The 68754-nt window shown below is 32.8% G+C and overlaps 4 protein-coding genes and 1 long non-coding RNA gene across 6 annotated transcripts; 2 read left to right on the forward strand and 3 right to left on the reverse strand.

Moving 5' to 3' along the window:
• Nucleotides 1-3625: 3625 nt before the first annotated feature.
• LOC132636967 (36.4 kDa proline-rich protein-like) lies at nt 3626-5591 on the forward strand. The gene is made up of 2 exons (XM_060354082.1): nt 3626-4425; nt 5414-5591. Exon 1 carries the CDS (start codon nt 3685-3687, stop codon nt 4417-4419), a length of 735 nt encoding a protein of 244 aa, XP_060210065.1. The 5' UTR covers nt 3626-3684; the 3' UTR covers nt 4420-4425; nt 5414-5591.
• Nucleotides 5592-7308: 1717 nt separating this feature from the next.
• Nucleotides 7309-13355, reverse strand: LOC132636968 (zinc finger BED domain-containing protein DAYSLEEPER-like). Its single transcript, XM_060354083.1, has 2 exons — nt 13022-13355; nt 7309-10066 (listed from the first exon to the last, which is right to left on the reverse strand). The coding sequence occupies exon 2, from the start codon at nt 10044-10046 to the stop codon at nt 7536-7538; it is 2511 nt and encodes an 836-aa protein (XP_060210066.1). The 5' UTR covers nt 10047-10066; nt 13022-13355; the 3' UTR covers nt 7309-7535.
• A 23554-nt stretch (nt 13356-36909) lies between these two features.
• Nucleotides 36910-38994, reverse strand: LOC132636969 (uncharacterized). Its single transcript, XR_009581497.1, has 2 exons — nt 38111-38994; nt 36910-37111 (listed from the first exon to the last, which is right to left on the reverse strand). It is a non-coding gene; the product is annotated as an uncharacterized LOC132636969 (long non-coding RNA).
• Nucleotides 38995-51000: 12006 nt separating this feature from the next.
• Nucleotides 51001-52307, forward strand: LOC132636971 (calmodulin-like protein 3). Its single transcript, XM_060354086.1, has one exon. It carries the CDS (start codon nt 51120-51122, stop codon nt 51819-51821), a length of 702 nt encoding a protein of 233 aa, XP_060210069.1. The 5' UTR covers nt 51001-51119; the 3' UTR covers nt 51822-52307.
• A 281-nt stretch (nt 52308-52588) lies between these two features.
• LOC132636970 (uncharacterized) lies at nt 52589-60573 on the reverse strand. Of its 2 annotated transcripts, none has more exons than XM_060354084.1 (5): nt 60171-60573; nt 56150-56303; nt 54830-55050; nt 53417-53590; nt 52589-52977 (listed from the first exon to the last, which is right to left on the reverse strand). In XM_060354084.1, exons 1-5 carry the CDS (start codon nt 60315-60317, stop codon nt 52891-52893), a joined length of 783 nt encoding a protein of 260 aa, XP_060210067.1. In that variant the 5' UTR covers nt 60318-60573; the 3' UTR covers nt 52589-52890. The 2 variants fall into 2 exon arrangements, with proteins under 2 accessions (XP_060210067.1, XP_060210068.1); XM_060354085.1 differs by lacking the exon at nt 60171-60573 and adding an exon at nt 56522-57504.
• Nucleotides 60574-68754: the final 8181 nt, after the last annotated feature.

A 68754-nucleotide genomic window follows, 5' to 3' on the forward strand; every position in this document is an offset into this window, starting at 1 on the left:
GAAGATTGCACATACAAATACATTCAACCAAGATAAAATATTCACTAACACATGAATTTAACAAGACAAATTGTTACTATACAAAGTTTAAAAAAAAAAAAAAACTGGAGAATTTTCTAATGCAGCCTTAGCTTGTAGTAGAGCTACAATGGAAGAATCATATATGAATTGGTCGACAATATGGGTTTGTTCTCATCTTTTCATCTCCTATCTTAATTGGCACATTACTACACAATAATTTTTAATAATTAAGGTGATTTAATGTGAGTAATGGATATTCTTAATTAAGAGTGAAAGTTATGAAGATGAAGAGGTGTGAGTTATGAAGATGACTTTTTAAAATAAATAAAATAATTAAAAAATGAGGAAAAGGCTCTTACTATTAATTAATAAAGACCATAGAGAGGTATTACATCGTCTTGTCTATGCCTAGATTTATATGAGATATATAGACTCTTACTTGCCAAAAAGAGAATGTGCATATATGTATTCATTTGATCCTGATTTTTGTGGAGTGTCATCCTCTTTCGTTTTCTTAACTAAAGTAATAACAAATACAAAAATGAGCAATAACAATTAAACTCTTAAATTTGGAAATTTCCGTTAATAAGTTAATCATTCTGTTTTTGGTGGTTAATAGAGCCTTAAGCATACCTACCACTTTCTATTTTAACAACCAAGGAAATAGTTGTGTAGGCTTGATTTCATATATATTAATAGGTTTCTGTTAAATGTGACAATTATGACTTTTGACCATGGTGAAAATGACTATAGAGAAATTTCTGATCAGTCTAGGTATAGGGATTATACATAGAAATTGACACACATATCAACCCATGAACGTACCTCTCAGACACAATAATTTTACTAAAAATGAATCCCCACACTAACAAAATCCCCACATTTTATCGAAACCTATACTCATTGTGGGGATTTTTTTATAATAGTCAAAAGCACCTTAAAATCACAAATAAGTTGGGGAAGGGGGGACTCATCGTATCAAGTAAATAACATCTTCTTCTTCTTCTTTTCTAATAAGAGTAGTGTGCGAATCCGCTTGAGTATATATATTTTCGATTGATTTATATATCAAATATTCTGTGTGAGTGTGTGTTTTGACTAAATTTTCAGCAAACATTAAAATTTGAACACATAATTCCAAAAGCACAATAGGCTTGGTGATAAAATTTTGAATGGTAAAATTTTGAATGATGTACCAGTAAATTTTAAATCATGAATGAGCCTAGCAATAGGAAGCAATCTCCTATTAGTACACATGATGAATAACTTTGTCCATCAAAATTAGACATAGAAACATACACACATTAAAGTACTTGATTTGTTGTAAACACCGAATGCGAGTAAGTATTTATCTAAAAACAAAACGCATATATCATGAGCTAATTTAGTTAAAAGCAAATTTAGAACTTGCTCATGCAAATCCATAGTATATTCCTACAATTATTTATTAGATCTGCCTTATTTTATTGTGTACCAATGGAAGAATTTTTTATAAGGCAAATTGTAACATGGATTTCCTGTCATTAAAATCTTTTGTGGAGCATAAAGTTATGAGATAGCTCTAGCCAGGATGTTGATTTGTCTGGTTACCTAGATATCTCTGAAGTCTCCAAATTATTTTATTACATTTTTATATACTTATTATTGTCCAGAGAGATATTGTATAAAATTGAGTTGGATCAAAGGTTAGCATCCATTGGCTGCTTTTGTGAAATTTTATCTTAAAAGATTGTTCTATTAGCTATTGTTCTATTAGCTGTCAATAATGACAAAATGCAATTTTGCGAGTTCAAGTGAAAACATTTTATCGAAAATTTCAAATAATTGCCGTATGTATCACTTCAAATGTAATTTAGGATGAATAGATTGACAAACCAAACTAGTTAGGAGTACTATAATATAAAGCTCTTTAGAAAAGGATAATTTAATGAGAACAATGTCAAAGGAAATGTTTAAGAAGCTATTGTAACTCATATCATTAATCGTAAATTCGTAATGAAGGCATATAATAGGGGCTACTTCTTTTTCTTTCTTTCTTTTTGACGGAGATTTTTTGGACCTGTAAAAGAAACTTTCACTGTTTTTAGGAGTACTACAATGCCAAAGGAAATGTTTAAGAAGCTATTGTTAGTCATATTATTAATCGTAAATTCGTAACAAAGGCATATAATAGGGGCTATTCCTTGTTCTTTCTTTCTTTTTGATGAAGATTTTTTGGACCTGTAAAAACAAAAAAAACTTTAAAATGTTTTTCCTTCTCATCGTTCCAGATTGAACATCCATTAACTTGCAAAGTACGAACTCGCATGCAGGGGCGGATCTATGTGGAGGGCTGGGGGTGTCACGCCACCCGGACACTTCGGTGGAAATTTGTATATGTATGTGCATATTTATACAAAATTCAATATATATTGATCTTGCCACCCATACTAACAAAGGAGGGAATGGTGACACTGGCGAAGGGCATACCATACCACACAATTGACCTGAGTTCGAATCTCATGTAGCACATATTTTTTGGCTTGCTCTTTTGCTTGCTGCTAATTACACGCATCAGCTGTATCCTTTTTCATTTTTTATTTTTTTCTTCAATTCTTCTTTACTTGCTTTAATTAATTCTTGACCTTTTTTTCCTCCCTCTTTCTCAATTATTAATCTCTTGATATACACGTTGCGTGCATATCCCATATCAATGAGTACTAAATTTTAAAATATCACATAAATATTAAGTAATAAAGATAAATAATATTATGATAAAATTTAAAGGATATTGTAATCTTTTACCGATGTTTGCGCTAAGTGAAGATGATTGAGTTAAAGCTACAATTCTTGATTCTTTCTCAACTTTGTATATGCATCAACACACAAAGACATTGGAGGATGAAGATATTGAAGTAACGATATTAGATGGTTTATACAGGTAAGGATTTTAACGTGGAAAATCTGTTTCTCTCTAAGTTTTAGAGAATAAGGCATCCTATTCCTACAATTTTTTTAGACTGCTTAGATTTCTTTAATCTCAGAATATCTAGAAGAGAACACTATTAAATAAATCGAAAAAGATAAATAACCTGAACGTAACCCAAAATCCAACAAACCGACCCGTTTATCCTATTTGGATGGCGTGGCACCCGGAACCTTCAAATTCTGGATCCGCCTCTGCTCGCATGCCTTACTTTTTGATCATTTTGATGGAGTTAACGAAGAAAGTAAACAAATTATGCTCACATTTTTGTCAATAAACACAGGAAAAGAATTATGCATGCATATTCAGAACGCTTTTAACTCGACCCCCTTTTCTTCAAGAAGCCAGTTTAATAGAGCAAAAGTAACAAAGCGAACGAGCCTTCCACAGAGGCAAGTGAAGTTGGCGGGCTCCATTGCTATGTCTAATCGTGATTATACATAACAATGGAGATTAAGTAAAAGTACTAATACATATTCATGCACATGCAAGATCACATTGAGTTGCCAGCTAGCAAAAATTGGCCATATAGTAGTCCCCCTTGTTCACGTGCATTGGTTTTAGGGTATTTTTGTTTTCATTCATCAATCATCAAGTACTCACTCTCATAAGTCATATGTATATAACACCACACTCTTTGTTCCAAAATTCTCAATTCCCCCTTTCTTTTCCTTTCCTTTCTCCAGAGGAAAAAAAAAATGGAGTCTTTTAAGATAACTTCTCTTCTTTTCATTTGCATGCTTTCCCTTTCCTCTCTTACTCCCATTCTTGGTTGTAACTATTGTGGTAAACCTCCAAACAAGCCCAAAAAGCCCAAAACTCCCTCTCCAAGTGTCAAGCCCCCTATTAATTTGCCACCTATTGGAGTTCCACCAATTGTAAAACCACCCATCAAGTTGCCACCAATTGAAAAACCACCCATTAAGTTGCCACCTATTGGAGTTCCACCTGTCACAGTTCCACCTAAGTTGCCACCAGTTGGAGTTCCACCAATTGTAAAACCACCCATCAAGTTACCACCAATTGGAATTCCTCCCATCAAGTTGCCACCAGTTGTAAAGCCACCCATTGATTTACCACCAGTAGTTCCACCAGTTGTAATGCCACCAACTACTAAACCAATTGTACCATCACCAACTACTGCACCATGTTCACCACCAACAAGTACTCAGGCAACATGCCCAATTGACACATTGAAACTTGGTGCATGTGTGGATCTTCTTGGTGGGCTTGTTCATATTGGAGTTGGTGACCCTGCTGTTAATGAATGTTGTCCAATTCTTAAGGGACTTGTTGAACTTGAAGCTGCCGCTTGCCTTTGCACAACACTTAAAGTCAAACTACTTAACCTTAAAATCTATGTCCCTCTTGCTCTTCAACTCCTTGTTACTTGTGGGAAGAATCCACCACCTGGCTACACTTGCTCCGTCTAGATTTAAGTTAAGTATATGCATTTTTTGCTAACCGAATTTAATTTCTATGCATTAACGGTATAAAAAAATATTTTCACAATCACTTATAAGGTGATAACTATTTTAAAAAAAAAAATCCAATCAGTGGCGGAGCCACATGGAATGAAGTTTGGTCGGTCAGTTAAACATCCTTCGTGTATACATCCATCTTGGATTTTAGTACAGTACAAGCTCTGTTTTTGCTAACCGAATTTAAGCTTTTACGCGTTAATGATAATAAAAAATATCCGCACCGTCACTTATAAGGTAGTATTTATTTTTTATTCTCCCACCCAATTTACAGTACTCGCTTTGTGACACGGCCACTAGTGGTGTCATAGAGAGTAAAGTATAACGTACAATAATCATTCTGCATGAATTGTTTTGGCCAAATAACTTTTCCAGTGACATAATTATCAATTTTCATAGTAAATGTCAACCTTTATGTGCGGGAAAATTTTATTATGTACCTCATACAACTAACATTAGTAATAAATTTTGTCATTCTTATATAATTAGAAGCTGGGTCCAACTTATAGCCACGGGCATTTTTTTATTTTTTATTTTTTTATTTACACTATTAGTGCAATTTTATCTGCCTTGGTAGGATACTTGCTCTATTTTTCAAAGTCATGACTTTGATCCACTCATTATGGATAATTACGTGTAACCTTTTTAAGCGACCTGATAGTAAAATTATTTATACATTTTTTATGTATAAAAATTTAGATCGAAGAAGCTGCGTAGATAGTTTAGTCACGTGAATCGCGATTTTAGTTTGTGTATTGCTGCTATTCTTTTCTTTTTTTTTTTTTTTTTTTTGCTGCTATTCTTTTATTTTTAGTAGACCTGGGATTTTTTTTAAATCTTTTTGTGGAATAATAGATATTTAGCAATATCATTCTTTTATTTTTATTTTTTCTTTTAAAGAAGGAATTAGTTAAACTCATTAGTTTAAATTCTGTCTGAATTACAGGTTCCAAGCTATGATTTGAAGAATTGCATGGATCGACATGAGAGGATGTCGAATTTATGATTTATTTAATTTCTCTCCCTCCAAATTGTATTTTAGTTTGTGTATTGCTGCTATTGTTTACTTTTGGCATTACTGAATTGCAATTCATTAATGAAATTATTTCAGTGTATTGTTTCAATCTCATTTGTTGCAAATAAGTGTGATGAACCAAGTATTAGAGTATTTATCTGTAACTGGTATCTTTAATTTTTGTATAATTTTAGTTTATTGCAATCATTTGTTGGAGCAATTTTATGGAGATATTGCTTACAGAGTTGTTAAAAGCGTGATGACTCAAACATTAATCAGATGCTATCATATGAGAAAATTTTAACATGTAACTCAAACATATACAAACTATAACCAAAAGGGTTTAAAATGATTATAGTTAGGGTTGTTTGGTAGATAGTCGAAATAGTCCCGGGATTATATATCCCATCTATTGAGATTATTTTATACCATCTAAAATATGGTATAAAATAATTCCAATATAAGTGGGATAAGAAGGTATAAGCTGGGTTATCCCAGCACTAATTTTTGTACCATGTTTGGTACAAGGTATAAATTTATCCCAGGATAAATTTATACCTTCTACCAAACATGATATAAAAATTAGTGCTGGGATAACCCACATTATGCCTCACATTTTTTTTTAATTGATATGGTCACTTTAAGTGGATAACTCCAACTTGGTCACCGGTAAGTGTGGTGAATGATATAGATTTATTTACTCTTTAATCAAAGGTTTCAAATTAAATTTTGAGAACGAAGAATATTTCGGTAGAAAATCTCGTTGGAAAGCCAAAATTAGCTCCAAAAAAAAAATGAAACCCTCAACCATAAAATCATATGTTTCATTGTCCACATTACAAACTCTTATATGTATGTACCTCTTTAACGGCAGTAGTTCATTCCAATTCTGTTAGCAAATCGCCTTCCTTGTATGGAAGAGAAACTTCGAATTTTTAGCTTGTTTGTACTTCCTTATAGAGTAGGCCCTTGGGGTATTCTATTTGCTCATATTCCTCTGATTAGAACACTTGGATAACCAGTTTGTTGATAGAATAACACCTGCTAAACATTTAGGTCTCAGTCCATAAAAACACTTGTTCTCATTTAGTATGTGCTTTAGATTTGGAACATCCAATAGTACTACCTGAAAAGTTAGAGAAAGATCAAGACCCTTAAAAGACGGTAAAGACATATTGAGAAACTAATAAGAGCAATGCTGTGCATGAATCATCCTACGTTCATGCAAGATACAAAAAAGAATTGGACCCCAAGGGGATATGATGTAGGCAACATATTCCGACGCAAGTATCAGCTATTTATTTCATAACTTGAATCCATAATCTACATGTCACACATGACTTTACCATTGCTTCAAAACCCCTTTAATTATTGAAATACTACATTAAAAAATAAGAGATGAGCCTAAATGAAACGATATAAGCAGTAAGAATTCAAATGGCAGTCTCCAACAGATTTGAGGCATAGTCGTTATTGTAATAGCATTACACCTTCTGACACAAGTGAAAAATGCAGTTAACATAACCATCTATTTGAGAAGAAAACATTAAACTGAAAAACTAAGTAACAACATGAAATAAATGGAAAAGAGAAGATCAAGCGAAGCCTTGAAAAGAAGTTAAAAATGAAAATAGAAGAATGAAACAAAACACCAATATCCTTCTTGAGGAGTTGATTATAGTGTCCTACAAAATCATCCTCAGGCTAATGCAAATCAGAATTAACTCTTAAAAGGGTACAAAAAGACGATTGACTAGTAGAAATAAATAAGAAAATTAACTGCATAATATTAAGCAGCACAACTATATCAACATATATTCATATCATACACAAGATTAAAACTACTTTCATGCATTCAAACATCAACGAGAAAAGACATTGAAAACGGCGACTAAACTCTCCAATAAGCCTCACGTGTTATCAAATTATGATACAAGAAACTCAACTCTCGGACGACACAAAGGAGATAAATGTTATAACAGTCTAAAAAGAAAACGGAAATCAGCTACAAAGTCTATATTCTAGACAGGTATTTAACACATCACAGAAAAAACTAAATCGGGACTTCCATTTTTATTGGTGCATGTAAAGAAGTATTTACAGATGCATTCTGAAGCCAATCCTTCGCGCAAATGAGGGCCTCAACAGTCTCGGGTCGCAAAGAACACCTGTAACGATCCATCTCTTTCCCTACCGTGCTAAATACAGCGTCAGCTGTAACGGTAGAAACCGGAACTGACAAGATATCACGAGCCATTTTCGACAGGGTTGGGTACTTCATCCTGTTAAGCTTCCACCAACCCACCACATCAAACTCGTGAACACGAGGCAACAAGGACTCTTCCAAATATTGATCAAGTTCTGACCTTGACTGCTGGCTTGTCGTCTCCATAATATAAGCATCAAAATCTGTAAGGCCGGCCTCACCGGCCCCGCCATTCTCCTGCTTCAAAGCTCCACCGTTTACCTCTTCGGCATAAGTTGGAGTCAGAGGTAGAGGAAGTGCCACATATTCAAGGAAGAGCTCGTGGATTCCTTCTTCGACAATCTTCACATAGGTGGCAGCTTCTTCACCGTATATTTTCGTGAAGCTGAATTCGACGAGCTTCATTTTGAAGCGTGGGTCCATTACTACGGCGATAGCTAATATTAGACAACAACTCTTCCAGTATTTATCAAACTCCTCTTGCATTGTTTTAGTAAGGCTGCTGATGGATGGATCTTCGTTTGCTGCAGCACGAGCGAGTTCCAATTGAATCTTCCACGCTTCATGGAAGAACGTGTTGGTTGTTGGAATTGTTGGTGCAGTCAGAAGATTGGCTGTGTCGAATAGGATTTTCAAGTAGTTACACAGAACCTCGACTTGCTTCCAATCTTCCATTGACGGGGCGTCCTTGTAATCAGGATCGGATGTATCCAAGCATGAAAATACTTCCTTCAACTCTGATGCAGCCAACAACATCTCGTAAGTCGTGTTCCATTGAGTTTGGTCATCGAGTGCCAAAGTCTTTGTGCTCGGCACCTGAAGCTGCTGTTTGAGCTCGATAAACTTTTCCTCATGGGATTCCGATGTTTTCACGTACTTCACGCTATCTCTTATTTTCTTAACAGTTCCATGCAAAAACTTAAATGCACCTTGAGCAATGCTGCTTAACGTTCGAGCAAGACAACTTGCTACCAACAACTGACCATTGAGCACAAGAGGGTTCTTCACAGATAGTAAAGCTCTAAGATTATCAACAGCCGAATCACCCAACGGTTGATTAATAGTGACAGAAAATAACTTCCCTTCCATGCTCCAGTCAGAAAGGCAAGCAGCAACAGCATGGCTAAAAGCCGTGTCGGAATCTGGATATGGTTCCATGATGATATTGAGTATTTTCCTGTGAATTTTCCAGTCACTGTCAATATATTGCCCGGTTATGAACACGTAGCCCACGGTGTAGCAGGAGGACCACATATCTAGGGTTAAGCAGATTCGTCCAGGCACTCCTTCAATTACCTTCTGAATGGCTTGTTTCTCTCTAAGATAAGTTGCAACACAATCTCCTTGCACAGTGTTGAAGCTCACCATATCGAAACGAGGTTGAAGATTCTGGACAAAAGCAAGAAAGCCTGAATGCTCAACCATGTGAAGGGGATAGTCGTGCATGATGATCATCCTAGAGATCTCCTGGCGGCACCGGTCGGGATCAAAAGCAAGGTAAGGAGCAGAAGCAGTCCGATAACGTCGTTTTGGTGGATCGGTACTACCACCATATCCACTCACCTTAGAAGGTGTACTATTATACGGGCTCAATTGATTATTATTCTGTTGGTTTCGTAGGACTACTGGACAGGTTCCTTTGGCGATATGGCGCTTCAGGTGACTAGTGCCAGCTACTTTTGAACCTGTACTGTATGCAAATGATTGCTTGCACTGCTTACATTGTGCCCTTCTAGTTCCACCGCCCATATTTTCAATGGTGAAGTGTTCCCAAACTATTGACTTCTTTTTCCTACGCTTGCTCGGTGGTGTTTCTAGATTGTTTGGAGGTGTTTCTATATAGTTGGGTTGTGGCTCTGCAAGGACCATCTCGTTTAGCGGGATTAGCTCATCGTCCGGAACCATTTCATTCCTGGGGACTATCTCATTACCATGCACCATATGATGTTCATGTGCCATCTCATGTTCCGGCACCATCTCATGATGATGTTCATCTGTCATCTCATGTTCTGGCACCATCTCGTGATTATGTTCATGTATCATCTCATGTTCCGGAACCATCTCGTGATTATGTTCATGTGTCATCTCATGTTCCGGCACCATCACATGATTATGTTCATGTATCATCTCATTTTCCTGCACCATCTCGTGACTCTGTTCATGTGTCATCTCATTTTCCGGCACCATCTCATGACTCTGTTCATGTGTCATCTCATTTTCCGGCACCATCTCATGACTCTGTTCATGTGTCATCTCATTTTCCGGCACCATCTCATGACTGTGCTCATGTATCATCTCACTTTTCGGCACTGTCTCATGATTCTCAGTGGGAGTAGCTGGGGTTTCTGGGGTCGCCATCAATGTCCAGAAGCTCAAGGCTGCGGGAAGCAAGACACTATCAATTATCGGTATAATATAATGATAAAGAAAATGAGAAAGAAAAAGAAAAACATGTGTATCGTAAACTGAAGAAAAAGAAGTGCGGAGAAATAAAAACATCCCTGAAAGTAGCACCATATGGGTGTGCGTCTGTGCATTTTTTTGTGATAAGTCTCAGGAAACTAAGATTCTTTTTTGTGTTAAAAAAAAAAAAAAATCAATATGAATTCGCTTCTTCCTCTATATTCTCTCTCCCTCCTCCCCTCTGTAAACTAGTGTCTATTTGATATTTTCCCTACGGCTCGACGTATTCAATCTCCGATAAGTTTAAACACACAACTCATTCACTCCTCTGTCAATAGTAGAGAAAGCACTCCTTTATCAGTGCAACCTCTTTCCCAGTAAAGAAAGAAATGGCTACAGCAACATTAACATTCCTTCGAATGGCTTAGGTCCTAAAGAAATGTTAATGTTGCACCTTTGCTCCATAAAGACGAATAACAGGTGGGTCCGTGGACTTGTCGTAAAGCTCAAAAGTATGACATAAACTTTCTTTTAACCTTCTTCCGGCTAACGGCAGAGCTGTACATAGTATTTCAAACTTAAAAAGCGTTTGGACATGAATTGGTTGATGGTTGAAAAAAGGTTTGATGTTAAGTTGACAAAATGGTATTTGAAAGTTGTATTTTGACATGAAAAAATAGTTGAAGTATTGTGAGTTGAACTTGAATCTGTTTTTCAAACTTCAAATTCCATATTTCAAGTTTGAAGTTGAAATAGTGGGCCAGTTTGATGAGCAAAATGCATGCCTTGATGCTTCTTGGAAGGCCCGGTGTTAGTGGACACCTCCACTAACACCGGCACGATCCGAATTCCCAGCTGACCCAGAGCTCAATAATAATAATAATAATAGTCCTCCTAAGGCAATAAGGAGTTAGTTCTTCAGAGCTGAACAATTCAGCCCTTGGTGCTTTCTAAAAGGCCTAATGTAACCTCCACCAACACGGCCCGTCCCGAATTCACAGCTGACCCAAACTTCAATTAATAATAGTCCTCCTAAGGCAACAAGGAGTTGGTTCCGCAAAGCTGCACAACCCAGCCCTTGTGCATCTAGGGAGGCCCCGTGTGACCTCAATCAACACCGGCCCGAATTCACGGCTGACCCAAAGTTCAATAATAATAGTAGTCCTCCTAAGGCAACAAGGAGATAGCTCCTCAGAGCTGAAAATCCAGGCCTTGGTCTTCTTGGAAGGCCCTGTGTAACCTCCACCAACACCGGCCCAGCCGGCCCAAATTCACAGCTGACCCAAAGTGGGTCATTTGCACGATTGCCCTTCAAAGGCACTGGCCTTTAATTTTTGCCCCTCAAATTGTTGGTCTTTAATATTTGTCCTTCGCCTAATACCCCGAGGCTTTGGATTCAAACTCCGGCTCAGTCCAAAACTCTGCCTTTCGATTTTATTTTATTTTTTAAATTTTTTGACTGAGCCGGTTTCGAACCCGGTACCCATGGGTTTTTAGGCAAGGGAAAAAATTAAGGACCAAACAAACTGAGGGGCAAAAATTAAAGACCAGTGCCTTTGAAGAGCAATCCGCACAAAAAAACGACCCAAAGTTTAATAAAAATAAGTCCTCCAAAAAACAACAAGGAGGATAGTATTGGGTTAAAATGGACATTTCACAACACATGGGCTAACAACAAGTACAAACAACTACTTGCTAAAATCTGACTCAGAAAATGGATCAAACATGGGCTTCTAGATAAAATCTAAACAAAGCCCACATCAAAATCCTCTTTTCTAATAACAATGGATCCATAACACTGCCCAGAAGAAAAAAAAATCTCCAAAAATTTCAAGAATCATTTCACAAACGGCCTAAATTTCATTAAACCTGCAACTTCAAGCCCAGAACATCAAAATTATATATATAAATCCTAACTTTTTTTAAAATATATCAGCAGATATTTTAATTAAGCCTGAGACACTTCAAATAACAAAATACAGTTATAAAAAAACAAAAATCTAACAACACAGCTTTAAAACCTTATTTTAACCTATGTTGCTCGGACTCTTCAAAAATGCCAACGGGTGCATGTCGAACACTCCAAAAACAGTGTATTTTTGGAGAATCCAACATGGGTGCGGCCACATTTTTGGAGAGTCCGCGCAACATAGATTTTGACCACGAATCTACTAGAAAACAAGGAATTAGCATAGCTAAACAGTATCTAGCTACGGATTAGTGACGGATTATAAGAAAATTCACTATTTAGCGACGGATTAGCTAGGGAATATCGACAAATTCCGTAGTAGTATAAATTATCTAGCACACATTTACACAAAAATATAATCATTTCATAGATTCAACCAAACAATCTTCACAGTAACACAATAAACCAATAACAAAATATCCAAAAACATAAAAATAAATCAAATCTTAATTGAACAAAAGGAAACTAATAAAGAATTTTAAAAAGAATACTATAACTATTGAAAAATTTGAATTTTGAGCAATACCCAAGTACCAAAATGGAATTTTGAGCAAAACCCAAGTACCAAAATGGAATTTTCAGCAATACCCAAGTACCAAAATGGAATTTTGATCAAAACCCAAGTACCAAAATTGAATTTTGAGCAAAACCCAAGTACCAAGATTGAATTTTGATCAAAACCCAAGTACCAAGATTGAATTTTGAGCAAAACCCAAGTACCAAGATTCAATTTTGAGCAAAACCCAAGTACCAAAATTGAATTTTGAGCAAAACCCAAGTACCAAGATTGAATTTTGAGCAAACCCCAAGTACCAAAATTGAATTTTGAGCAAACCCCAAGTACCAAGATTCAATTTTGAGCAAAAATCCAAGTACCAAAATAAAGCAATAAAAAATAAATCACATTTAAATTGAACATAAAAGTAAAATAAGGAAAAAAATTAAAAAGAAATTACTATACCTGTTGAAATAAAATTGAATTTTGAGCAATACCCAAGTATTAAAAATTCAATTTTGAGCAAAACCCAAGTACTAAAATTGAATTTTGATCAAACCCCAAGTACCAAAATTGAATTTTGAGCAAAATCCAAGTACCAATTTCGAAACCGGTGAGTTTTTTTTTTTTCAAGAACCGGTAGTGAAGCAGATCTAGGGTTTGCGCCGTAGCAAGAAGAGGAGAGAGAAAGAAGAGAGAGAATTGGGCTTTGAACCCGAAATAAAAACCAAACTGGACTTATTGTTATGATATTTTTTTGGGGTAGATTGGTTATTAGTGAAAGGTTCAATTGACCAAAAAAAAAAGATTTAAATTGTGTAATTGGATATGGACTTGATGTGTGAAAATTGAAGGTGTATTAGTGTGTGTTTTTTTTGTTTGGGTTAGATTTTTAACGTACCCTTTTTGGTGAAGTTGGCTTTGATGTGTCATGTGTGGTGTGATGGACCATAGCCCACTTTTTTATGGTATTTTTTGGTTGGTTAGTATTAGCTAGGGGGGTGGACTCTTTGTTATGATATTTTTTTGGGGTCTATTGGGGATTGGCTATTAGTGATAAGATTCTATTGACAAAAGAAAAGATTAAAATTGTGTAATTGGATATGGACTTGATGTGTGAGAATTGCAGGTGTATTAGTGTGTTTTTTTTTTTTTTTTGGGTTAGAATTTTAACATACCCTTTTTGGTAAAGTTGGCTTTGATGTGTCATGTGTGGTGTGATGGACCATAGCCCACTTTTTATGTTATTTTTTTGGTTGGTTGGTTAATATAGCTAGGGGGGTGGACTCTTTGTTATGATATTTTTTGAGGGTCTATTGGGGATTGGTTATTAGTGATGAGATTCTATTGACAAAGAAAAAAGATTAAAATTGTGTAATTGGATATGGAGTTGATGTGTGAAAATTGAAGGTATGTTAGTGTGTGCTTTACATATACCCTTGTTTGGTAAAGTTGGCTTGATGTGTCATGTGTGGTGTGATGGACCATAGCTCACTTTTTATGGTATTTTTTGGTTGGTTGGTTGGTTGGTATAGGTAGGGGGTGGACTCTTTGTTATGATATCTTGGGGTTCTTTTGCGGATTGGTTATTAATGATAAGGTTTTTATTGACAAAAAACATTAAAGGTTTTTTGGTTATTTTAAAGATCCACTTATTGTTTTTCCAATGTGTGAGAATTGAAGGTGTGTTTTACATCTTTTCGGTCAAGTTGGCTTGATGTGTGACTTATATGGACCATAGCCCAATTCCTATGGTATTTTTGGTTGGGTAGCGTAGGTAGCGGGTGGGTTGGGTGAGTGGTGTGTAGCCCACAGAAATTTTGTTATGGTATTTTTGAGGTCTTTGGGGATTGGTTATTAGTGATAAGGTTCATTGTCAAAAAAACATTAAATTGCAATATGGACTTTTCCTAATGGTCCATTTATGTGTGAAAATTGAAGGTGTGTTAGTGTGTGTGTTTTGGGGTTAAATTTTTAACATATACCCTTTTTGGTCCAGTTGGCTTGATAGCCCACTTTTTATGGTGTTTTTGACCAAAAAAAGGGATAGCAATACCAAAAATATTAGTAAATTGTATATGGATATGGACTTTTAATTTTTTAGGTCCATTTATTGTTTTTTCAATGAGTGAAAATTGAAGTTGTACACTGTGTGTGTGTGTTTTGAGTTAAATTTTACACACCCTTTTTGGTGACGTTGGCTTGATGACCATAGCCCACTTTTTATGGTATTTTTGGTTGGTTTAGTGTAGCTAAGGGGGTGGTGGGTGAGTGTAGCCCACTGGAATTATGTGTGGACTTTGTTTTATGGGGTCTACATTGCGGCTTAAAATTGGAATTGGAGGAATGGGGTTCCTTCTTTTAGAAGAATTTTGATATTTAGCCAATTATAGTGGGGGTAAAGTTTCAATTTTGAAACAAAAGGGATGACAAACACAAGATTAACCATTGAACCCAAAAAACCAAACTGGACTCTTTGTTATGATATTTTTTGGGGTCAATTGGGGATTGATTATTTAGTGATAAGGTGCAACTGACAAAAAACATTAAATTGTAATATGGACTTTTTTTTAAGGTCCATTTAATGTGTGAAAATTGAAGGTGTGTTTTTGGGGTTATGCTACACACCCTTTTTGGTAAAGTTGGCTTGATGTGTCATGTGTGGTGTGATGGACCACAGCCCACTTTTTATGGTATTTTTGATTGGCTAATGTCTGTAGCTGGGGGGGGGGGGGGGGGGAGCCCACTCGAATTTTTGTTATGATCTTTTTGGGGTTTTTGCTTATTGGTCACTAGTGATTAGGTTCATTTTGACAAAAATAAGAGGATCATTTGCACAAATGCTGGGAGGATGGTCTTTAATTTATATCCTTCGGCACTTAAGTAACACAAAAATGGCAAAATATATTCCTGACATTTCGAGTTCGAACCTAAACAAAGTAGAAAAATTAATTTTGCAAGGCAGGATTTTCATAGAAACTATGCATATTTGTACAAAGTTATGTCTTAAGGCATAGTTATGTCGTACGCGTTTTCCGGCATAGTTTGTAGTATAACTTAATTTCTAGAAAACTATGCCGGACAAGACATAGTTTCTATGTAACTACATAGAAACTATGCCTCAAAGCATAATTTTGCCCCGAATAGGGATAGTTTCTATGAAACCATTGCCTTCCGCGATTTTTTTTTTTAACTCTACTTGGGTTCGAATCCAAAATCTTTGGTTTCATTGACTAACGAATAAAGGTACTTTGGCCCACAAATTTTCGTTAAATGAGAAGTATGGACAAAAATTAAAAGCCAACGATTTGAGGGACAAAACTTAAACCAGTCCATATGAAGGACAATCCGCGCAATTTTTTTGCAAATTAAAAGATACCAATACCAAAATTATTAATTTGTAATTGGATATGGAGTTTTATTTTTTTAAAGTCCATTTATTGTATGGGATTTCAATGTATGAAAATTGAAGGTTTGTTAGTGTGTGTTTTTTAGGTTAACAAAACATACCCCTTTCGATCAAGTTGGCTTGATGTGTGTTTTACATTGGTGTGATGAACCATAGCCCAGTTTTTATGGTATTTTTGGATGGTTTAGAATAGCTAGGTGGATGGTGGATGGTGGTGGGGTGTAGCCCACTAGAATTTTGTGCGGACTAAGTTTATTATGGGGTCTACATTGTGGCTAAAATTAGAATCGGAGGAATGGGTTCCTTCTTTAAGGATTATTTTGATAGTGTTGAAACAAAAGGGATGACGTCTTAATCAAGATCAAATCTTCGATCAGTGTTTTAAAAGGCAGTTCTGGAACTCGCCTCGGGGCTCGCCCCTGGGGCGGGGCACTAGTAAAATGCCCCAGGGCTCACGTGCGAGGCTTAATTCCTGCGAGGCTTACGCCCTAAGTGCCTGATTGTACGCCCTAAACACGCCTAACGCCCAACGCTCAGGGCTCGCCTAACAGTTCTTACACAATTATATGTTAAATTCCTTAATTAAAACCGTTGACCCTCATAATTCTTTAACAAATGATTGATACTTAATAATTTTTCATTTACCGAAATAAGAAGATTGGGTATAACTCAAATAACAAATCGTAGTATTGCATATTTACTATATGAGAACATCGTGAGGGTGAATATCACTTAATATTTCTTTTAAGAATACATAACCGAATTGTGAATTTTCACTTGTCATTGGTCTTTTGTCCTATGTATCAAAATTATCATATTTTATTATTTCTCTATTTGAAAGTAATTTTATTTTTATTCATGAAGGAGTTACGTTTCAATTATAATACTGATAAAGTTGTTTATAGGGAGATACAATGACTAAAATGATAGTAATATTGTTTTAACAAATTGTGATTTTTCATTGTGTGAATGTTAAGATGTTAGAGTTGATTTGCATTTCATAATAGCTTTTATTTCATTATATTGTTTAAACTTGTAAGGTTATATATATATATATATATATATATATATATATATATATATATATATATACAAACTTTTCTTTTATTTTTAATGTAATTTTATCTATTTAAAAATATTTATTATAATTATATTATTTTATGAAATACAAAAAATTAAATACCCATGGGGCTTACGCCCCGTGCCTCGGGCCTTACGCCTCACCCAGACATATGTAAAACGCCCCGCCTTTTTAAACACTGTCTTCGATAATGTTGAAATTGATCCAAAGAAGCAATAACCTACACAAAAGAAATTATGTTTGTCGGGAGGCGGAGGCAGATCTATAATTTTGAGTGTCTACGCTTTGAATTCTAGAAAAAAACAGTTTAATATGTTCTGAATAGATTATTTATACATATTTTATCAATTTCTTAACACAAACTAAATTTTGTCAAACTCATTGCTAGAACTCTAGCTCCACACCTATCGGGAGCGAACTATGAGAAATTATGGCTCTTGGACACTTTGATTGCTTGGGGTAATCTGCCTAGGCTATATTAACGATTAACATGGTTCTAGATTTTAAATCCTTGCAAAAATGGCCCAAAGGTAACTAGGCAACAAAACATATCTAGAGTGAATTTGGTGAGTCCAACTCAGCCCATTCCTCGAGTCGTGCATACATATGTCAAAGAAAATTTGAAATAAATAAATCATTCGCTCTAAATTCATTGACCTTCGAATTTTGAATGCTTTTTTCTGATTATGCATAGGCAATTACCACATATTAAATAAAATTGAAAGCATAATTGGAAACAAACAAACAAAAAAAAAAAAGTAACCTATCGTACACGACTCTATAAAAACTATGTTTAAGTTATCTTCACGTGGATAATGATGCGGAAAATATTTTTTTTGTTGGGCAAGCAAACTTTATTACTTATTTATTTGACTTAGTTTCCCTTAGTTTGCTATGTATGTACTATTCATTTATCTTTTTTGTCCCTTGATTTTATTGGAGAAAACTCTTCATCTTTCATTGACTCAAACTCAGTCTCCGTTAGAAAACTCAAATATCGTTTATTTTTGTCCAAGTGCGGCGTGGCAAAATTACATGGCTTAATCAAAGATGTTGATCATTTAATACCCACCGTTGGATTGCCTATGATAGTTGTACATAGAGAAAGGCATCAGAACTTTCCTTGCACATGACTAGCACATTGGAGAATAATTAGTTGTTAGGATTTGTTATACATAGTGCAATAATAATAAGACAAATGTACAATGACATTTTTCTTTTCCATTTATTTTATGAACAGAATGCATGTATATATACATGATTGAGTATGAAACAATCAACAAAAAAAATTCCAAATCATTTCTTATTCAATCTAACAGATTTTGAGAGTTAATAAGGAGGGGAAGAATTTTGCTTGGTTGTAAAAATGTACCTTTTTTTTTTTTTCTCATTTTCATTTGTTTTATAAGATCTTCTGCAATTAATATGGGTTTGGGAGGAAGGGGGGGGGGGGGGGGGGGGATCCTAATTATTATGGAAAGAATCATTATGGGAGGAAATCACACCGATTATTATGGATAAAATAACACTAATTATTATGGTAAGAAAATCCCACCAATTAAGTTGAATATCCGTCCACAACTTTATTACCAACTAGTGAAATGGTCCGCGCTTCACGCGATTGTGAAGTATAATTTTTCGTTACAATTATAAACATCAAATATCAAAAAATTATCGCAGATAAGTAAATAAAGTTATATATATTATGTTTACATTTAGTTTAATGTTTCTACCAAGAAAAGGGAAAAATACAACGTGCTAATAAATATAAAAACTATAGATTTATTGAGAATAACTCCCTCTATCTCTCTTCGAATACTGCATCGACCTGATACCAAAACCAAAAAAAATAAATTCAAAACAATAAATGACCCAATAATTTGCCATTAGAAAAACTAAAAGAGAAAGAAAGGATAACGTAATATAAAAATAATTTTACTCCAGTAATAAATAAAATCATTATTTTAAAACATACCAAAATTTCTTGAAAGCTCGTAATCCATTTGGAGTTTAATTACATGCTTTATGAACTTTGCAAATTTGTGCTCTTTTTCTATGGCGGTACTCTTTCTATTTTTAAGAGATTTATGATCTAACCATATATATTGTCTAAAATTGCATATATAATTCTTCTTTAGGATATAATTTAGATATTTAACAAATACACCATTAGTTATAAATTGTTGTTTACGCATTTATTTCTTCTCTTTTTCATATTTATATCCTTGAAATAGTTATCTTTGCTTGAGTAATTAAATTAATTCTCCTTCACCTTTTACTAATCTTATGCGACATCTTAAAAATTAGTTACTATTTCAACTAATTTCTCCTAGCATTGCTCATTTTTTAGTTTTCACTGTCATGTTTTAAATCAAGATTTTTTTATTAATATCCCTTGCCATGTTTTAACCGAGAAAGAAAAATTCAATGCCAAAACTAAAAATCCAATCCTCGATAAATGATGAAGACATTAAATGATGAATCAAAGTCCAAAAGGAACTCAAAGAGTTCAAACTCAACATACCATAATAATGATTTCAGAAATTTGAAAAAAAAATTGAGAACTTCTAACAACAAAACAAAAAAAAATGAAAAAGTCGAAGATTATAATTTTACATATCAATAAACAACTTTTCTATTAATTAAATTGTATGTTTGAAAATTACAAATTAATCTACAATCTCATGTTCTATCATTATGGTTATTAAAAGTTGATCCATATGACTAAGGAAGGATATATATACTTCCTTAAGTAGCATGTTCAAATATGTTGGCTCTTCCTTAAGTAGCATGCTCGTATACGTTGGCTTCCTTTCCTACTTCTAAACTTTGAAAATATCCTGGCTTGAAAACACAATAAGTGAACCTTATCATCAAAGAAAGAAAACTGAAAAATTAAGTTAATTAGAAAATATAAAATTTAAAGAATACTTAACTATAAGTTAAAGGGGAAAGATGGACCCGGATATCAACATAACATCATCAAATTCTTTAAAAAATACAAAGAGAAGCAAAGAGAAAAAGTTATTATTATTTTTTTTTAAGAATTTCCCATTCATATCATCAAGAACCCAGAAAAATAATATCAAATGTATGGTTGCAACATACCTTAATGGGGCCGGTTTCCTCGCGGGATAATCAAGTAAGTCCAAAACTCATAATTGGTTCTAGAATCTATGAATGAATACGCAAAAGCAATAAAATTCTCATCAAAATATTTTAGAAAATGTAAGTACTAATTTACAATACCACAGATAGATGGGGAAAGAGAAAAACAGAAACAAAGTTATAATAATATTAGGCATACTGAATCATTGTACCACGTAAAGCCGAACTATGCAAGGATGTCTAACTATATATATATATATATCTTGTAATCTGCATGCAAAATCAGATCAAAAGAGTTAAAAATTTGACCAGCCAAAGAGGCAACAAATGAAGGAATAAGGAAATAAAACTCCAACCCTAATTTCTCAAGCCACGTGATCATCTGTAACAAACATCTACATAATAACAAAATGATACAGCAAAATTTTGACTTCTTAAGCACCTCAAAAGTTTATCAAAATTTTATAGCAAAATTGTGACCCATTCATTTCCTCAGAAACGAAATAGAGGCCACCCAACAATCTCAATATAAATTTCTATTGGTGTGATTTAAGGTGTCATAAACTTGCACATTAAATAATTGGGGGTTATGAATATGAAAGGATTGAGTGTTATGGATGTTACTAATACTAATTAAGAGGACAATTGATGTAATTGAAGAGGTATGAGTTATGGAGATTGATTTTGCAAAATAAAATAATGGAAAGAAATGAGAGAAAAAGTTAAAAAAAGGAGAAAAAAGATAAATACTAATGGAGGTCATAGAGAGGTGCCACATCACCTTGTCTATACTTAGCTTTATATTATATATATATATTCTTGAATGGGGTTGATGGGTTAACTTCAGACATATATTGAGATTGATTGTAAAAGAATGAGCTACTTATTCTGTAAGAGTCTATCCCGCTAGTGATATTGTCTGCTTTAGGTCTCGGCCCGCACGACTTTAGAAAGCATGACTAGAGTCTAAGGCATGCTTCCTTAAATACCCAAGATTTCTTGTATTTTGCATATGTGCTACTCTTCTCCTAAGTTAGGTTGTCATATATTTGCACATACAACAATTAATTAAAATCGGATTACATAAATTATTATAATTAAGGTCCTTTTACATACATTATAATAACTACTTGTCGCGATTATGTAATAGACCAAAATTACGATGAACTCTGACATTCTGTTGCCGATAGTTCAATAATTAGTAGGGAAGGGTACATACTTGCAAATTGCAGTCCCTACTTTTAGTCGAATTTAACCGGTTGTCACGGATGGAAAGATGATAGTTGAACACTATATTCGTTAGAAAATTATACTGTTTATATGAATCAAATATGACATTATATATGTATACATACACCCTTAGCAGAATTCCTCATTTCATCACTAACAAATATGAGCAATTAGATGTATATAAAATTACAAGTTTTAAAAAAAAAAAATGAAAGAACAACATGATGGAAAAGAAATTATAGAACCAATTTTTCCGTCCTTAAAAAATTAAAGAACAAAAGAAGAAAAATATTGGTAATAATGGTGGGCTTCTAATTAGGTTGACTGGTTGTACAATGTTATGCCCAAAGGTCCCTAGCTATAACTTAGTCCTGACCAATGGTTGATTGATTTGATGATGAATTGATTAAGGTCCAGCCCACCACTATATGTTTGACCCAAAAAAAAAAGTTATTGATTTATCGGTATCAAGGTAATCAGCTTCATGATTTAGATATGATTTTGTGTTTTACATATGCTATTGCCCTATCAGTTCGATTAACAACAGTTTCGTGAGTTGTCTTAACGGTTTAACCGCTAACTTAATAAAGTTTTTTAAATTTATCTTTTTTATTCCTGGTTATATAGAGCCACTTTAGCTCTTTGAAAATCGAATCATACCAACTGATAAGAAACCCTAAAGCTTTGTGAGGATTCTATATATATGCCAACTTCAAATATTTGGATATGAAGTTAGGTTTGACATACCTTAATTTCAGACCTTTGAGTAGAAAGTTTTTAATTTCAAACCTCGAATCTAAACTAGTCTTTGGCAATTTTTCTTTATATATATATTTTTTTATTATATAAGGGTAGGGGAAGGAGAAATGACGAGAAAATTACAGCGTGGGGATTCGAACCCTCACTAAATAAGGTGAAAGTTCAGATAGCCAACCAACTGAGTTACTAGATCCCTATGTCTTCGGCAATTCTAACTTCAAACCCGAAAGACTGAAGTTTTAAAAAAACGAAACCCATAATTTTCAATTTTTGTCACGAATGTCTAAATTTAGTTGTAAGAAGGCAAAATTAAAGAAACAACAACTTTAATTTCGGCTATTCTTTAAACAGGAATCCTAAAAACAGCTATTTCTGCACTTCCACCATTAAAAAGAATTTCGATTTCTTTTCTACTCTCTTACAATGGTATGCAGTAACACTTTCAGATCTTTTATATTCTCTCTTACAATGGTGAAATAGCCATAGTACGTTTACTAATTATCAAGAAAACTAAAAATGCTCAACAAAAGTAGGAAATTTATATATGTAACAAATGTGTAAATGGAAAAGACAACTGCTTAATACATAGCCAACCCCTTAAACTTGTCAGGAAACATTTAGACGCTCGAATAAAGCCCTGTTCCAATTGAACACATCAACTCATTATAAAGTGTTTCAGTTAGACACTTTTAGTTTAACTTTTCTTGAAAAAAAAATTATGTGTAACATTAGATAGTAAGCTAACTACTAAAATATATGTCATCTTCTTTAATTATACGCATCAACCTCAAATAGGAAATGTTTATGATTTTACGGCTTATTGAGAAGAACGCGTATAACTAAAGGAGATAACACATTTTATGTGATTAGCCTAACTACCTAATAGACGAATGAAAACATACACATATTTTTTTTTTCAAAATTTAAACCGAAAATGTCTAAGTTGAAGTATTCAATTGGAACAAGACATAGTTTGAACGTTACAACAACAACAACAACAACAACAACAACCCAGTGAAATCCCACATCGTGGGGTCTGGGGAGGGTAGAATGTACGCAGACCTTACTCCTACCAAGGTAGGATGACTGTTTCCGAGAGACCCTCGACTCAATAGAAGCATAAAAAGGGAGTCAGATAAGGTTAAAAGATTCAAAACGATATTGCAATGAAATAATGCAAGCGACACAGTAAAACAGGATAATCAAGGAATTCAAAGCGATATGGAAATGCAAATAACGACAGCGGCACAGATAAAATAGAGTAATCAAAGTACAAAAAGTAGCAAATAATAACATAAATCAGTTTGAACGTTAATGAAATATATATGTTGACAAGTTTAAAGGATGGCTTCGTATTAAGCCAAAAGACAAACTCATGGGTAAAATCAAACAGACAGACTGCCTTTTTAATCATGTCGGATTATAAGTCAATGTGTGCTTTGGTTTTGTAGAAGAAAAAATATAGTGAGAACTTCCATAGAAACATAAGTCATATGAGGTGACAAAGGAGTACATATGAATTCCCATGCATATGTTTCCCAATAGCTACACGTACAATATTCGAAATTAAATCGATCCCCGTACAAAGGTAATTATACCTTCCATACACATACAACTAGGCTGGGTCAATCAATAGACTCACCTTGGGGCTCGGCTCAGCTCGCTTGTATTTAATCTAACTTGGCTCAGTTATGCTTCAATTGACGTTCATCTCGTCTACCATCAATATTTTACTCGGGCAGGTCAATCTGCACTGTTAAATTTGAGCTCGATTGCACGCAACTCGATCGGCTTAGGAAGATATATAATTAGTACTTTCTCCGTCTCAATTTATGCGATATTTTTAATTTTGGTTAGCGAGAGTTAATTTGACTATCTTTGAGTTAATTTGATTATCTTTGACGTTAAATTCGATTATATCAACTCAATATTTTAAAATTAAAATTTAGATATTCAAAAAACTATACGAAAAGTTCTATAAGATGCAATTTTTCACATATCAATATGATAAAAAAATACATTTTAAAATATTAGTCAAAATTCGCATAGTTTGAATATCGAAAAACGAAGAATGTCACATAATTTAGGACATATGGAGTATTAACTTAAAAATGCAATTATTAAAAAAAGAGAGAAAAACTTCGGTCATATTTAATAGTGAAATAGATCCAAAAGAGAAGTTAGTGAAGAATATTCCAGTTCTAGTTTAAGCAGATCAAACAAAATTAACAACGATGCATACATCTTTATTATGAAAAGATGACTCTAATTAAAAGTACAGTACGTGATTGCCAGCTAACTTTACCAAGAAACCCACTAACTTGCATGGATCTTGTACTCTAATACATCCATAATTTGCGTTAATCTGCCTATTTCATCTCTCCTTCCTCCATACATGCTGTATACACTCCTAAATACATTATATTATTTATATGCAGGACGGATATATCACGTAACTTATGAGTTCAAGTAAACTAAGTATATGGAGTATAATTTTTGCAAATCTATTAAAAAATTGATTAAGTATTTATAAATATTCGACGATATCCGTTTATTAGAGAAGGAGTCAGATATCCGTTTATTAGAGAAGGAGCCAAAAAAAATTAGCTTATAAATTTTTTTGCTTACTGAATCCTGAATAAATTATTTGTACATATTAAATAAAATTTTAACGCAAATACAAAGTTTGACCACTAAATTACTGAGTTATATCGAACTCATAACTAGCACTATGAATTCGTACCAACAATTTATTATAATATAATAACTTGAGATCGTTAAAGTCAGTGGTGGAGATATGATGTAATCACAATTTTTGATCTGTCTATACATTATAATTTTCCAATAATATGTGTTCAAATAAACCTCTTCCACCCCTAATTATAAAAACTCATAAGTTTCAAATGTGTATACGATATTAGAGAAACAAACAAATATATAATGAATTGTAAGGAAAACGGCACAAAAGGGTGTAATAATAAATTAATGGGGTTAAATTTGGCGTTTAGGGAAGTTGGTGGGGTTGTGTGATGGCAGGAATAGAAATGTCGGGGGTACAAAACATACCCGACAGAACAGAGAAAGAGACTTTAGCCCCCGGAAAATTAGGGGGGATGTCCATTTTTTAACATAATGGGTCTCCCTCACATGCCTCCATGTGAGAACCCTATGCACCTTTCCCTTTTCCTTTCCCTTTCCCTTTCCCTTTCTACAATAATAATAATAAAGTTACTTCCTTACTTTCAGTTTATATGATATAGATTGATTTAGGATAGAGTTTAAGAAAAAATTGAAGACTTTTGAAATTTGTGATTCAAAATAAGACATAAAAATTTGTATGATTGCAAAATGGGAAGTTCTAAGCAGTGTTTTAAAAAGCGTTTTCGGGGCGAGTCCTAAGGTGGGGCGTACCAAAAATGTCTCGGGACGATGGGTCGGGGCGAAAGTCCCAAAAGGCGTACGCCAAGAAATTCGGGGCGTACGCCGGGCGTTTGCGGCGAGTTTTTTTTGTTGGGGCGTAAGCGCAGAAAACTTCTTTAAACTAAAACGAAATTTGTTAAGTAAGTCCTTAGTATAATGCCCAAATTCTCAAAAGTCAATATGTAATTACTCAAATGTTTTAAAAATGAACTGAAACTTTAAATTTAAAAGCCAAGACCTTTTTTTATTGCTAGAATGCCTAATATATATATGTTCTTTTCCAATTATTTATCTTGTCTTCTACTATCTCAAAAAAAGTAATGAGTAGTCACTTGTACTTGTAAGTAGCGTATAATAGATTTTTCTAATTAGTTTTTTTGTGGGGGTGGAGCATATATATAGACGTATAATATATTGTTCTAATTAGTTCTTTTTTGGGGGTGGAGCATATATATATCACTTATTTATAGTTTTTTTTTTTTTAATTTTTTACTCTATTTCACCTATTTAAAAGTATTTATTATAATTATATCATTTTATAAAATACTAATTAACACCCCATGGGGCTAACGCCCCGTGCCTCAGGACTTACGCCTCACTGAGGCAGACGTAAAACGCCCTGTCTTACGCCCTCGCCTTTTAAAACACTGGTTCTAAGTTAAGTTATTTTTAAATGTAGAAATATACCATTCTTTTTGGGATATACTAAAAAAAAAAATGTGTGACATAAATTGGGACAGAGAAGTAATTTTTTCAATTTGGTATGATGGTATCTGATTAGACACAAAATTTAAGAATTCTATAGTTAAACATTTTTTTCTTTGTTCTTGGGCCTCTTGTGAGCTATAGATTGCAGAGTTAGAAAACTTTGGAATAGGTATCCCACATTTGAATTGAATTTTTATGATTAATTGAAATATGTCTGGAAGAAAAAATCTCTATTTGACATGACTTATTCCTATACTTATGAATTTAAATGAACGGAAAAATGATACATCAAAAGAAAGTGACTTTTTTTTTTTCCGTTTTGATACGATGGTATTTGAATAGACAGAGTTTAAGAATTCTGTAGTTAAACATCATTTCTTTTGTCTTGGGCTTTTAGAGAGCTATAGACAGAGTTTGAAAACTTCCAAATAGGTATCCTACATTTGAATCGATCGAATTCTTTCTAGTTAATTGAAAGATGATCGAAAGAAAAAATTCTCTATTTGAGGGCGGCTTCTTCTCCTATACCTATGAGTTCAATTGGACGGAGAAATGATACATTGAAAGAATCTAATGGGTATCCCCCAAAAGCACTATTTCACACCCCCTCTTTTTATCTTACCCCTTTTTGTTGCGGTTTCAAATTCTTTATCGTTCTCATTCATCATATTTTTTTAGAAATGAATTTGTTCTATGTTATAGTGTTATAGGATAATAGGATGGTTAAAAATCATGCAAAATTCATCACTAATCCTATTTAACTACGTACTGATTAAAAAAAATTGTTAGCTATGTGCAATTTAGCATCAAATTGTCCATAGCCAAATTTAAGTCTTTTTGTAGTGTAAAAATCTCCCATTCTTTTTAAAATTTCCCGCCAATTCATATTAGGCCAAGGAAATTGAAACCAAAATGAACATATAGGACCCTCAAAAACAAAACGAAAAAAAGGGAAAATTAAAACAAATATAAGTTACATGGCTCTATACTAAATAGGCACTCCCTAACCTATATATTTATAGGTGTAAAAAGTTATGGACATATTATAATAAGCCTGAGGCTGGAAACTCCAACCTCTACAAATGGACAGTCTATAAAAAGGGACCCATAAATGTGTGCCCACTAAGCCAAAACACAACCAGTCGATCTGCAAGGTTGTATATTCACCTCTCAAATAGCCTTCACTTTGATAATGCATTTGTTTGTTACATAAGTGACAAATATAATGAATATATAATACTAACATATACAATATATTTATAATATGTATATATAAGTATTACTATTAATGTAGTCGATGTTTGATTGAACACAAATTTAAAGACAAAAGAGATTCTTTGCCACGTAAATTTAACAAAAAAGAATCATTAGAATGTGATGATCTTCAAATAACATGTCAATTCCTCTAATAGCACAAAAAGAAAACGTTATCCCATTTTAAACACAAAAAAGATATCAATCTTCATAGAAAGTTTTATACAAAAGGAATATAAATTCTTTTTACGATTTACGTTATAATAATGTAGAGATTGTTTTTTTTTTTATAATTTTGTAATTTAACCTATTTTAATAGATTTATCAAATTACCAATTAATATTCATCGCGGAATTCTACATGTTATAATAACTATCTTATAAGTGATCTGATTGTGTAAATATTTTGTTACACGATCAAATTAAACTCTTATTTTCATCAGTATAATTTTAGTTAAGAGTACGTTAGAATGTCACTTTCTAAAATTTGTTAACTTTTTAATTCAACATAATCCCATATGACATGTTTACGATAACAAGATTCAAAAAGCATTTTGATACGTCGCACATTTCTTTAATTAATACACGATTAAAAACTATTGCTTATCGGGATTTTAAATAAAGTACGTAGCCTGTTAGTTGCAGAGATTATGAGCATTGGGGAAACTCTTGTTTGGTTGAACAACGGCTTTGTTAATAGTCATGTGGTGACTGAGACAGATAATTAGCTAGTTCATCAAGCTCTCGATGGAAACAATTCAAATAATTCTTATTTTGATTCTCTTGTTTATAATTGTAACACACTAACGAATGGGAGATTTTCAATTAGTGTCTGTTTCTCTAATTGAAAAATCAGTGAATGAAGTTGTTCATGCTTTAACTAGGGCGGTACTCGCTTTTGATTGAATAATAATTGATCGAAAAGGAAAAAAAAACTTACTTACCTTTTAAACTCTATATATTTCGTCAAATCATGTCACGTAAATTAAGACTGAGTTAATATTTCTCCTTAATTAATTAATGGGATGAAATAAAGTCGGCTTTTTAGTAGGTATAGAAAAAGTAGGGTTGTTCATTTCTGTTGTAGACCCAATCCAATATTCTTCTTGGGATCGGTGGAGAAAAGACCCCCTAATTCTCCCTATAAATACTGCCCACTCTCCTCCTCTCTCAACACTTCACTTCTGAGCAACAAGAAAAAAAAAATAGAAGATAATTTTCTCCTCTATTTATTTTCTCAAGAAACCCTATTTAGGTTAGGGTTAATGACATTTCAACTATAGAGGTTTTTTTTTTTTTTTGGTGTGTGTGTGGGGGGACAAAATGGCTCTTTTTGTACTTTTCCACAGCTTTCTTGAACTGCATCTCTCTCAAAAACTCGATTATTTTCTTCATTTTTTTTGGAGATGAAGAGAATTAAATTGTTGCAGTTCAATAAAGCTGTGGGAAGATACACATAGGGTCAAGACCAGTTTTATTTTTTCTTTATCTTTTTGGGAATTTTTGATCTTGCAGATTTGATTTTATTACTGCATGGTGAATTCCCAAAATTTTCCCTTGTGAATATTCATCGGAAAATCACGTTATTTATAACTGTGTTATGCTTGAAATGATAATTAAGGTGTTCATGGTGATTCACTTCAGTGGCGGAGCAATCCTTGTCTAAGAGAGTCAATCTACCCATTTTGATGTATTTGTTTCTCTATCTATATGTTGAATCTTATTATTAAAAATTCTGACTTTGCCACTAATTATTTTTATCACTAGATCTAGTACACTTTGCAAAAACGGTCAATTTTTTGTGCATATGTACTATATGTTGAATCTTCTTGGTTTCGTGGTGTGTTTACATCAACATATTAGTAATCTTATTAGTGAAAAGATAATTCAGTTTGTGACTTCTAATGATGACTTTATTTGCGGGATTTATATTTTAACTTTCTAACTACATGTTTGGTTTTTTGTGTTCTACCATCACATGTCCTTTTGAACCTCTTTTTGTTTTCAATTTTAACAAAAAAAATTGTTGAATTTGAGATCGCATGCAATGAGTTTACTGTGGCCATAAATACCAATTAATAGAGCATTAGACCCCCCCCACCCAACTCCAGAAAGCAGTTGGCTTAGTTTCATACAACATTTAAAGGGAAGGAGGGAGATGTAAATAATAAAAGAAAGTAACAAGCAGTTTTCTATATATAAGTATTGTGTCATACTTTTGATAGGAAATAATGAATTACAATATCTAAATATTTATTTAGATATTGAAATAAAGATGTATAAGTATTTATTTAGGTATTTATTCCATTGAAATTGCTATCTTGATGAATGAATATAGAGAGAAGGCCTAGTCATACGTCAATCTGATACGGCTCAAATTGGTAGATCAACTGTCATACTAATTTGTAATATTTGATAGTATATAGTTTATTGTATGCTACGACGTTCCATTTGGGAATTTATTATGTTAGCTCTGCAAATCGCATTGCTTATGCATTATGTGATATATAATTCTAGCTATTATACTAGGAGGATATGCTTTTCTTTTTACCTAATTTGAGTTGTTTTCCATAAAGGATTGTGGTGAGATGTATAAGATTTCTTCACTCTTATCAGAGGTCTTAAATTCTAGTTTTGGGAATGAAAAAATCATCATAGGAAGCACATCCCTTTTAACACTACTAAAAAACGAAAATTTTCTGATGGACATCTACGTTGAAAATTTCAACAAAAAATCTTTTTGGAAAAGGTTTCGAAGAATTTCTTATACAAATCTGGATTAGTCGGAGTCCCAAATTAAAACAGGTACTGCGGGTAGAAAATAGAAAAAAAACTTTAGCCCTTTTTGTGGATTTTTTATATATTTATATATATAAATTTAAAAGTAATGCATGAGCACGCATAACTTGTATCATTATGAAAGATTTCCTTTTATATTTGAATGTAAGATGGACCACAATCTTGTCATTTCCTTCTCATATGGAACCTTCACAACCAACTATGTCTACATAAATTAAAGCTATTTATTTAAATTAGGTAAAGCATTTTATGTTCATGCATATATGTCAGATCAGAGCTAATTGCCAGCCATTTTAACCACTACAACAGAAAAATTGCAGAAATTTCTAGTTATAATATTGCAAAATTAATAGGTCACTACAAGAAAAAAATAAAGGATGTTTTCTCCACATTAATAGCAAAGACAACCCTGTAGCAAGTAGAACATTAATTATATACACATAAAGAATAAAGTATTTTTATTGTATATATTTATAAAAGGATTTACGCAAAGGTGGATCTGATGCTTTTGCACAACTTCTGTACTATTAGAAGTTCACTAAATATCTAAAAATATTTGATTGTTAATTGAGTTCTTATTAACTTGAGTTCACTATAAGAATCCATAAATTTCAATTTTGTGTTAGTCTCTGGTTATTTAAGTTATATACACCGACAATTAGTGCGTGAAAGATCAACCTCGTTCCGCGCCTGCTGACATTAATTTTTTTTTACCTCATCAAAGGATTAATTGACTATAGCAAATTACTTGGTATTATTGGTCAACTTAACCTGGTGGTGTTAAATATCTATTCGTTGTCACTCGTCAGTTTACAAAACATAAACTCAATTGCATATTGGTTGATCCATATTCATGCCAGGTCATGACTGATTTGTACTGGAAAAAGTTATAGTAATAATGTACAACAAAATTTAGTCCAATTATAATGTCCCTTGCAGGTACATGCATTTACCCGATCAATTGATAGAGTTTTAAATTAGCTGTTATTACAGAAGCTGACTCCTAGACAATTATTCTAATTAATTAAACAATGTTTAGTGAGAATTTTATTTCTTTCTTTTTGCTTTCACATTCTTGGGATGCTAATACTTACTAAAGCGGATGTTTTAAAATGTAAATTACTTTTATTTGCTTTTACTTTAGAGTGTTTAGCTTCTTTTTTTCACTGACACTGTTGGTTTAAAGTTAAACAAATGGGATCGACATGCAATTTTATATTTGGAGTTAATCAAGAGTCAGAAAAGTTTGAATTTTGTTTTGTTTGATAGGCAAAGTTATTTTGCTTTTGGCCAAAAAAGACAGGATTGGAAAGTTAAGATTAGACACCTTACATCACCCTTTTGAATATTTAAATGGAACAAATTGGAAGAAAACAGTGAAAGATAAGAAAAAAACCATCTAACATAATCTTGTATTGATTTGGCTGTCTTAGAGCTGTGTGCACCCCTTTTGTAAATGAAATGATTAAACACACAAAAGTACAATACATTTTTATTGTATAATCATTCGTATTCGGGTAAGACCTAAGCGTTCGTAAAAGTTGTACAGATTAGCCAATTTTTGGGTCGGTTTTTGAAAAAAAGAGTAAGTGTTTCAAAATTCATTGAAAAGCAACCAAATTTGAGGCAGAAACACCATGACACTATGGATTTCGAACTTAAACAAGTAAAAAATCTTGAACACTGTCATGAATTTCAAAAATTGGCTATTTGTCGATTGAACAATTGAATCTACGACTCTTATTTAATTACAATTTTTTAGATTCTTAGAACTCAAACCCAATATCTTTAATTAACGATGGATAGGACTTATCCATTTCATCATAAACTTTGATGGTTAATGTACAATACATACACATCAACCCTGAAATCCTGAATGTGTAATTTTGGGTTAAAACTTGCCACTCCTCTCTTTCTTTCTTAAATATTTTATACTGGTTTTCCGAATACTATTTTACCGAATATTTGCTACTTGTCACCCTTATAAATATTTGGTAAAAATCCTATTGACAACTTAATTATTTTCTTTTCCTACTTTTTGGAAGTACATGCATTATTCATGTTATATGCCTGCATACATGCCTGAATTTTTTGCTGTTTTAATGGAGGAAAGGTGGGTACTCCTTCTCAACATTTTGGAAAGTTTGTTGGGATATGATTTTTATGGGGAAACTAATTTGACCACGTTTATTTCTAGTTGGTTAAAAAATTTGTGCATTGTTCGCTTCTTTGAATTCCAAAGCACTCTTATACAGTTTTTTTTTTTAAGATCAATTTCTACTTGCTTTGATATTTAAGCAATTGTTATTTTGTCTTTGGAAGTTTCTTAAGAAAGGACGACTTGTCAGCTAGTGGCGGAGCTACATCGACCGAAAGGTTGATGTAATTGTATTCTGTTTATCAGAAAATTATATATATTCGACTTCAAAATTACATGTATTCGACTCCTAAAAAATCTTCAGTGTAGGGACAGGAGGTTTTAAAAATATTTTAGATCATGCATTAATTCGATCTCAATTTGACATTTTACCATTTTCTTTAATTTCTCCACGCTACTTCTTAGCAAGTATGATATCGTTTGATGATATTATAAAATAAAAGATGAACTATGTAGTGTACCCCTCAAGCTGGTCGATTGCTGGATATAATTTAATCTCCCTTTTTTATGGTGAGACGGTAAAAATCTTTCTGCACTTAATTAAAGATTTCGAATTAGAGTCCTATAAATGTTGACATCTTGATAGGAGACGTTTTACCTTATTAATATAACCTTATCCGTCCCAAATCTAGATAATTGAGGCCGGTGTGCTTTGAATGCTAAATGATTAAATTAACAAAAAGAAACCTTCTTAAGACATAAATTTCAAGTCCTAAGACCTTTGTAATTACAAATAAACAATGAATTCCACTTAAACAGCTTTCAGAACATTTTTTATCTTTAAAAATGGATTAATAATCCTGCCTTTTTTTTTTTCTGACAGTCACATGCCCTCGATCTATCTATTATACATTCTTCACAATTCTGATAATAATAATAATAATAATAATAATAATAATAATAATAATAATAATAATAATAATAATAATAATAATAATAGTAGTAGTAGTAACAACGCTAGTATTAAGGGTTCTCAGAAATAATTTTTGGATGATTAATAGTACTCAGCATGTGCAGTCATTAAGCTGGAGTTGATCCACAATACTATTGGATATCATCTGGCAATTAATTTTGTGATTTTTATTATGCAATCGCTACACATAATTGTGTCATAATTAATAATTCAAGAAGTACCAGGAGGCTTATTATTGCCAGCATTTTTCCACTCATATTTACCCTTGCAAGTTGTCCATTAATGATTTTCTCTGTTAATTAGTATCTAATAATAACTCTGACATTGTTTTCGAATAAATACTAAAATGCTCATAAATTAGCTAGCCTTAGCAATAAACATATCAACCACCAAATTTTTGGCATTTGTCGCAAAAAGGAAGAGCAAGAAACAGCAAAAAATAAAAATAAAAAATAAACAAGAATAGCCACTTTTATGAGGTGGATAGGGTAGGAGTGTAAAATGAGCGGGTCATTATCTCATTCAAATGCTATTTGAATTGAAATGAGTTGGGTCAATGAGCTAAATAATGAATTATAGTCCAATCCAGTACCCACCCAACTCTTACAAAATTTTAATTTGTTTGTTTGCTTTATAAATCATTCAATACCATACAAAACTAATTACAACATATTCTTTATTATGAATTTATATAACATATTAAAATAGAAGATATTAATTTTGACAAGGTTTTTTATTGGTCAATTTGAACTACATATTTAGCTCAAATCAACACTAGTTTTATATTGGATGAATCAAAATGAATCTATATATAATATAAAGCTAGGCATAAACAAGGTGATGTGACACCTCTCTATGACCTCCATTCCTATTTATCCTTTTTCTCCTTTTTTTGGATTTTTAAAATTTTTCTCCTTCAATTTAATTGACACAAAATGGAGTAATAAAGAAAGAAAATGTTTCATCCGTTTAATTTGCCTAATAAAGCCCAAGTAGCCAAATAAAGGATGATATCCATTTTCTTAAACAGAGCCCACGTAGTTGTAGCACTTAATACCATTTGCAGTTATCTTTTTCTCTTCTTTATTTGCTTTAAATTTTGAACCCAAAAGGCACTACTTAAATTTTCTTAATTACCACTTTCCTCCATTATCTGCTTTCTTGGATTTATATTTCACAAATCTATGGTTTCTTTCATCCAAATTCTGCTCCATCCTAAATGGTAACTATTTCTTGCTATTACATAATGACAGTGTGGTAGAATCTGGAGCATCTACTTTGGTATTTTTCTTTTATATTTTTATGGTTAAATTTGTTAGAATGATGTGTTTGTAGTATTTTCTTCTTAATTTATGTTTTGTATGTTCTCTATAATACTCTTTAGTTTAACTTTTATATGACTTGTGATTGCTGTTACTAACGAATAACAACAAAATGCATAGGGTGGTTAAGTTTATATTCAAGTGAAACTTTCCACCATCCTGGACATTTATAGAATTAAAAAAACTCATGCAGTGTACTCTTTTGTTAGGCTAAACTTTATCTTAAATTTTCATGTTGGCCTTCTTCTTTCGGAATTGAAAGCGCTGAAATATATTTTGCTAGAAGCTTCTCAAATTTTGTGTTACATTTAACCTTTTTTATTGACAGTCTGATAAAAAAAGTTCATTTCATGCATGGAATCTTACTGGTTAGATAGGTATAGGTGCATGCCTCGTGTTGAAGTTTGCACTGAATGTACACTCATGAATTTTGACAACAAAAAGAGGGGGAATATGTTGCATTTCAGCAAGTTTCCGAAAAAATAAAACTCTTTCAAATGTTGAGAGAATGAGTGAATGGCTTGTTTTTTCTTTGCAATATGTTGCATTTCAGCAAGTTTCAAAATTTATAATTGATTTTTTAAATGGAAGAAATTTAAACATTGAAATACATGATATTTGTTATTTTAAGTTTGTAAAATCTGTAAGAAATATACAAAGCTTGAAAATTGATGAATATAAACTATATAGGGGAGGAAGAATAAGGTAATTCAAATTGTTTTATATGCATGATGAAGAATTATTTATGTTTTATTTAAAGGTTTATTTATTTCTTCTTTTTTTCATTTACTTTAGAAATTGAAATTGTGTACTTATGTGATTTAATTTAAAATCGGTGTAAATTATAAGAATAAAAAGTGTGTTCTTTCACTTATAAAAGAGTAATCACATATGAATTCTAAACCTTTTTATGGAATCCAATGGTACTTATGAGATTTATATAGAAACGGCTAGGTGGGTTAGGTGGGTGGTATATATAAAATTGTCTTTATTTATTTGTATTTATTTATTTTACATTCTTTTTTTTATGTAAGGAGGAACTATTGGAAAATATTTTAAAACCTTGACTTAAATATGCATATATTAAATATATATTGCACATTATTATTTATATAGAAAAAGATACAAATTTACTTTAAACATCAACATCCATAGAGTTTAACTGATTAAGAAATACCTATCAACTATACAAATATAGTCCATTTATAAAAGTCGATCGAGCCATCGGACTAAGATATGCATATATTAAATATTATATATTAGATAAACACATTATTATTTATATAAAAATGATACAAATTTACTTCAAACATCAACATTTTAAGAAACCAAAGAGTTAAATGATTAAGAAAATACATACCAACTATACAAATATAGTCAATTTATAAAAGCTGGTTCGTATGAATGCTTTCATGAATAACTTCTATTACTGATTTCATCAATTTACATAAATAATATATACATGTATACACACACACTCTTATTATTGTTTTCCATGATCGCGCGAAGCGCGGACAAATTCACTAATTAAGTTAATAAATAGGGGCTCATTAACACCCGAATTTGAACGAGTACGGCGGTGAATGTTTTTGTGGGCTAGTTTTGATCATTTATCCACACAAAAGAATTGATGCTAACTTTTTATCATAGAACTTATAATTATTTTCAATAACTGATTTGGTTTATTCTATATACTCCTATATACATAATATTGTCAATACATAAATCTTAAACTCTTTTTCAATTTTATCAATTATTCATCTTAATGAGTATGTGAAGTACCATTGAGCTTCCGGCTTTTATGCCATGTTTGTTTTCTTTGAAGATGTCTATGGCTTATGGGTATAGGCTATAGTTATTTGAAATGTGACTTTGCTTCTAAAGCCAAAAGAAAATGGATATGCTTCTTTCAGATATATATATATATCCTTAGCACGATCTAATTTCCATTGGGACAAGCATGTAAATAGCAATCATTTAGTGTGTCTCGTATAGTTTTCCTCTGTTTGCTTTAAATATTCTTGAGAGGCGGATTTAAAATTTGAATTTTATAGGTTCTAAATTATAGAATGACGACCTCAAATACTGGTAACTAAATTTATTTTGTACACACATAGTGGATTTCTTGAAGGGGAGACTTGGAGCAACAATAAAATTGTCTCTGTATGACCTACAGGTCACAGGTTCGAACCGTGAAAGCAATCGCTAATATTTGCATTAGGTTAGGCTGCTTACATCACATCCTTTGAGGTGTGGCTCTTCCCCCGACAGCTAAATAGAGATACATTGTGCACCAGGCTGCCCTGCCTTTAGTGAGTTTCTTAACATATATACATGATTCGGATCAAAGCTACTTGCTTTTGTCAAATTTGCAACTTAAAGTCCATATCCATCCCTGTTCCGAGGCAAACAAAGTAGGAACAACTTTTATTAGAAAAACATCGGATCTTGACGGTTTATATATACATATATGTATGTATATATATGAATATGATAGGGGATATATATACATAAGATGGATGTTAGTAACATGTGTAACATGTTTTTTTGACATCTCTCAGTTTCACAGACATAGTTTTAAGAATGAAATCAACCAGCAAAGCCATGATTTTAAGGAGTAATTTTAATAAGGTGCAAATTCACGGGGAAGGGGGGGGGGGGGGGGGGGGAGAGATTAAAGAAAGTTGATTTTTTTTTTTTTTTGGTTAATATGGTAACAAAATTTAACCTTTTACACGGAAATACATGATATCATAGAGTATACCTAAAAATAAAGGGGCAAACAAGATGAACTTATCAATTATTGATGGTAATAGAGGAAAGCCAGGGAATCTTCTCTGCCACTTATATTATCTCATTTTTCACCACTCGACATGTTTTACACAGAATTCAAAAAATTGATCAAGCATAAAAATCAAGCTAATCTGAAGAATAAAATAAGAATTTAAGTTCTGCACATATTTTTAAAAAAAATTATACACTTAAATTATCAGAAAATAATATTGATAAATTTCTATGATAAATATGCAATTGATAGCATGATAAAATTAAATAGTTACAGACATGCCATCACAAGCTAAACTACATTAAAAGGGCAATCCGGAGCTCTAAACTCCCGCTATGCGAGGGATCTGGGTAAAAGCTAAACCACAAGAGTTTATTATAAGCAGCCTTATCCTGCATTTCTACAAATAACTGTTTTCACGACTCAAACTCATAATCTCCAGATCACATGGCGACAACTTTACCAATTTGCCAATGCTCCTCTTCTAAACTACATTAATAATATTGAAAAAGAAAACGTGTTCAGCAAGACTGTAGTTAATTTAGTTTGGTTACATTACTATAATTAGCTCCTACTAGTAAGAAGTGGCATTGAAAGAGTGATTGAAACCTGTCCTGAGGAGGGCGTCAAAACCAAGGTCGTCGGACTATTGCTGAGCAGTTTTTGAATATCAAACAGATTTCTTGATAATTAATATATAAGTTGTCAATCTTTCCTTACTGTGAAGAAAAAACTTTCAACCCAAAAGGAAAGAAATCAAATATCCAGAAATGGATCTGCTTTCTTGACTGGCATAATCCCCGTGGATTATACCAAATTCGTAGAAGTTGTCTCATTTATCTGCATCTAAAAGAAGAAACAAAAGTAAAATTCTAAGGCAGATTCAAGAATTGACCATGGGCTATATAGCAAAATGATGAACCAATCATCCTCCAGGAAATGGCAATGCACTCAAGAAGTCCTAACTTCACCATATTTTCCCACAACTTTCTTGAACTTTCATAGCTTAATCTCATCCACTGCCAGAAAATAGCTAATTTTTGACGGAATCTGTATGAATTTGTTTTGTATGTACCATTTCTGACATATCTTGTGTCGAAAACTCTTTACCGATGAGCCAAAATTCACGCATAAATCGGAAAATTAGCTATTTTCTATAGTAATATTAACTGCTCAATAATTAGCAAAGATGAAAATTCAGCAGAAAAAAGTTCAAGAAAGCTGTGGAAAAGCATGACAGGACTTCATATAAAACCTAGTAGAATTATATTCAAAATCTCCATCACTTGTGAGTCTCCAAAGAGGATAAGAAGAAATTGGGTTGTTGGGAAGGAAGCTAATGGATGAAACAATAAAGAAAGGAATGGAGAGAAAATCTGTGAAGTGAAGTAAGAAGCAATGCCCATACCAATGAACAAGTTCTCAATAAGGACCACACTAGCGTATGTTATCTATGATGCAACCAACTTTATAGAGCTAGAGGGGAAGGAGGGCCTAACGGTCAATGAAGGTTCAAATTTACACGTAACCGGTGTTTAGACGTCAAATTAATATATATGCATGACATGTGTCCGTATGTAAATATTTTCACCTAATTACGGTTAATCAATAGATATTCTTACTTCATCTTCGTAAAATAGGTAATTTGATGTAAACATTAGATGCAGACAAGTTTTTACCGTCAGCGAAGTGGAATAGAATTCACGAGAGATGAATCCCCTCGGAGACAAAAAGAAAATGCTACTCCCTTTGTTTTTGTTTGGGTGTTTTAATTTCCTTTTTTATTCTATTTAAGAAAATAAATGAGATATTTGTTAAGTTTTTAATTCCACTATTCTCAATTTCATTTTACCCTTAATGCACTCTCTTATAGGAATGACATGACATTCAAGACCACAAATTCCAAAGGGTACTTTGGTAATGCTATTCATATTACATTCTCAAATTAAGTTCATACTCAATCAAACTAAAACATATAGATGAAAACGGAGGATTTAAGTTAGAAGTAGATGTGGTTTTTTTTTAGCTGTTAAAGTCTTAGTCAGCAAAATTATCTTAAATTCTAACGGTGAATTATAATAGATATTCGATAAAATAGTCTAAACTGACTCGAAAACCACTGTTATTAAAAAAAAAATAGTAGGTTTCATTTTCCCCACATAATGACTGCTTTGTATGGTGTGAGTGCGCAGTGGGGCAACGGACCCAACCGCCAACGTTAGATGGGGTCGTAAATCTTGAATAGAAACAAAAATCTTTATGTCATTGTTTTTTTATATATATTAAAAAAAAAGATATAGTTTATATTTTTGAAAAACTTTTTATTTAGGTGGTTAAATCAAGATCATAAGAAAAAATAAAGAAGAAAATAAGGGCATCCCATCCCCATGGCACGTTATCATGTGGGCATAATGTTCTTTATGAGATTTTGTTTGGAACAAAAGGTATGGGGTTTTTTATGGTCCCCCTAATTTTATTTTCTTTTGCATCATATACTTACTAATAAACATTATCTTGATGTTATAAGCATGTTCAGGATGTTACGTTATGTTAAAGGCATTTTTGTAATCGAGGAATTCTGTTTTTCGGTCAGCATCAAACACTTTGGTAGGAGTAAGGTTTGCGTAGGTTTGCGTACACTCTACCCTCCCCAGACCCTACGTTGTGGATTTCACTAGGTTGTTGTTGTTATTGTTGTTGTTGGTCAGCATCGAACACTTGAGAAATTTGATCTTCCATGCATGGCATAGAAACAACAAAAATAAGATGAATCTAAGGTCTCACGACGTTCTAAACACAATTCACGTACTATTTGAATTTGAGAAAAAATCGAACTCTTATGCTGAGATGTGAGGCGCAGGTGGTCAATGACGTACACAAAATTAAATTAACTCTTATGCTGAGATGTGAGGCGCAGGTGGTCAATGACGTACACAAAATTAAATTTCTCGTAAGCGTGTTAATGATGAACCGAACGAATGAATTTATTACTATAATGAGAAGCAAAGTTACTTTTTATATTTTATATCAAAAAAAGGTTGACGAAGCAGTCTCCCCGTGACATCGCTTAAGGCAAGGTATATCTGCCCCCTACAGATGGTGTGATCACCTCGAAGCGCGCGCTCACGCTTTTGACGAGCTCCAAAACCTGCCAACGCTCGTGAAAACCCGGGTTAATCGGTCCTCCATTCATCCGAACGAGTCATTCACTTTTGTTTGATCAACCAATGGCTATAATGACCCTCGCGAATTGCTGACGTCAATCGACCGAAATGACTTTCAACGAAAGATTGCCTAATATAATGCAATCTCTTCTGGATTCCATCTCACTCTCTTTCAATCGGTATTGTTATTAATCACGCCAATTATACATAACAATTTTATTTTAAAAAGTGACATTTTCGTGAAGAAATATTAATATTGATAGAGGATTTATTAATATTGATATTGTTAAATATGATCTTTTTAAATTTCTCTCGCCTATATTTTCTCCAAAATAATCTTCAAATACCTTTGTACAGCATTACATTTTATTTTTGTGCTTAAGTGACAAGTTTCGGAAATAATTTTTCAATCGAACTTTGAGAATTGACTTAATTATTTCTTACTTTCTGTACTATTTGAATTTTTTTCATAGCCGCCCTCGTTGCCTGATTTTGGGAGGACAGGACAATATGTCACGTCAAATTAACGTAAACCAAACAAATAGGAAAGAATCGAGAAATTAATTAATAGCGTTCCAAATCCAACAAAAAATTCTGAAATATATATATATATATATATATATATATATATATATATATATATATATATATATATATATCTAACTTTATTTATACATATTTTTGTAAAATCTTTTATGATTTGACCTCAAAATGTTGGATTATGACTCGTGAACGTATTGTTGGATCCGCCACTGAAACAAATATCCAACATGTTCTTTATTATACAATTTTTTACCATATATATATATTAATCAATTCAATGAATATATGACAAAAACTAGAAGAATTAATCTAAATACTTATCCCTTTAACTATTTAAAATAAAAATAATCAATGGATATAGAATAGATGTATAACGAGATCTAAATTTGTGTATTAACTTAATAACATATAGTGTTGGTCGATATTACTTACATAAAATCAGGTAAAGGCACAAATAGCCAGTTTTCAGCCCTTGTAATTGAAAATCCGTCATGAAGTTTCAAATTGTACATGTCAAATTTTAGGATATTATTTCACCTATAAAATCTAAAATTCCATAACAATATTTTAGAAAAAAAAAAAAAAACGTACGAAAAGTGGCTGGTGAGTGCTATTTCTACCCTAAAATCTTGTATAATATGTACTATTTGAACATGGTGGGAACTGGCATGAGGTTCAATGTTTTTTTTAACTGGACTATCAGATTTTGGTTTTAATATATCTTTTTGTAAAAATAAAACAAAGGGGAAAAAAGGAAATGAAGGATTTATAATAGCACCTTGTAGAATAAGAATATTTACTACTATTATTCACTAGAGACAGATCCAGGATTTAAACTCTATGGGTTCAAACTTAAGATTCTTAGTGTAAACCTGTCGTATGTTAAAAGTTATAGGTTCATATATACTATTTATTGCAATTTTAATAAATTTTTACACATAAATTTATGCTCCGCATCGAAAATTGGTGGTTCAATGGATCCCCACCTAGCATGCTAGATCCGCCACTGTTATTCACTACTAGCCAGGTAACGTTAGGTCCACATTGATCAGTTTGATTTATACAGCTTGTTCTTTTGTTTGTGTTCGGTGCAAGTTGAAGCTTAATTTAATTATTTATTTATTTATTTATTTATTTATTCTTGTATTTATTTTACTCTTTGTTGCAAGCCTCCTCCGGGATTGGGGCTGCTTCAGTGCAATCTTCTATATTCTGGCTTGGATTCAGCCCGATAAAATGGTTTAGGTAAATAATTCGTTAAAATTTTCCGTCTTAATTTCCAGATGGGCATCGATCTATGACATAGTGGCTATTTCTTTTGGTAGAAGAATGTCATTTTACATGTTTTGCAACTAGCACATTGGATTTTTAGTTTATTTATGTCATCATATAGGTTTAAAATAGTCCCTTATATATATATTTTGCAGTTTTTGTCTTCTAAATATGTAAAAGTAAGTACTTTTGGTCTCCATCAAATATTTATTTAACAACCTGTGGCGATTAGAAAACCGATCAATTAATTTTAGAAATCACAATACAAAAAACAGATAAAATTCACAAATAGCCACTTTTTAACCCTTATAATAAAAAAATAGCCACTAGTCACAGAGTTTCAAATTCCTCACAAGAAATTCCAAGATAATGTCATTGAATTTCACATGCAAATATACAATTCATGATAATCACTATTTTTCAAAGACAGGGATGAAAAGTGATTGGTAGGCACTACTTAAAAATTGCAGACACCAAAATAGAAGTATGGAGCATCGATAAAAGTTTGAATACATATTTATAATATTTACACTCATCACATGCCACAAATTAGTAGGAAATTCATTAATTGTATACATGTAAATATTTCATTGTGAATTCAATCAAAACTCACTATGAATTTAATGACGACTTCAAAACTCTTACACTTGAAATTCTGGGAATAGATTATATTATTTTGCTCGTGTGGTTCCCTGCAAAAGTCCCAAAAGGCAGAGTACGTTTGTAGTATTATTAGTACATAAGGAATTGCACTTTCTGGATGACTAGCATGCATGTGTTTTTCTCTGCACTTCTCTCTGTATAAGTTAATTCACGTGTGCTCTGCCAATCACAGCTACTAATAGCCCCACTCCCACTCCCACCCCCACCCCAACTTCCTGTTTTTCTATGCAGTTGTGGATCTAAAATTTTGTGTAATTTTAATAAAAGGAGGGTATGCATAATAGGTTCTAAAACTCATACTTAGCTCTACTAATATTTGTTTTTTGTAGAATACAGAATTCTGCAAATGAACCCGCAAAATTTTGTTGGATGGTCAGTTGAATACGTTTTGCCGAAAAATTACATTGTGCGTTTCAGTGGCGTACGAAAGATTTTTTTGTAAGCAACCACAACTTCCTGTTTTTCTATGCAGTTGTGGATCTAAAATTTTGTGTAATTTTAATAAAAGGAGGGTATGCATAATAGGTTCTAAAACTCATACTTAGCTCTACTAATATTTGTTTTTTGTAGAATACAGAATTCTGCAAATGAACCCGCAAAATTTTGTTGGATGGTCAGTTGAATACGTTTTGCCGAAAAATTACATTGTGCGTTTCAGTGGCGTACGAAAGATTTTTTTGTAAGCACGCAGTGTCGATATTTATAGAAAATAAACAAAAATATTAATATTCATTTGCAAGTGAGAGATAGCCTTGGCCCATTGGTGAAGTTCTGTTTTAAGCTACAAGAAGTCGTGATTTTGATACTACATAACCACAATTTGTTAGCCACAGAGGTCATATTTCCCAAAAATAAGCTTTGGTAAACATTCAAACCTGCAACCTCAAATAAGATAATCAAGCGCCGAACCACACTTCAAGTGAGTCTTAATGTTAAGTGTTGTCATTTTCTTTCTATATATTTGTTTATGCACAGCATATATATAACAAAATTTTCCGACGAAGTAATGTAGCTTGACACACCTCGGGTCAACGTGGGTCCGCCGCTGGTACGTATAGATTAAGTATAACTTTTTATACTACCTTGAATATATACCCTCGATTTGCAAGAATAGCTTTATTTTTTCAAGAATAGATTACCATATATCAATCACTTCTCCTTGCCATTATATAATTGGCAATACCAATTACCTCAGTACACTAAGCAGGCATCCAAAAAGAATATGGTAATACCATTTCTTGAACTATATATGCTGCTGCCTACTGGAAAATTACCACATTTATTTCTCATTTTACAAATTGTCTGTTAGCCAAACAATTGAAAATATTGTACTGAGAGGCTAAGAGAGTTACCCAAATCCAAGTCTACATCACCACACTTTGATTGTGAAACCCCACATTAAGTTATGATAATTTATCTTTTTCACATTTCCCACCTAAAATAATATGATAGGATAACAAATTAACAATGGTTTACACTATTATCAGTATAAATTGTAGTAGAAAGTTAAGAGCTGCACTTACTAACTTCAATATTTTTTTTTAGTATCCGTGTTGTTCGGGATAACCTGTGCGCATCTTGATTAATTCTACGGGCTACCTTCCAGCAAGACAGATACTAAGTAACTTTGTCCATCAACACTTGGACAGCTATAAAGATCGTCTAATAATATTTCCTTCACTGGAATACTTACTAGATTGAGTTCAATTACACATAATTTGTGACTGGACTATAAGTTATGTCTAAAATTGGGAGAGTCTAATGTGATGCAGCTGTACAAAAAATATGTATAACTAAAAATATAGTCAACTATCCAAGCTTATTGGGCTACCATCTAGAGATATTGGACTTTAATTTGCTAGTAATTAGTGTTGTGAAGCAAAGAGGTTTTGGGCCTCATTGTTGGTGAGCTTGGGAGGGAAATCGTAAAGTAAAATTTTCACAAATAGCTACCTTTTAGCTGCTTCTAACAAGCTATAACTACAAGTTCATTATTTACAATTCGTAGCTGGTTTTTCCTATATTTAGGTCCTGGACGCGTCGCATAAATATAGCCAAAATATAGACTAAATACACGGAACTGTTGAGCAAATAATGCCTCTATTTAAGGGAAAAAAATCTTTTTCAAAACTAAACAGAAATTTGTTTTTAATGTTCCATAAATCACGCAAATCTCATTCTCTTCCATATCTAATCACATATCTCATTCAACATCTAATCATTCACATAAAATTTGAATTCAAAAACTCTCTTCATATTTTTTCCCAAAATATAACTAAAAAAAATCTCTTTTTAATGTTCCATAAATCATGCAAAGCTTGATTTGTTCATCAACTGAATTACACGTTTCACCGTGTAATTGCAACTTTTTTTATTTTTCTGAAATTTTTAGTTATTTTTCATATATATTTTGGCTATATTTTTAATTGTATTTTGAATATTATGTTCAATATTACTTATTCTGGTTTCTGTTGACTATATTTAAGATATATTTTTCATATATTTTGACTATATTTAGAAAAATTTCAAAAAAAAAAAAGTTGCAGTGAAAAAGTTGCTACCTCAATTATGAACTCAATTATGACTATATTTTGGCTATATTTTTTAATTATATTTTGATTAATATGTTCAATATTACTTATTCTGGTTTTTGTTGACTATATTTCAGATATATTTTTCATATATTTTGACTATATTTTTCAAAATTTCAGAAAAAAAAAAAGTTGCAGTGAAAACGTTGTTACCTCAATTATGAACTCAACTTGAATTCGATATTTCAACAGATGAATTCAAATATATATTCGTCGTTTAAAACGCAAAAATAACAGAGAATCTTACATATTTTAGGAAATAGAGTTGAATTTTGGGGGTAAAAGGTTGAAATTAATGAGCAATTAATACAGAGTAAAAAAAGGAAGTGAAAGAAATCAGAAACTGATTTTAAAAGCACAAAATTAGGGGAGATAGGGAGTTAGAAACGTGTATATTTAGAAAAAGGGGGGAGAGAGAAAGTGTGCAGCTAAAAAATAGGGGTGTGGGGAGTAGTAAGTTAATTGGTAGAAAAGTGGGTAGCTATAAGTTGTAAAAATATAATATTATAGCTACTAAACTTAATTATTAAAAAGTATAGTTATTTCCATAAATATGTAACATAGTAAGCTATGCCAAGTAAAAATTACAATCGTAAAAACATGAGAAAAGGACACAAATGGCCGCTGGGCAATAAATAATCCCACGCGCTGGCCCATCTATTTCCAAACCAAAAAATTAGCCCATAATCTATTCTCATCCGGTAGCCATGCAAAACCTGTAGCTAGCCTTTTGTGGCGACTAAAAATCGCCACAAAGATTTAAAAAGTCGCCACTAAAGGCTGGCCGGTCCAACAGCCCAAGCGCTTTTTCAAAAAACAAAAAGTTAGACTTTTTGCTAAAGGCCTACTACAGAAAAATCAGGCTTTTTAGTGGCAATTAAAAAAGTTGCCACTAAAGGTTAAATATCCCAAACCATGTATAATATGTGTATATTTAGTAAGAAATATCCCAAAAAACTCCGAGGCGATTTTTGTATATAATATGTATCATTTGTGTATAACAATATGTATCAGTACCTATTTGTAATGTATAAAAATTGTATAAAATATGAATCACTAAGGTATGTATCATTTTTGTATATAATATGTATCATTTGTGTATAAAATGTGTATTATAGAATAGAAAATTGTATCATTTTTGTATATAATATGTATCATTTTTGTATAGAAAGTGTATATATAATTCCAGCATGTGTATATAAATTGTATCAGTCTTGTATAGAAAGTGTATCATAGAAACCGCATCATTGTGGTATATAATATGTATCACTATTGTATATGTAAAAAAAAAATCATATCATTATTGTATAATATGTTTATAATAAATGTATAATTAACGTATAATTTATGTATAATAAATGTAAATTAATTCCAGCATATGTATATAAACTGTATCATTCTTGTATATACTAGTAAATATACACATATTATACATATTTTGGGATATTTCGTACTAAATATACACATATTATACATGTTTTGAGATATTTAATCTTTAGTGGCGACTTTCTTAATTGCCGCTAAAAAACCTGATTTTTCTGTAGCTGGCCTTTAGTGGCGACAAAAAGTCTAACTTTTTTTTTTAAAAGCGTAGGGCTGCTGGGCCGGCCAACCATTTTTTGGCATTATTTTGGGCCGAGCGGACTCCTAAGGGTATTAGGCCCAAATATTGACCAATTGTGACATTACTTTAGGTCATTAGACACACAGTGTCCTTTTCCCTAAAAACATTATGGTCCCAAATTCATATTGGGTTAATTTGATATAATGTAGAGGGTTAGAATCATGAAATTTTACAAATATTCTTCTGGGGTCATTTGCATCTTTGTGCCTATTTTGTGTTGGTCTTTAATTTTTGTCCATCATGGCAAACAATTTTTTCGAGTGGCATATGTTTGTATTTTCGCATCATAATATCTCACAAATTACACCCCGCTCCCTTAAAGAACTTATGCCCCTCTACGCATAAGTTCAATTTTGAAGGACAAAAATTAAGACCAGCCCATTTGAAGGGAAAAATTAAAAGACCAACCTATTTAAAGGACAAACCATGCAATTTCTTCTACTCTAAATGGAGGGAGTGTATGAATAGTGGCCATTGGCCACATTTCGGCCATGTCATTAAAAAATAGTCATGGTCATGAATTTTTAAATTTCAGAAAAAAACTTTATGATTATATTTTAGAGTTTCATATGTAAAATTTGAAACTTCATTTATGATGGTTATTTTGATTACAAAGGCAGAAAAGTAGCTATTTTTAAATTTTAGGAGAGTATTGTGGTGGTGGGGAGGTTGATTGAAGACTGAAGAATCCAAATTAAGTCGATCTATGCATGAAAGCAAATCAAAGAATATATGCTGTAATAGAATCACTAGGGGAACATTTTAGTTTTTATTGATTGGTTGAAGTCCACATAAAAACTTTGTGTTAAATGCCACTAAGTATAGAGTAGAATTATTTCAACCAAAAATATCTTCATGATAAAATACAATATATTCCAACTCTTACATTTATTATTCTGAAAATTGCTACGGCTGATAAATTATCATATTTAGAAATGATCTAGTAGAACTTGTAAAAGGACAACCAAGAAAAATATTAATTGCAACTTTGTAGGCCATGTAATTTTATCATCTAGTATATAAATTTATGCATATATTCCTGCCTGCTCCAACTTTGTCATATATTAATTTTACAAATACTTAAACGTGAAAATTAAGGAAAGATTCTTTGCCTTACTATTTACTAAAACACATTCCAATTTGTATTTTAACTCTCAAAGATGTAAGCTTATGGAATATTTTTTTTGGTTTCCAATTAAAAACGTTTTTTAAATAGTAAATACAATCTTTGAAGGTTTGCTGGTCTCTTTTTTCTTGGTTTGTACAAATATTATACTTAAAAGACGCATTAATTGGTAACTAGGTAAAATGGGGAAAAATCTACGGAAAAGGGCCAAAATTACCCCTGAACTTTGGGAAATTGTCATACCCTTCGTTATATTATAGGGCTAATTATACCCTTACCGTTGTACTATAGGGTCAATTATACCCTTAACCCAAACGGGCTGCCACATGGCATCATCCTAGACGCCTAGCCCATTTCCCCCCTAGATAATTATCTACCCACCAAATTTAACTCAACCCGACCCGGATATAATATTTTCACCCAAAATTATTAAGACCCAAACGTATACCCCTTATTCAAATACCCCTACACTATCGCCTACATTCTCTCTCTCTAAACTATACCGTCTCCGACCTCTCTCCCCACAACTACACTCCTTTAACAAAATGGAAGAAACTATAGCAAGACCGGTGGTTCACTTAATATTTCATATAACTTGACTTAGACTAAAATGAATTAACATAGCAAGACCAGTGCTTAGTTGATGAAACTCACTAAACAGAACCAAACAGTTGACTCAAGAATTTACACTAAGGCAAAACCAAACAGTTGACTGAAGAACTTACACTAAAGCATAACTAAACAGAATTTACACTAAAGCAGAACTAAACAGTTGATAAGCCAAGACACTAAAGCAAGGTGCTCACAAAATGTCATTAAGTAGATCAAGCAAACAAACTTTTTTCAACTATGGATTTGCTGAAACGTGTTGAAATGCTATGGTTTAGTTGAAATCCATAGTTAGTTTTAAAAAACTGCACATTTCAACTACGCCATAGCATTTTGTGAATATCTTGAAAACTTGTTGAAAAACGTTCAGTAGATGTTTTTGTTTTGTGAGGTCGGCGGCAGCGATTACTGTGAGGAGAGAGGTCGGAGACGGTATAGTTTAGAGAGAGAGAGAATGTAGACGATAGTGTAGGGGTATTTGAATAAGGGGTATACGGTTGGGTCATAATAATTTTGGGTGAAAATATTATATCCGGATCGGATTGGGTTAAATTTGGTAGGTAAATAATTATTTGGGGGGGGGGGGGGGGGGGGGGGGGAGGAATGGGCTGGACATCTAGGATGATGCCACGTGGCGGTCCGTTTAGGTTAAGGGTATAATTGACCCTATAATATAACGGTAAGGGTATAATTGGTCCTATAATATAAAAAAGAGTATGAATGAACTATTTTCCAAAGTTCGGGGATAATTTTGGCCTTTTCCGAAAAATCTTTTATCAATCTACCAATAGTAAGGAGTGGATTACAAATAGAAAATTAAAAAGTTCATTAAAGGAAAAAGAAAAGGAAAGAAATCAATAATTAAAAAACACGACGTCAAAAAGAGGACCAAAATGGGACTACGATGTGCCTAATAATCATTCACAAGCAAAAGTTGCTTTACTTTTTTTAATTCCTAAGTACAGCTTTATATTGAACTTCCTTCTTGTAATTAAATATATTGAAAATTACATGTTTCATATTTTAATATCAAAATTTGCATACAATTACTTTTCAATTATTCACCTGGTTCTATACCAAGCCATTCATTTAGGACTAAAATGAAGAAAAGAAAATGTTTCAAGTAACACAAACTAAAAGAAAATTATCAAATTATTAGACAAAATCCCCAACGTTGCACTAACTACAAAATAAGTAGTGTACTTTTTCATGCTTTTGAGGTTTCAATTAAGGATTTAATTTATATACACTAACAGTTAATTTTTTCCACTATCATAAGATTTTAACTTGTTGAAGTTCATCATTTAGTTGATTTTTTAAGTTTCTAAATTAGAATTACTATAGACGTAGGTCCCCTTAATTTAATGGTTTAAAGAATAATTACTTTTTTGACAACAGATATCTTTTTTTTATTAATATTTATGTAGAATTTTCGGTTGATCAGTTATACACGGTTCGAAACTCGGTGAATAATGAATCTGTCCTCTGTCCTTCACTTTTGTTGGTTTCTCCCGGTGTCAGGTATCCTCTTTGAGTTCCGACTCATCTGAATTCTCATACCATTAAAGGAGAAAACAATCCCTATCAAAAAAAAAAAAAAATCTCCATGATTTGAACTCGAAACCTCCGTCAAAATTGAAAAATTCTTTTTATCTCACCATGACCTTTATTGGTTATCCACTTACTTTTGATAAAGGGTATCTTTCTCTTCACTGCTTATTGATACTTTTATCCAGAGGCGGACCCAGGATTTTGAGTTCGGGGTGCTGGATCCAGGAATTTTGAGTTCGGGGGTGCTCTATTAACTATTTATATATGTTTCCTTTATATTTTCTATACAGTTATACACTCCGTAACTGAATTTAATGGGTGCCGGAGCACCCAAAAAATCTACATAGGTCCGCCCCTGCTTTTATCCTTTTTTCATTTAAGCTCAACTCTTCATCTCTATCACTTAGTATATTCTTTTTCCACTTGTTTCTTTGTCTGTATCATTCAACTTCAAGAACCACAAAATAAAAGAAAGATGTTGGCATTATTAACCATTCTTTTCTTAGCAATTCTCTTCATTATTGGGCTTATAACAACCCTTTTCAATTTCCCAACTAACAAGTTACAATCTTGGATTAAATCAATTTCTCTAAAATCTCCACCTCTTCCAGAGAAGACCATAATAACATCCTCATCATCCTCAATAGCCATGGATGAAAAGAAGGTGGAAAGCTCTAACAATTACAACAAGGTTGAACTAAAGAGTATTTTTGCAACTTTTGACAAGAACAATGATGGTTACATAACAAAGCAAGAATTGAAACTATCTCTCAAGAATATTGGTATTTTGATGGAGGACAAAGATATTGTTGATATGGTTGAGAAAGTTGATTCCAATAAAGATGGTTTAATTGATCTTGATGAGTTCTATGAACTTTGCCATACTTTCTTGGGAATAAAGGAAGTGAATGAAGGTGAAATGAATCCAGAAGAAGTGGCTAAAAGAGAGAAGGATCTTAAGGAAGCTTTTGATGTGTTTGATCATGATAAAGATGGATTAATATCAGAAGAAGAGTTGAGTAAGATTCTTTCATCTTTAGGGATGAAAGAAGGCATGAAATTGGATTATTGTAAGGAGATGATAAAGAAAGTTGATGTGGATGGAGATGGAATGGTGAATTTTGAGGAGTTCAAGAAGATGATGAAAGCTTGTGGAACTCTTGTTCCATTTTCTTAAGCGACCACATGCAAGTCAATATTATGTTTTTATAGTTCCTCAAGGCTTTTCAAGAAACCAATTGAAGAATGGCCTTTGCTAAAAGCTATACAAATCTCTAGTAGTCTGTTGTAATCTCTCTTTTGTTTTATGATTGAGAAACTTGTCTGGAGACAGTTATCTCTGGGTCAACCGCAACATTCAAAACTGGGATGATAAGCTCATCCTTTTACCTTTACCTTTCTTCACTTAAATATTGAACTTAATTCGCTTGGCATAGGACTCGAACTAGTGTACCTCAACCTTTGCTAATTGAGCTAACCCTAGTGGCTTCTCTTGTTTTATTTTTCTTTTTCACCCCAAGGGTTTGGGGTGAGCCCATGAATGTGTATTGGAAGGGTCAGATATGACAATTGGCCTGGCTCTTTATTCAAGTTAGTATTGATCTAATGTGTGCTTTCAGAGCAGACAAGCTCATGGTTCTGGTGAAAATTATTCTTACTAGTATACTATATTTCCCAATGTTCTGATAATTGATCTATATAAATTCCAAGCCACCGACTAAAAAACATATTATGATATAGCATTCATCTATGAGACTTAATTTTGTACCCATTTAGAGTATCAAGATCTTGAAACCGGCCAGTTTCATGAAATTTGCAATCAGTATTGCATCGTGGTTACATTTTATTGAAAATTGAGAGGACTTCCCATAGCCTCGTGTTTATTTACTCTGATATATCATATACACCTGAGAAATAAAGGGTTCAAATGGAACAGAAATCATATCGAACAAAAAAAGAAAGCACAGCAATCATGTGCTAAATAGTTTCTTCACATTAGTAGGAGCACGGAAATGTATGAACTTCGGTTCTGATATGAAAACAACACCTTAAAAACAAGCAAAAACTTATATGACTGGTACAAGTACCCTTTGGCTACTAACTGCAGCAGGGCACTTTGATCAAACGACAGAAGTTCTAGCCTTATATTATCTCTATACGAGGAGACACCTGTTACTACTGCGATAATAGGACATTACTGTTGCTATCCCCTCCGTTACGCAGCCAATAAGGACAGTTGATACATGCTAAAAGATATCTGGATTGAAACGCCCTGGAATAGAGTTGCTTTGTTCAGCCTGCTTGAGGTGCATCGAGAGAGCATAGTTATTGACCTGAAAGACAGACAGGCCAAACAATAACTACAAGGCCATATATGAGAAGTGGTCCAGAACAGTAAGCCAAAAAAAAAAAAGATGTAAACTAGAATCACATTTGGTGCATAAATTCCAAATACAATTTGGATAACATACTCTCAGATGGATTAAAGGGTGCCTTTTCCTTGTACCTAAAACGTATGCAGGCGCATGTAAGTGTATTAATTTTCTCAAAACAAAGGTTCTCAAGTGGGAAGCAGAAGGGATATATGCCCTTTACCCCACTTTTATAGAACATATGCTTCAAAAAATGAAAACCAGATTTTAGTCCACTTTCCCGTTTCTTAGTCCCTTTGTCATTCTGTTATAGTAAGAATGAATAGAATGAGAAACAATATGCAATTTCCAGCCAAGAGATAAACCGCAAAAATATTATCAGATTTAAAAGAAATTTGACCTCAAGGGTTCTAAGCTGCTCCTGGTACTGAGCCACCGTCTGCTTCAGCTGATTCAACTCGTTCCCTCTATCCTCGAATTCCTTCTGACGCTCATGCTGGATGGAAACTGCTCGCTTTAAAATAGCATTCTCTTGTATAAGTGCTTCAAGCTGCTGTTTGAGCATTAAATTCTCCTGTATCACAGCCAAACTATAAACATATGGAAATGGATAGGTTTTACTTTTTGATTAACAAGCTTCATTTCTGAAAAAGATTAACAAAAGGGATAAAAATTCATCAAAATAAGATATAAGTAACAAACCAGAATAAATAAGATAATCAGTCTGGCTTACTGCTTTATCATGGCTTTTTCGCTTTCGTTAGTTTCATTTTCGTATTGCTTTAAACTATTTGTGCTTATCTGACCTTTTCTCGTCATGTTTTCTCTTGAGCCGAGGCTCTTTCGGAAATAGCCTCTCTATCTTCCGAGATGGGGGTAAGGTTTGCATACACTTTACCCTCCCCAGATGGCCAGACCCCATAATGTGAGATTTCACTTGGTATGTTGTTGTTGTTGTTGTTGTTGTAGTATGACCTACGGATCATGCCAGCGCACACCCCTAACGTAACAAACATTGATTTTATCTAAGTGGGAGGTGAGAGGAGAAAGGGGACATGAAATGGACACAAAGAAGGAATGTTACTAGCTTACGCCTATAGCCAAACCCAGCGAGACACAATCGCTCAACATCTAAGCATCTCACCCTTTCACAGGAACTGTCTCCTTCACATTAACATCACATAATCACACTTTTCAGTTTTATTTCATTCTTATTTTCCTTATTCCTCTTATTATGCAGTTTATTTTTGTTTTGCGTCCCTCCATCTACCTCCTATTGAGGTCCCCAAAAGCAATAGTGCACTATATGCCCATACTAAGTGTAGACATGAAAAAGAAAATAAAAATGATAATATCAGCATTTATACACCTCCATGCATCCAGTCACAGTAGCGTGAAAAAAAAGCAAAAGATATAGGGTGTGTTCGGTATGAAGGAAAATTGCATATTATCCTAAAAGCAATTGCACATAATCTAGACAAATAATATAGGAGTTGAGGTGGAGCTGAAGGTGGGAGTGGGGTGAGGCTGGGGTGGCAGAGGCTGGGGTGAAGATGAGTGTTAGGGGGTGGGGATGACACGGTGAATGTGGAATGCCACTTGTGAAACTTGTTTAACTTACTTTCACTAGGAAGTCATTTTCTTCATTTTTAAGGAATTGTTTTTACTACAGAACACGTTTTCCAAAAACTTCGACCAACCGAACATGAAAGAGTTGTTTATGTTTTCCTCCATACCGAACACGCCCATAGAGATGTCAGGGTGTTTATAATGGGGGGAATATAAAAACTACTTATAAAGGTTTGGGGACCACCTGCTGGAAACTGGAGGCAGTTGCCTCTGTTGCATGGGCACATATGGACTTCTCCAACACCTCAAGAGCTCGTGAAGCACGGGCTTTAGCATCATCTATATTTGACGCACTCATCATCTCTCCGACAAAAAGCTCCACCCATTCTGTAGCCTCCATATGCACCACTTTTGCAGCAGATGAATTCACTGCAGGTGTGGTCTGACCATTAGTTGTAGCCGCACCTGCAACAACGTGAAGGAACTATGTCAATTTAAGGGGAAAGCAGAGTTGGGCCAGTTAATCTACATCCGTGCTTCAAAAAAACATGCAATGAATGTACTGTTACAGCTTGATAACAATTGTGAATATCACTCAAAGCAAGTGGATCAAGAGGGAGACATAAATTGCACAATTTTCAAAAATACATTTGGCAAAGCAAGGTTAGAAACAGTTTACTTAATGGTAGATTTTTTTTTTTTTAAGTCTACTCATTTTCGTAACAGGGTCGTTCGGTGCAGTTTATGTCTTCTTGATCCACTTGCTGTGAGTGATATTCATTTTAAAAGAGGTGAAGCTATCACAAGAAGAACTATGTTATTAGATACTTCAATAGTTAGATGGGTTAAGATAGATGAAGTGGAGGTTTGTCAGCGCCTAAGTGAAGGATCAGATAAACCTGAACCTCCACCATAAATATCAAGCAACTTTACAAGTATGAAAATGCCGAAACAAAAGAAAGATGACAAGTTGATAATATGGATCACAAGTTGATAACATGCTCAATCTAAAAAGCACAAAATCTACCAATTATGAAGCATTAAAATGATAAGCAGTTACTTAAATTGAAATATTTCCAGAATTGATACATGTTATAGAGCAGAAATAGGTGAGTTGACAGCACTTGGAAAATGGGAAAATCAATAAAGAAACATCACGCGGGCGTAAGCTGGAGCAGAGTTTTAGACAGATGAATGATGACATCATATGGATTTTTTTTGTCGTTGAAATGTTAAGTATTATTGATGTCAAAACCAACTAAGAAGTGCCATGATTACATCCAAAAAGTTGGGAACAAAAAGAAAAGGAACCTTGGCTATCAATAAAAAGATCAATCAATCGTAACAGGGTCTCACTATCCTCTATCCATTCCTGTTTACACCAAAAAGTTATCAGATGGATTTGCTGAGCATTACAAAAGATAAACAATAAGGCGTACTATAATGGGTAAAAAAATTGAAATTTTTTACATGACAAAGTGATCTCAGTTAAGTAAACAACCCCCAAAAGGGGGAAAAACATCATACATGAATTAAAAATAAACAAAAAGATTTCAATGTGCACCTTGAGTAAAAAACTGGCTGCTGGCCTCATGCGTAGCGCCAGAGCTTCCTGCCACAGGCCTCAGATTATCACCAGATCCCAAGCGAAGCTCATTTAGTCGTTTGATAGCAGAATCTAGATCATCACCGCATTCTTCAAGTGCTCTCTCAACCAACTAAAAAAAAAAAAACAAATCTCTAGGTTAAATTTTTTCTTTTAAGGTAAATAAACCCAAAAAAAAAAAAAAAAAAAAAAAAAAACACTCAAGACATCTAATGCAAATGAATGCCTTCATGCCAAAAAGTGACAACTTACACATGGAAGTTCTTTTAAATGAAAAAAAAATGCTAAATGCATCTGCAATAACAAGATAACAGTAATCAGATCGCTTACCATTTTTGGATCGCAGAATTGATACGAATCCTCCTAGACTACCAGAGCGCACGTTCTAAATCCACAACTTGTGTCATTAAATGAAATGAAGAGGAGGAACTTTGAAGTTGTGTCAGCGAGGGATCAACTGAAGCAAAGTTAACTCCACCAGTAGGAAACAAAAGAAACAACCTACTTTTTCTTCTTTTTGGTTATTTTGCCTTCTTTTTCGTAACGTAACAAGGATTTATATTAGCTAAAAAGGCCAACAGACACATCATATATGATATGCATCAACAGTAGCCCTGAGATGGATGCACGTTTCAGTTCTCTTTAAGTGAAAAGGAAATTTGGAATTTTGTACTTAACGGTTACTCAATGTTTTCAGATACTCCAAAGCCTTGTTATGTTATAAGACAAAACATGCGGTTTGTTCTTTTCGAAGAAGCGCTAATCTTTTTGAACCCTGTGAACTTTTATTGGTTTTGATACCCTTATATAATTTCCATCTTTCTTCTATTATAGTCACACCTAAAGTTGGTGGATTAGCAACTCCTATAAGAATTCATTAATTCTGCAACACTTTTAGGAATTGAACAAATCTAATCACATAAGTTGTGTCAAGATTCTTTTATTCCTAGTCATAGACTTGTACATCTATATGGGATAAGAAGTGTGAGACTGAGGGAACCTCTAGCTCTAGAGAACCCCTAATTTATCTTCAAAGACAAATTATTTAGCATTTGAATGAAATAGACCAGAGCAGAATGGATAGTTGGATACACAAGATTCCTATAACCGACTCCAACTAACATCTTACTTCATCAAAGAGAAGTAGCCGCTCCAACTAATTTGCAATTAAGGTATATCTGATTGATCGAAAAAAAACAAAAAAAGAAATAATGACAACGATGATAATAATAGCAAACATAAAGATCCTAAGTACTTCACCACTGTTAATGTTCAAAAGTTCTGTTGTAATCCAAGCCAATTTTTGCATTCATTCCCTCCTCTATTAAAAAGCTTTTCTTCTCTGACATTGAATGGATTAATGAAAGTATATCCTTATTTTTTAGGAAAATAGGAGCAGACATTAAGAAAAGAGAATGAACATGTCGTAAAGTTTCTCACTCTCGACTCTCAAGAATATAACTTTTTACACTTAGAATCATTTGATTTGTGGAGAAAAATAATAACCACTGGATTGCTTTTATAGTTATCAGACGTGGGTTTAATCGATGTTTGGTTAATCGTATTGAGCAATGGATATGAACTGTATAATCTAAAATATGTATTTGGTTTCAGATTTCATAATGCTTTGTTTCCAACAAAAAACCTTCTTCTATAGTACATTAATCTATCTAACTTACATGTGGTTTATTACCAAATGAAGTTAAAAACACCTATAAAAAAATGTGGCACTGCTTAGGCCACTTTTTTTAACAAGAATTGCTTAGGCTACTTTCACTTTCCCAATCCTATATTATGTTAGTTTCAAAAACCAAAAAAAAAAAAAAAAAGGGCTTCAATTCATATACTGAAAATCTAACGAAAAGCTAGCTAACTCGTCTGCTCCCATTCCCCCTTCCCTTATTAAAAGAGACTAGTGGAGAGGCAGTTAATTAATCAACATATTAGCCCTTGTTCAAAGTCTAGGAGAATATGTTAGCCTCAGAAACGAATCAATTGTGCAAGCACTAAGTTCAAAATATAGACATCGAATGATAGATCCGCAAGGAATCTTAACTTAAAAACGATAAGCAGCAGACAAAAGACAATCTCTAAATTAATTACGCTGGTTGTATATCATGAGAAGTTAACAAGAAGTTCAACACAAAAAGCATAAGAAGAATCATAAAATAGGACTTCAAACAGCTAATAATTGGCAAATCGCCGTTCCAGTGAATTCAAATACAAAACCACCACAATCCTCAACAAGGAAGTACATGAAGCTACCCTCTAGATAAAAACCCCGTCGGTCTTAAACAAAAGGCATGACGGAAATTGGCATCCGCTAAGTCATTAACTAAAAGCACATTCCCAGTACCCATTTACAACATCATAAGAAATACATTAACCAGACCACTCAAAAGGTAATCTCCCACATCCCAAAATAACTAAATGGAGGCAGTAAGGATTTTCTTTTCAAGGGAACTTGTCCAATACTACTTTTTATATTTTGTACAACGACAATTTTTTTTTTTTTATAACCATGGTATTAGAGCCAACTTGCGCCCCCCCCCCCCCCCCCCCCCCAACTAATTCCAGGTGTCCCTGCTTCCTCCCACCAGCGCAAGTACCGAGTAACTCACAAGTCCAATACCTTTTCCCCAACATTGGTTATCTAAAGTAACAACAGAATGTATAATATTTACAACTAAAAGTCCCATAAACAATATGAAACTTCGAACAATTGATTGAAACAATTACTCCCTCCATCCCAATTTATGTGGCACGGTTGGCATTTCAATAGTCAACCAAGTTTTTTTTTTTTTTTTAACTGGAATTTCTTTAAATGCCTTTTAAATAATTTAAGTTGTTAATGTATTAGTTTCCAAGTATATAAACTTTATTTCAGAAACACTTAAAGCTTCTGCCTCTGAATTCACTGTCAAAGTTTAGAAGTTTGAATCTCGAATGCGCATACCGTAGGAAAAGAGACCAACAGATAGTTGAGGTATGTAACTCGCGAAAAAGTGATAGTTTAGCTATGTTTTTTACCATTAATTTTTTTTAAAAAAAAATGGAAGGGTAAACCTGCTTGTCCATGTCAGAAAAGATCATGAGAAGATGATCAAGAGCCGACGATGCAATCGAATTACCAAAAAAATAATATTAACATAACTAATCTCAGCATTACTGATACACCCTGTTCAGTATTATTCTTATGCACCCTACCAAAGGCCACTTAATAGCCAAATACTCAAAAAATCCAATTGAAACAATTAAAACAAAAAGACAAATGAGCCAACATATAGTAATACACAGTGAGGAAAAGAATTGCACGATTACTAACTAATACTACTAATAAGAAGATCACTCACTACCTACTTACCTTCTAACCTAATCCGCGACCTCCAAACCTTTCTCCATACCTTTCTATCTAACGTCGTGTCTCAGTAACAATTGATTGAAACCATAATAAAAATATCTATAGCTTGTTTTAGATCATAAATTTCAAAAGTCCTAAAACTCCGTGTCTAATCAAAACTATATGACATAAATTGGGACGTACACCATACCACCCACCACCCAACTCCCACACCACACCACCCAACCCTCTACCACACCACTCCGCCCAGTGCCGGAACCAAAATTTTCACCTAGAGGGTTCAAAAATATAAAGAGATAAATACATGAAGAAGCGAAACAGGTCAACATCTATTATATATACGTAAAAAAATAATTTTAACCTTGTATATATAATGTAATTTTTCGACCTCTAGAGCCTACCTAACTCCGTCCCTCGGCCCCACCACCTACTTATTTTTAAAGTTCTTATTTTATCCTTTTACCTTAGTTTTTATTACTAATATATACTATATAAACTAACTTGTAATTAAGGGTCAAGGCTATTTTAATAAATTTACAAGTTATTACACCACAACAAACAAACGATACAGTCCATCCAAATATATATTCATTAATACAGTACAGTACGATACTATACCAGTTTGTCCATATCAGAAAAACGCATGAGAAGATGATCGATTGCACAAGTAGACCTTGACGGAGAAAAAGAAGTAGGCCGAATCCTCTTAGATGATTGAAAATCGTCAAATAAATACGATCTCTTTCCACACAATATAGCAGACATGTTGTGCAGCAAATAATTCCTTTCAGATTTCCTCTCCTTTTGCCGTTCCAATCATGCACATTTATAATTTTCAAACTTCTTCACTTTTACATATATATATATATACTAGTAGTAGTAATATATTTGAGATGATTGAAAAGTGACAAGAAGAATAAGATGATGACAAAAGTACGTGTACTTGGATGGGAAATTTGACTCTGAACTTGTTACGTGTCTTCCCTTAAAATTAAGGAGGGTAAATTTGTGTCAGAGCCAAAGGTAAGTAAAGTACACGAATGAAAAAGCCTATTTTTTTATAATAAAAATGATTAAAGATATTCGTTTAAAAAATAAAAAAATAAAAAAGAAACTTTAGCTTGTGCTGGTGAGTTTTATGACAGAAGAAAAGAAGAGATTTTGATTTTTTTTTTTTAATATCAGGCGGGATATGAATTGGGAAAAAAGGAATTTTTTTTTTTTTGATGTAGCAACAAGATTTTATTTGTAACAAGTGGTTTTGTTGGTTAGTTAATTGATCACATTCTATTCATGAACTAGTTGCAGATAAAGTACATTACATAGTTCAGGGATTGACGACTTACCCATTCAGTGACTTTAGCATTTAACATTCCCAAAATGGGAACTATCGGATAAATTTAATATAATGTACGTTTGTTGGCATTCCTAATGAGAAGAGTATATATTTGAACCGAAGATATAACTGGAGGGGTATGTTTGGATCGAGACTCAAATGATAGGTACATTTAAACGATATGTTTGATAGTATTTGCTTGACAGTATCCGCTTCTCCAGCTCTAGTCTCTACGAAATTCTGGAAATTCCAATGGGCGCTCATTGCCGGAAACTCGAATTCTAGTGTCGTCATCATCTCTTTCCACCGCCGTCGTCATATCTGATTGGAACCCATGGCCGACTGATCGAATTTTTCTCAAATCTAAGTGTATTTATATTTTGTATTTCTCAGATTTGGCCAGATTTGAGTATATTCGTCATTTTTAGTGTAAAAAAAGTGTATCTTTTATATTTTCTCCTGCATTTTGTATTTCAAAGGAGATTTTTTGAATTTTTCCCTGTATTTTTTAAGTTTTTATTGTTTGAATACAACGGAATTGAATACAATTTAAAGTAATTACGAAAGAATACAGTCGAATTGAATACAATAAAATTGAATACGACGGAATACACATATTATAGTTAACTAAACCTTTGCTGTGGCTTGCTAGAAGTTTCCAGACAATAGTTCTTTACGTAAGTTACTCATTTGAAATCCAATATAAAAGTGAAGGGCCATTCTTCCAAGCCAGAACAGCCCAAATACGCCTCAAAATCAGCCCAAATCAGCCAAACAAGTCCACTTCAGACTAGCCCAATAAACACATAACGACCCTAGCCCGTAAAAGTGATTCTCTTTCAAATTTTGGCCAAAATATCCCCATCTCAATCTCTCTCTCTCTCTCTCTCTATCGCGCGAGCCTTTTCAGAACTCTCACCATTCATCTCCTTGATTTTGCTTTTGCTTTTACATGGCAGAATTGGCTTTACTACTTTGGTGTAAAAAACAGCAACCATCATTTACTCATTTGAAACTCACCACCTACTTCGGTTGAACAATATGAATCAAAGTATACAGTTTATATTCATAGTGTATTGTATATCCTGTATATTCACAGTATATATCTGTCACAGTTAGTTAGTTAGAAACCAGTTGTCATAGAGTTAGTCAGGCAGAAAATTCAATTTCAAAGCCCTAACCCTAACTCTTTCCTTCCATCTATAAATACCAAGCTATTGCATGCATTTCAATGTTCTTGAGCCACCCCCTTTTCCTTTCAGTCAAGTCTTTAGTTCTAAAAAGATCTAGGGTGTGTTTGGTATGAAGGAGAATGTTTTCCGTTGAAAATGTTTTCCAAGAAAATATTTTCTCCTATTTGGAGGAAAACATTTTCCAATATCTTAAGTGCAATCAAACAAAAGAAAATAGGAAAGCATTTTCCTATTTTCCAATATCTTTAAGTGCAACCAAACAAAAGAAAATAGGAAAGTATTTTCCTATTTTCTTGCACGTTACGCAGTCAAGAAATGAAAGTATAGATTATGTGACCATCAACTCTGAGCAGAGGAATTAGTGGTGGTTGGAACAATACGTTTAGAGATCCTATTAAAGCAAATTAGAAATATTGAAAAGGAGGCATATATTATGGAAGTTAGGCAGGCAACATTAGCTCCAATTAATGCTGAAAATGATGGTGATAATGAGAATAAGTATACAATGAATTAATATCAAAGCTTGACAACATTGTGAATACCATACACAGCAAGTGGTTCAAGAGGTAGACATAAATTACACAATTTTCAAATACATTCAGCAAAGCAACTAAGCAAGGTTGGAATAATTGGACCTGACTTTGGATTAGTCGGATTTGACTATTGTTGTGGGTCCTTTAAATGTTTAAGGGAGCTAATAGCTTACTTAAGCTAAACAAAACAAAAATTATTTTTTTAAAATTAAAAGTTCAAAATCAAATATTATTTGAACAAGTTGACTAACTTTGAGCAAAAGTAAGAGTTTTTCTTGTTCACTTAAAAAATTAAAAAATAGAAACATTGAGGAGTGTATATATAACCCTAGTTAAAATATATATATATATATAACAAAAAATTAAAGTTACACCTAATACAGTCAAACTTTTATATAACGGCATGGTTGGGTCTAGAATTTTTTTTACTATTATAGCGAATGACTTTTATACACCTATAACAACATCCAATATTCAAATATAGTTGGCTGTTATAGGCAAAAAAGATGCATAAAACCTTTTTTTATTCTTTAATATTATAGAAAATAACAAAAAAGGTATTTAAATTTTAAATCTCAAAGATATGCATACTTCACTAATTAAATGTTGAAGAAATTTAATACAATGTCAATAAATTTACAACTAAATGTATAAAGTTTTAAATTCTAAGACACACATTTTAAATCTGATTAAAAATTAAATTCTTTCAAGATTGATGGAACTATTTTAAATAAATGTAGTTTGTTTCTTAGATTCCAATCTCTGAGTGGTGATATAGATCTTGTTGTCCTCTTTGAAAATTATTTATAAATAAAAGTCGAAGATAATGATATTTTTAGATTACAAATATATATTCATATGTAATATTATGTCATATATATCGTATATTAAATTACCAAATTAAACATTTTATCAAAATCTCTACACTTATTATTGGTAATCATAGATATTTTATTTTTATAAAATGATTAATAATTATATTACCAAAAAGAGAATATAGCTGTTAAATGGAGTTCATTTTACAAAGAACGTATTGTTATCAAATTAGTTGTTGTTGTTATAGGTAACCGGTTCCAAACAAACTAAATTGTTATAGGGAGATGTTATATGCGGATGATGTTATAATTGTAAATGCAAATGGATCAATCATCATACAACAATTTTACTTCTTAGAACTGCTGGCTTTGTTTTGTTCCTACACTAGTACATTACAACAACATGCACTTGCATCAAAATTGTATTAAGTTGGGCAATATTCAACTCACATATAATTTTTGAGAAGGATCGGTTTTGTTCCTTATATTTATGTATTCACTTTTTAGATCATAATGTACAAGGTATGGGCCAACTCCAAACCTTGCCATCACAACGCAGCTTTAGTAACAAATAAAAAAAAATAGATGAAAATGTGGAGTATCATAATTACAGCAAGAAACTTACAATATCTAGATGTACGTAGCAGTTATAAGTGATCCAAATCCTGTAGATATATAGCCAAATACTTAAACATCGTTAGATAAAATAATCACAAGAAAAAACGATTAACTTAACATCGTAAAGTCACAATAAGGCAGTTAATTACTAGACATAGAAAATATAATGCATGATACAAATATATAGGATATTTTAAAACAACATGAGATAGGATATATGTATAAAATTTCATATACTATGTAGGATAGCCTAGCAGGATAAAATGAATCATATACTAACAATCTCATCGCGTAAACATGAACTATAGCGATTTAAATTGAAGATTAAAAAAAGGGATTTAAAACTAACTGCATTTATATGTATACTATGATTTTAATTTTCTAGAACAGAAAAATTGAATGAAAAAAGAGAAGACGAAGAGAAATGTAAAACTTACCTTGGACAAGAAAAATGGATCAATCAAATGGTAAATAGGAAGTGATATTGGCGCGGCTCAATCTGAGATCGTTCTTTACGATTACAAAACGTAAACCCGTCTTCGGATTGAACCTCACCAACATCGCTTCTTCTTCTTCTTTCCCCCGTTTACGCCATATATTAATTCTGTTTATTCTTCGAATTTGACTCTTAAACCTTTGCACATCGAGCTAGAGAGACATATATGTATATATAGTAAATATTGATCAGTTGAAATTTAGTCTTCACCGTTATTTGCATCAAAAAGAAAATTAAATAATGACTTACGCGAGAACATGGATTATTATATCACAAAAGAACAATATGATAATTGGTGAAAAAAACTAAAATTTAATTTGTAGGATAGGACTTTGAAAACACACATTATGAGTGGGATTGTCAAAGGTCCATTTTTTCCTCTCTTTTTCTTTAGTCAAACTTATCCATTTTTTGCTGCTAATGTTTGACTACGTACTGAAGTACTAACTAATAGGTCATGCGCACAAACCAGAATTGTAATCGGATGGATAGATCCTCGAGTATCCTTGATTTGAGGTCTCGTGGTTTAAGTATTGGGAATGAACAAAATCTTGATAAGGAATGCTTATGCAGCGAGAATTGGGATTAATCAAACCCCAAAACGAATATGAAACACTGGCTACTGAAAATCCAAATTACACGACAATATAAAACTGTCTGAATTTTATCAGAATAAAGCAGAACTAAGATCACAAATTTAATAGATCTAGCTAGGGTTCATAATTTAATCAGTGGAAAAAATAGTGAATAAAAGATGGATAGAAAATCAGTAAGGGGTTCAGTTTCTACATATGGCTGTTTAATAAGAAGAAAAAAGAATCAATATGACTGACTCCATAGGAAAGAAGAACTCAAAAATATAAGGTTTTTGAAAGGATAGAAATGAATTGATAGGAGGAAACTCAGTAACATGCATGACTGTTGAGTTCTAAAACTTATGGATTACCAATAAAACTTCAAGTCCATATTTATAAAGATGGATGACTATGGGGTAGAAAAAGTTTTGCGGGGGTTGTTGGAAAAAGAAAGAAATGATGGCAAGTTATTAGGGATGTATAAAGTGTAGGGTTTTGGCAGTTGCCTTGGGATGAGAATTAAGGAGAAGAATGTGAGGGAATGATGTCAATTAGGTAGCAACTTGCTTTAGGATTCTTCATGCTTATTTAAGTAATTTATGTGATGTTGGTTTGACCGGACATAAGTTCAATAGAAAAATAAATTTTTTGAAGTTTGTAATATAAAACAAGCCATAAATTAAATATTTATATGACTATAAATAATCTTTGATAATAAGTAGGAAGTTTAAAGTTTAGTTGTGTTCATCTATATAAAAATGTGACATATTTTATTGGACAGGCTAAAAAGAGAAGAAATATCACATAAAATGAATTATAAAGGAGTACACAAAAAAAAATCACGTATTTGAGTTATATACTTTAGTTTGTCGTTGTAAGTATTTTTTACACTATCAAATCACTTGTGCCTTTCGTATTAGGTAACATATCTTATTTTTAAAATTACGAATCTCGCATTATAAGGAGGCTTAATTATAAATATCCTTTAGGCGACCAATAGTGTAAAAAAATTCTTTTCGTGGCCAATTTATACAACTTAAAACTCAAAAATCACACACGCAGAGAAAAGGGTATTTTTTTGGCCTTCTTGCGCATGCACCTGAAATATTCTCTTAACAAATTAAACAACTCAAAAAGGAACCCCTTTTTATTGTAAAGTGTAAACCAAATTCCTTGTTGTTCTTCTAATAATCACACTTTCAGATCACGCTTGCATGTCATTAATCATATGATCAGATAAAGAAATAGTTATGTTGGATTATCTAACCTTTGAAAATACAAACAGTTAGTTAATGCCTTTTATGCATGTAATTAGTCAGACTAAACTAATTTGTCCTTCAACTTTATGCTTTAAGTCAATAAAAGTATGTTTATTAGCAGCCTTCTCGTGAATCTTTGCAATAAACATTCTCTTTTTCTATCCTTCAGCATGACTCGAACTCTGAACCTACCGAACCTTCTCTATTTCTTGGTCATTGGAACAACAAGTGTGTGATTCAGATGGATGAAGAGAAACATAGTCTCAACAGGACAATGATAATTGATTTACATTTTGTGCCAAGAAAAAGATAGCTGATTTACATTTTCTTTTATTGGACTATTTTAAAATAGAATTGTATATTCTTTATCAAGCAGAGAGGTACGCATGCATTTATGAATTAAATAGCTTAATTAGATATTGAACAAGAGAAAGCACACTTAAAGAATGGCTATTGGCTGCAGTGAGTTTAACTCATGTACATCAACAGTAGCACTATAAAGAACTTTTATACTACTATTACATTACCTTTAGATGAGTGTAGAATTGTTTTGGGTAATTTGATAGTGCAAAATCCTCTTATACTGCATGTCTGTGTATAAGTTAAAACTCTTAGACAGTACCTTTTCCATATTATCAGCAACAATTTGAGACCTACTTCAAATCTCACTATAGAACGGTGGAGTATCAATGATCAAACGAGGACTAAAATCAGCAAATGGAATTTAGCAAATTAGAAGTGGAAACGAATTTGTCTACCTATTGTTAAACTGAAAAAAAAAAAAAAAAAAAAAGGACATACAGTACCACCTCTTAGGATTATTCCTTATTAAAGATTGCAAATACTTGCTAAAAGTCAATAGACATAAACAATATACAAGATTTTCAAGCAAATAAGATCACAGACATGAACACCAAATTTTTACCCCTGGCAGATTTATGTTATAACTTATGCAAGAAATTATTATCTATTTTTCAATATATGAAAAAAAATTAAACAATTTGAGAACCCATGTAGAAGGAAACACAAGCAAGCTAAAGGTTCAGGGTGGTGACGAAAAATCTTGGAAACATGAGTGCAGAATGTCAGCTAAAGTGTCCAGAAAGAAGTTTCTAAAAAAGTGTTTATTTTTTGTACTTACAAAAACTTTCTTTTTCATACAAAGAAAGACACACTAATTACACTAGTTAATTTCACACACAATAAAAGCAAGCATAAGGCTCATGAAGCAAACATAATTTAACACATACACAGAGCGGAGACACCGGCGCCAAATGTGCCTTGCCTTGAGCCTTTGTTAGGAGACACTCCCCTTGGTTTTGTTACCCCTTTTATGGTTAGGAGACACTCCCCTTGGTTTTGTTACCCCTTTTATGCACCCTCATGGTCATGGACCCCTCTAATCTCTTCTCCAAAGTAGGAGTGAGTATGGTACGGTATTTGAAATTTCGATTCTGTAATTACGATTTTCGACTTTTTTAAAATACTACTCCATCATATCAAATTAATTCGCATGGTTCGGTATTTTTAAGTTCGGTTTTGGTACTTTGCGGCACGGTGATCGTTAACCATAGTTTGTTCAAGTTCGACTTACATATGCTCATATAATAGAGAATTATGACTTCGACTATTCAAGAAACATCTTAATTATATCATAGCAACATCTTACACATGTAAACATTTTCAAAAGAAAGTACAAGCAATTCCTTTCGTTAATCAATTATACAAAAATGACATTTCAATCAAGATACATCGGAACACAAAATGGGTATTTCAATCAGTTATATCATACCAACACCTTACACGTGTAAAAAGAATGTACAAGAAATCAAATGTCTAAATAATTAGTTTTGTTCTAATACTAATTTATAAATTTTTTAATATTAAAAGATCACTAAAATATATGAACTATATATGTAACTATATACTTCAGTACATTATTCGTTATTTTTTTTATATATATAAATACCGAACACCATACCAAATAATAAAAAAATTTAAAATGCATATCAAATACCATAATACTGAAATCGAGGTAGCAAAAGTTTCGGTTTCGGTATGGTAATCGATATCTACCATACCATATCCACTCCTGCTCCTACATAAGGCACGATTCAGAATTTGAAATTTATAAATTTTTATGATGATCTCAAGTTTTAGGGCGGATGCAACATGTTGGCACTGAGTTCATTTGAACCTAGCACTTTCGACATAGAGTATAAACTTATATGCAAAAATTTACTAAAATTACAATAAATAATAGGTCTGAACCATAACCTTAAAAATACAACGGGTTTAATGCAAAGGACCTTAAAGATTGAACTCATATAGTCTAAATCCTAACTCCGTCTCTACTCAAGTTAATACACAATTATAA

The sequence above is a fragment of the Lycium barbarum genome, chromosome 4, assembly GCF_019175385.1.
Source record: "Lycium barbarum isolate Lr01 chromosome 4, ASM1917538v2, whole genome shotgun sequence".
Classification (NCBI taxonomy): domain Eukaryota; kingdom Viridiplantae; phylum Streptophyta; class Magnoliopsida; order Solanales; family Solanaceae; genus Lycium; species Lycium barbarum.

Coding starts and splice junctions, on each gene's coding strand:
- LOC132636971 (XM_060354086.1), top strand. CDS start 51,120: ATGTTGGCATTATTAACCATTCTTTTCTTAGCAATTCTCTTCATTATT.
- LOC132636967 (XM_060354082.1), top strand. CDS start 3,685: ATGGAGTCTTTTAAGATAACTTCTCTTCTTTTCATTTGCATGCTTTCC.
- LOC132636968 (XM_060354083.1), bottom strand. CDS start 10,046: ATGGCGACCCCAGAAACCCCAGCTACTCCCACTGAGAATCATGAGACA.
- LOC132636970 (XM_060354084.1), bottom strand. CDS start 60,317: ATGTCTGCTATATTGTGTGGAAAGAGATCGTATTTATTTGACGATTTT. Junction 55,051..56,149: donor CAGCCAGTTTTTTACTCAAG/GTGCACATTGAA, acceptor ACGTTGTTGCAG/GTGCGGCTACAACTAATGGT. Junction 53,591..54,829: donor CTGCCTCCAGTTTCCAGCAG/GTGGTCCCCAAA, acceptor GCTGTGATACAG/GAGAATTTAATGCTCAAACA.